The following is a 72,089-nucleotide window of genomic DNA, read 5'->3' on the forward strand; positions in this document are numbered from 1 at the left end:
GGGGTTACCAGGGCTGAGGCTGGGCCGGGGAGACATTCAGCATGGCAGCCCACTAGTGACACTCCACGTAGGGTGAAGTGGCCAGGGAACCTTTGCCTAGAGCGAAACAGACTCCTGCTGCCTGGAGAAAATGGACCAGCCGCTGCTGCGGGCCCAGAAGGTCCCCAGGTCCCCGCCCCCGCCGCAGCTCTGGGGGGAAAGGGGCGTGGTCTGAAGGCAGGTGGGCGGAGCCGGGCCCAGGCAGACCGTGCTATAACTGGCTGTTAAACCCTAGCGTGTGCCAGGGTTGTTGTAGCCCCTCCCCTGCAAGTTGGGGGAAGTTCGTAAAGGGACCAGCTGAGCTCGCCGGCCCGGGGCATGGGGGTCACGGTGGACGTGCACCAGGTTTTCAGATACCCCTTCGAGCAGGTGGTGGCCAGCTACCTCCGCAAGGTAACGGGAGGGGGCATCTCCCCCCGGGCTCGAACCCCCGACTCAGCCCTTCCCGTCCCATCCGCTTCCACCGCCGCCTTCCCAAGCGGCTCTTCCCCCCGCTCCGCGTTCCTGCCCGCAGGCAGCGCTCTCGGCCGGCTACTGTGTCTCCGCGCTGCTACTGGGTCCGCTCTGCGCTGCAGGCAGCTGGTGCTGTCGGGACTTCCTTGCCGTGCTGGCGATCCCCTCCCCTCCCCCCCCGGCCTCCATTTTGGGGCCAGCTGACTGAGGGGAGGGGGGTAGCCAGCGAGGGTAACTGAGGTCAGTGTAATGCCGTAGTCACTTAGAGTTTAAATGGTTATTTATGTCCCTGTGGGCCATGATCTGGATCACTTCTGCTGCGCCTCCCCTGTTTGGCACAGGGCTGTAGTCGCTGTAAATGGTACCTGCCTGGACTCTTGCTGGGGAAACTCTCACCGATCTGAGGGGCATTCATGTCAAGACCCCCAAATGACAGTGGGTCTTAGTGATGTTTCATTGCCGCCTTCCGCTCCAAACATGGGGGAGGGACTGGTTTGACTCAGGTTTCACTCCGTGAAGTTTCACTGCCTTTTTTTTTTTCTACTTTGAAAATTCCTCCTCCTTTAGAGCTATTTCCCAACCTCCTTTCCAGCGCCAATATTTATATTCGCTCTTTTCTTGGCGGTCTCTAGTGCAAATCACTTCTCTGTCTTCGGTTAAAGTTAAGTCCATATGTAGGACTCGAATTTCACTATTCAACTTTTTTTTTTTTTTTAAAGTGAGTTTACAATAAATAGTAGGCAGTGATTACCAGGGTACAGTTAGGGGACCCTTTAAAATGCGGTCACGACCCACAGTTTAAGAATGGTTGCCAGATACTAAAGTTATGTAACCAAATGAGCTGCCAGTGAGGTATATCCTTATTATCACATCAATAAACAGAGTGCTGGTTCTTGAAAACACTATCTTCCCCTAATTGGTTAGTTTTATAAGGCAATTTGCCTGCAAGCCTCTTCCCTCTCCTGTTTTTAAGGAGGAGGGGCAATTTTTAAAGGAACATGCACTGTTAAATGTACTGTACTTAAAAAAAGTTTAAAATAGTTTCAGGTACTACTACAACATCTCGGGAGTTCCTCTGCCAATTATTGTGGTTATATGCACTTAGACATTTAAGATATAGAATTTTTTTTCTTTCCTGTGCTGCTGTGTGAAAGACCCCTGCTGTAGGTAGGAAACATCTTGACTGTATAGGGGAAACAAGTGAAATTGACTGGACCCAAAGATTCATCAAATGCTCGAAGTAAACAAACTGGCGGGGGGAGGGAATAGAAATATTTGTTCTCTGATCTCTTTCAGTCAGTTAGGTGTTATTACCATATCCAAAGGTTCTCAAACTTATTGCATTGCACCCCATTCTGACAACAGTTACTACATGATCGGGGGGGAGGGAAGCGAAGCCGGGAGCCAGAACCCCACGTAGGGGTGGAACTCGGGCTTGAGCCCTGGGTCCCCGCAAGTCTAACGCGGGCCCGGGTGTTTTGGAGGGCTATGCAGCCTTGTAAATGGAAGGAAGTGGAGAGCAACTATTGGCAGAAGAAACTGTTAGTTGTGAGCTTAGTATTCCGTAATTCTCTCTCTCTCAGTATAATTATGTGCTTCTCACTTGGATGAAAGCATACTTTTATGCAGACGTGTGATATTGATTTGTCTGTCATTTTGGGAGTAGTGTTCTCTCCAGCACTGCCTTATGTCTCTTTAAATTTCAGTAGTTGTTTCCTTGTGACCTTACCCACATCTCTAATCTACACTGGTGCTTTAGGCAGTGCAGGTTGGTACCTGATAAATAACCAAGTAGCTGCATAAGGGAGGAATTGGAAAACATTTCTATTCAACTAGGAAAAATGCTTTCAGGGTTATAGCTATGCTAAATTGTGATGTGTTTTAAATCATGTTTTTCTGTGCATCTGTGGAAGATTCAAGTCTCCATGTAAACATCTGTGGAGTAGTAACCAACTCCATTTACTTTATAACCTAGGCTGCACTCCTGCAAGTGCATACCCATGGGCATCCTGCTGCTCTGAGCCAGAATGAAGTCCAAGGAACTGTGAGCATAGGGTTCTGTTGACAGAATGAATTTGCAGGATTGGGCCCTTAAATATCTGTGTTCTTCAAGGGACACTGTTGAAGTGAGTGGGCTCAGACTTTGGGTTTTCTTTCAAAACAAAGGTCAGTAGAAATGTTTCCATGCTATGATATCAATAATTAATAGTGAAATAATTTTCTTTGGCTGTAGACACCCTCCTAGAGAACCCGTAAACCTAGTGTTGCAGTTAGTTTTTACACCAGAGACATGAAACTGGTTACGCTCTCTGTTGTCTAAAATGATGACCGTGCAAAATCTACATATTACTATGGGAAGTAGATTTATAAAAGTGAAATAATTGAAGGTGGTGGTCAAATGCAGGTAAATGATGTCTCATTGTCAGAGCTGGGCTTGGCCATGTTGCATCCTAGCAAATTTCCCTTCTGTGCGTTACACTCTTGTACACATAAGAATGGCCATACTGGGTCAGACTAAAGGTCCATTAACCCAGTGTCCTGTCTTCTGACAGTGGCCAATGCCAGGTGCTTTAGAGGGAATGAACAGAACAGGTAATCATCAAGTGATCCATTCCTAGTTTCTGGCAAGCAGAGACTAGGGACAGGTTCCTGAGTGTGCATCCAAACTCTTCTTTTGCTTGTTGGTTTCCTTTGAATAAAAGAAGTTGGGGGCTGAATTGTAATCTTTGTTTAATATGCTGACCCTAGTTTCATTGCCCTCGAGCAGTGATTCTTTTCTTATAAGAACAAAGGGGAAATCCAGAGCAGTGCCCACAATATTCTGTTTTTGCAACATATGCTTTAAACATTAACTTGACATTGACAATAGAGAAACAGCTGTGTAGCACAGGGCATCTCCATGACTTCAGTCACAAATAATACTGTTTGTTTCTTCAGAACATCTTACAGTGACAAGAAGTAGAGTGGAGAACGTTCTGCAAATTGCTTTCCAAAATGCAAACTCTCACTAAAGCCAAGCATGGGCTCATACATTTTGGTCTGAATTGGCTGAAACAGTATCTTGCACATCCCTTGGGGCTCATCAGAAGAGAGCAGCTGCAGTCTCCTCAAGAAAAAGATGGTCTCTGAGGAGAAACAAAAAACCTGTGCGTGCGCTTAAGAAAGCAAAATCTTACTATGGTCGGGGTAGTGCTGTGAAAACTAACAAACTGCATGGTTCCAAAGACCAATCTTATAATTGACAGAGCATGTGCAACTTGCTGTGGCCCTGTGAAGTCCTGTCAGACCTAATTAGGGTTCTGTGCCCGCACAGCCGTCACTCCATGCACAGTCAACTGCAGAAAAGGGAGTGACCAAAATCACTTTCTGCTATCTGAATCAAGAGTGGGCTATGCTACTCGTTGAATAAAGATGTCCTTGCTAAAGCTGCTGGTGTCCTGTGCCCCCGAGAAAAGAGGATGTCTACTTCTAGGTTGGATTTTTTATTTTTATTAAGGGTTCTGCCACCTCTTTAAAAACCTTAGGGATGGTAGGAGTGAGTGTTATTGCTCTCCTTTCAAGAAATAATGTGGTTCCTTTCTGTTTTGAAAACTCATGCGGGGGATCTCCTGGCCCTATTCAAGTCAATGGGAATTTGGCCATTGACTTAAATGGGGTCAGGATTTCATCCTGTGTAGTTCACCAAGGAATCACTGTTTGGATACATGAATAAGGGCCTATAAAAGACATGGTCATGTTTTGTATTTTTATTGACCATATATTCCTTCTTCCAAAATGTTATGGCTCAATACTAAATTGCACGGATTCACTGCAGTGGTAACATGCTGTACTCTGAAACCCCACACGAGCCATTTTTGGTTATGTTAAACTTTTCAATTATTTTATTCCACAATCTATTTCTCAAAAACCTCCATGTCAGAATGCTGAACAGCAAGTGCAGACAAAAGTGCACAGTGTGCAGTCTGTCTTTCCTCTTCTGTTCTATTAATCTTCCACAGCTGTTCCTTTCTTAACACAAAAACAAACAAAAACCCACCCAGTGCACACACATGACCCTCTGCAAAGTTAGAAAAAATAATATATTGTCCCAGTTCCTGTGGTCTTGATCTGTAAGGCTGGCAAGCTCAAATAGACATATTTAATAACTTTGCATTTTAGGATGATGCAGAACAGTTAACTAATCATAATGGGATGTGCTTTGAAATCATAGAACTGAAAGGGACCTCGAGAGATTATCTAGTCCAGTCCCCTGCACTCAAGGCAGGACTAAGTATTATCTAGACCATCGCTGACAGGTGTTTGTCCAACCTGCTCTTAAAAATCCCCAATGATGGAGATTCCACACCTCCCCTAGGCAATTTATTCCAGTGCTTAACCACTCTGACAGGAAGTTTTTCCTAATGTCCAACCTAAACTGCCCTTGTTACAATTTAAGCCAATTGCTTCTTGTTCTATCCTCAGAGGTTAAGCAGAACAATTCTTCTCCCTCCTCCTTTTATGTACTTGAAAACTGTTATCATGTCCCCTCTGTCGTCTCTTCTCCAGACTAAACAAACCCAATTTTTCAATCTTCCCTCCTAGGTCATGTTTTCTAGACCTTTAATGATTTTTGTTGCTCTTCTCTGGACTTTCTCCAATTTGTCCACATCTTTCCTGAAATGTGGTGCCCAGAACAGGACACAATACTCCAGTTGAGGCCTAATCAGCGCGGAGTAGAACGGAAGAATTACTTCTCATGTCTTGCTTACAACACTCCTGCTAATATATCCCAGTATTATGTTTGCTTTTTTTGCAACAGTGTTACCCTGTTGACTCATATTTAGTTTGTGATCCACTATGACCCCCAGATCACTTTCCGCAGTACTACTTCCTAGGCAGGCATTTCCCATTTTGCATGTGTGCAACTGATTGTTCCTTCCTAAGTGGAGTACTTTGCATTTGTCTTTATTGAATTTCATCTGATTTACTTCAGACCGTTTGTCCAGATCATTTTGAATTTTAATCCTATCCTCCAAAGCACTTGCAACCCCTCCCAGCTTGATATCGTCTGCAAACTTTATAAGTGTTTTCTCTATGCCATTATCTAACTCACCGATGAAAATATTGAAGAGAACCAGACCCAGAACCAATCCCTGTGGGACCCCATTCGTTATGCCCTTCCAGCATGACTGTGAACCACTGATAACTACTCTCTGAGAACGATTTTCCAACCAGTTATGCACCGCCCCTTATAGTAGTTCCATCTAGGTCGTATTTCCCTAGTTTGTTTATGAGAAGGTCATGTAAGGCTTTTGATACTGTCTCACTAAAGTCAAGATATACCACATCTACTGCTTCTCTCTCCCCCCCCCCCCCCCCCATCCACAAGGCTTGTTACCCTGTCAAAGAAAGCTATCAGGTTGGTTTGACACAATTTGTTCTTGACAAATCCATGCTGACTGTTATTTATCACCTTATTATCTTCTAGGTGTTTGCAAGTTGATTGCTTAATTATTTGCTCCATTATCTATAATATATACAAATGTTCACTACAAACCAGTGGTGCAAGTAGAATTCATTTCTTACCGGTACGCTGCACTCGTGGGAGGGACACAAGGGGGTGGGGGGGAGAAAGGGGTCACCAGCTAAAGGGCGAGTATGTGACCTCCCCATGTGACCGCCCACATGACCTCGCCCCCAGCCCAGGGTCCCCGCGCTCTCCCTGTCCCCTCCCCATGATCCATCCCACTTTACCGGGGAGGGAGCTCTGTCCTCTTCCCGCTGTGCTGGAGACTTCCGAACTGCAGGACTCTCTGGAACTGCAGTGGTGAAGGGAGCAGAATGTGGGACCGCTGGGCGGCCCCACGCCAGCAGCTCCTCTGGCGCAGCTGTACTGCCCACAGCCCCACCCCAACCTTGTCCTCCGGCGGGGCTGCTGTACAGACTTCAGACAGGAGATGCAGCTGTGTGGAAGGGCCGGGGGCAGTTCCTCAGGCACGCCAGAGGAACTGCTCCTCCTGTGTCTTTCCGGTATGGAGTACTGGCTATAAATATCTTACTGGTACAGTGTACCATACCACCATACTTGCACCACTACTGCAAACATAGAAAAGAGGGACATGGACCAGAGTTGATTCTAGTTGTTTAGTTGATTTTCTTAGGTGTGTGACAATTCGGGGTCAGAAAAGAGGCATTGTTAGTGTTGTTTTTTGTTAAGGATTTGAGCCACAGATGCAGGGGCGGCTCCAGGCACCAGCGCAGCAAGCACGTGCCTGGACGGCACGCTGCGGGGGGGGGGGGGGGGCAGCGTGCTGGTCGCCGTGAGGGTGGCAGTCAGGCAGCCTTAGGCGGCATGCCTGCAGGAGGTCCGCCGGTCCTGCAGCTTCGGCAGCAATTTGGCGGCGGGTACGCCGAAGGCACGGGACCGGCAGATCAGCTGCAGAAACGCTGCCAAATCTGCGTGACCAGCGGACCGCCCGCTTGGGGCAGCAAAAAACAGAGCTGCCCCTGCACAGACGCATTGCAAATCAGAAATAATATTCTGAAGTATACGTCTACATGACCTCAGAGGAAAGCCCATTGGAGGTAAAGAGTGAGCCTAACTATGGCAACCAAAGGCATAGAGCAGAAAGGTTAAAATAATTCTCTTTTAAATGTGACAGCATAGTAGTGCATTCCTTATTTTAATTAGGAACTTGATCCAGGTAAAGAAACAACTTGAGTTATAGTTAGCTTCATAAATCCCATAGTTCAAGTCGATTGTTTCCTCTTTTCTTTTTTTCCCCTCCTCCTCCTCTTATATTTGGCAAATAAACCATTTCACTGCTCTGGTGTTTTTGTGTTGCCTTAAACATAGGGTGAGGAAGTGAAACCAAACTTACTTACAAAGTTGTTACAGTTGGGATTTGTCAAGGGGGCTTCCATGCCTAAGGCACTGAACTCCCATTGGCTTTTAATGAATGTAGGGTGCCTCATTCCCATTAGCCCTGAAAATGTGTTGCTGGGTTCTAAGAGTTCATGGACTGTAGTGCATGTATAAACACTTGAATATGGTATCTCGGGTTGATCATACAAATGACCTTTAACCTACCCAAAGAGTCAAATTGCTTTTTCTCTCAATAATGCAGGACAGTAGTTCTACAAGACCAAAAAACTGGTTCACAAAAGCAAAATTCAAATTCAAGTCGCTTCTTCTAAAAACCTACTCAATTTGCAGGATTGGATCATGATCATCCGGTGGAATCCACATAAGATCCAGTGACCAAAGAGAAATGTATGACAAGCTTTTCCTTCTGCAGACATTAATACACCTCTACCCCGATAGAACACTAATTCGGATAGAACACGGTAAAGCAGCGCTCCAGGGGGGCGGGGCTGCGCGCTACGGCGGATCAAAGCACGTTCAATATAACATGGCTTCACCTATAATGCAGTAAGATTTTTTTTTTTGGCTCCCGAGGACAGTATTATATCGGGGTAGAGGTGTATATATTGTCCTTGCATGTGAATTAAATAGCATGGCACATAGTATTTTACCTCTGAAAGATGATCTCAAAGCCCTGGGTCCAAGCTTTGGAATTGTAGCAAAGCCTAGAAGCACATAGAATGAAATGGCAGCTCCATCTTATGCTTTAGGGGCTGTCTGCTGTGGTGTAGGGCAGCAGCAGCATGCACAATACCCTGCTTCCTTCCAATGGAGAATTGAAACTGTACAAATCTACTGACCATGTTTACTCCTCTCTGGTTGGTGCTCTGTGGATAGCTGCCGTGAAGGCATCAGTAATGTGCATGGACTCTGCTACATGGCTATCCAATGTAGTGCAAATGCTGTATTACTTGGATTGTAAAGTTTAGGAATATGGTGATACAATTAATAGCAATAATAATTTTCCACTGCTTTGGTGGCTTGGGTGGGCACAGATGCCAACTCTAGCAGCTGCCCCATAAAACAAACATTTAGTTCAAGTGTGACAAATGGTGTGATTAAAATAAACATATCCATATGTGAAAAGGCTTATGTAGCTACTGATTATCACAGATTACTTGATGGGCTGGGGGTTTGCTAGACCTTCTTAAAAAAAAAAAACATTTATTTTTATATATTTGCCAAATCAGCTCAACCTTTTCAGGCTTCACAAGTGTTTTTGCAATGTCAGTGTTTGATTCTCCTATTTTATCCCAGGGAAATGAGTCAGAATATGTATTTATTTTTATTTTTGCCAGCCTTTGATGTTGCCATTTTGATTTATTTGAGCTCCATTTGATCTTGCATGTAAAATCAACTCTTCCTTGCTTTGAAATACTTAATTTTTGTATATACCATTACATGTAAGCTTCGTGGATTTATCTGTGCAGCTAAACACTCCTAGAAGTCTATTCTCCCGACAAATAACTCCCAGTAAGTAGCATTGTGGTTAGAATATATCTCTTTAATTCCATAACTTATTTTTATGCACTTTATTCAGTTTACTTTGTTATTTAGGATCATTATTTCAAATTGCTTTGGCTTTAAAGGAACAACAAAGTATACGTTTTTTCTTTTAGTTTCTAAATGGAAGTCCTATTTGAAAAGAATATACATGATTGATTCTTGTGATTTTGTTTTTTTGTTTTGTTTTTTTAGAAGTCACTGGATTTGCAGAAAGACAGAACATTAGGAGTTAACAGAGTTATGCAATCATTCTGCATTGTTGGCATTCTATAAAATGAGAAATGAATTAATCGTTTTCAATAAATAACAAAGCAGGATAATCACCAGTACAACTCATCATTGGAGATTTTTAAGAGCAGGTTAGACAAACACTTGTCAGGGATGGTCTAGATAATACTTAATCCTGCCAGGAGTGCAGGGGACTGAACTAGATGACCTGTGAGGTCCTTTTCGGTCCTATGCTTCTGTGTCCAGTTTATTTATTAGAAATAGCAAATGAATTTGTAGTTCAAGTGTGAAAGCCAGCACAGTATAGATAACATATCGGCGAGGGATGGCTCAGTGGTTTGAGCATTGGCCTGCTAAACCCAGGGTTGAGAGTTCAATCCTTGAGGGGGCCACTTAGGGATCTGGGGCAAAATCAGTACTTGGTCCTGCTAGTGAAGGCAGGGGGCTGCACTCGATGACCTTTTAAGGTCCCTTCCAGCTCTAGGAGATAGATTTTTAATTTAATTTATATATATCTTTGGCTCCAGTTCTATAAACTGGACCTGTAGATCTTCCTGGAGTCCCACTGACACCTAAGGAATAATCGGAGATAAAAATTTCATTTTTAAAGTCTTCTCCCCACCCCCGGTGTGCATTTGACAGCTTGTGAAAGTCAGTTTCACTGTTTCTCCTACCTAATTAGTTAATTTCTCTCATTATTTCTTTGGGCCTTTCACACTGCGATAGAGGGCTAAACAGTGTTTTTAAAATAGGAAAACCTGTCTGTAAAACCATACAAGTTGACAGAGGAACTCCAGGGCAATTGTAGAATATGAAACTACTTTAAACTGACTTGAAGTTAAAAGTGAATCAGCCACCATTACAATGAATCATTTATTTACTTTTCATGCAGGAGTAGTATTTATCAATTACTGTCCCCCAGTACCCAAACACTCCTCCCCATCAAATGTACTTTGAAGTTTCTATGGCATATTTCAGCATTTTACAATGATGGGTAAATATTTTATGCCTAAACTGAGATGCAAAAGTTCATTGGCCAAGCACAAAGCAAGTGAGGAAATAGAACCCAGATCTCTTCTCTCCAGGTCTCTGCTCCAGCCCCTTGATACTGCTTCATCCATTTGCTGTCTTTTACCCTTTTTTAAATGATTATTTAAACGAAATCTTAGTAGCCCTCAGCTTTATATACTGAGACCTACTTTAAGTGGTGGGGTGAAAGATATCAGCAGTCTCACTAAATTTCTCCCCACCTCATTTTGTCATGAAACCAAGTAGCAATATGTGCAAATCATCCTGCCTCTGCCAATTTTTTTTATCTCCTGAAATTCACTTCTGTCTCCTGCACCCTCCCATTCTGGGCTCAATAAAAGTACTATGAAGTGGACTGATTCGGTGCCTTTCTAGAATTGACCACAAGATGGCATCAAATCATTTCATGGGGATGGTAGAGATAAAGGAAACAATCATGCTTTATAAATATGATTTCAACCCAAATTTTTTTTAACTTGGAATTAAAGTTGCTGCACTGTATATCCTGCCACCAGAAAACCAAGGCACTAGCAGTCAAGTCAAAGATAAGAAGAGGCACTGCATATGGACCATTGAATGACTATCTCCCTTTCATCACCCATAGCAAACATCTCACCTGTATAACCATGGACATTTTCTAACGCCAACCAAGTTGATTGTTCATCACCCTTGAAGATTCTCTCTGTACTGCGCATACTCTCTCCGGGGGGATGCAGAGATTGAGCCAGACTTTCCCTACAATTGCTGCTCTTGGCTGCTGCAAGCCACTTGGGGCACCATGCATGGGAAATGGAAGTAAAGAGACTGTCTCTGCAGTATGCTCAATGCCTTGCCTGCTGGGTCCAGGCAGTGGAATGTAGAGGGCTGAGAAATATGAGGATGGTGGGGATTGGAGGAATGGGAACAGGAGAGGAACTGGTGATGGATGGGATAGAGGAGGTGGAAAGTATATAGGCACAAAAGTGGAGGGCAGAGGAGCTAGGGGTCAGGAGGAAGGAAAAAATTAATTTGACTAAAGACTGTAGCATAATGGATATGCACAAGAGGGCTGAATTAAGGTTGCACAGACAACGTTAATTCTGGCACTTCCTAACTTTGCAGCTTTGGCTTTTTTTGAATTTGCAGCCTGAATGTTGGTGGGTGGGTGGGTTGATTGGTTTTTGGAAGTAAAATATGACTAGAGAGAGCAAGCTGGGTCCTCTCCATTATTTTATGGTATTTAGCAATAGCTCGCAACACGGAGATAATGTTTGCTTAAATGGTTGTAAGTGACGAGGTGCACAGGCCCTGCCTGATCGCTGGTGCGCAGGAAAGTTGACTCCAGCAGTTTCCCCTCTCCCTTGAACTCCTGCTCAAGGGCAAGAGCCCTCAGGTTAATCAGAGACTGCAAGAGGAGGGCTGGATCCTCCATACCTGCCGTGGTGGAGACCAATGCCTTGGGGGTAGGCAGCTGCCCCACAAAGTCACTCCAGGGTTGAGGAAATAGCCAGAGTGAGACTTCTGCTCTCTGCTGTTGTTGTACTTGAAGATCCTCAGGAAATCAAAGCCTTGGGGGAAGAACATGGTTGGCTTAGAAGTCTATTTTGTTGTGACTGCTACGTTCGCTGAACCATTCCATCTGCTTATAGGCTCTTAACACCATTTCTTAGACTCTGCTGTGTAGGAAATTGAGTCTGTTTCTGTTTTAAATACTTGGGTAATAGAGTCTGCTATTTAGTGAAAGATTTATGTAAATGGCTTTTTGTTTCACACAATTGGGCCTTACAGAGTGTAAGTTACATTGATAATGTAATTATACAACTACTTGTGCCATTTCAAAGCAGCATGTTGCATAGAAACCTCTGATTTAACTACATAACAGGAGTCTACAGATTTGTACTTCCTTTTTTAAATCCAAATTTTATTCCCAGCAACAAAAATAATTGTAGTGGTACTGCAGGGTGAGTCGATTAGCCTCTTCCGGATTTTTTATCCCTTTTCCTCAGAATTCCTGGTTACTTTAAATCTGGATGCTGTAACACCTGTTACTAGTAATCACTGCATTACTTTAACTCGTTTAGTCTTAAGATATAATTTTCCAACCTCCTTTCACTCTTTATATTTTTTTGTCTAATGCTAATCTTTATCCGGCGTTCAGTATTTTCTCAATACTAATCTGGGATTTCTATTAGCCCAGTTCCTTTTGAGTCGTGTTGGATTGCAATGATTTATCTTCGCTTTATGTTTTCGATTTCAGCATCAATTCATGTGAATGTTGCTTGCTTTTAGCAATGGGTAATATAGTTCTTTTCGTCTTCTCAAGCTTTCTGCCAACAGGGAGGCCAAAATGGCTTACTCATGTCTTGCCTCTATTTCTCTACATAAAACAGTCCTTATTAGGTAGCGTGTCCTACAGAGTCCATATATTTCAGACATTTGATACAATGTCTACATAATTCTTGCACACACTCTCTTGGGCAGTCAGAGCTAGAGTCTCATTTCTTCAACTCTGAAATGACTCTGCTACTTGAGGTAAAGGAGATTTGCCTTAGCAGCCGCAGGCAGTGGTGGTAGTTCCGTTAGCCTCTCTTCAAGCCAGCCGCTGGAGCGGAGGGATGTGCACGCCCACGAGTACATTACTGTATGAAGTGACCTCTTCCTTTCTAGAAGAAATCTTAAAGATGTTGCAGGACAGAAAAAGCTCACCTCCAGTATTTTGCATTCCAGATGCCACTGTAAACCAACTTTCCTGCATCTTGCTGCTTAACTTTGGGCTATGAATTGTATTGTAAGCATGCTCGGCAGCATTTACAGGGGCTGTACTGCAGGAAACATAAGGTCCAAATTATCACTGGTGTAGCTCCTTAGGGATGAATTTGACTCATGGAGTTATGGCACTTCTGCAAGCTATGGTCAGCTAGAACCTTGTGATACAGGTCAATTTTACTCTTTCTGCTTTGAGGGTATTCTGTATGTTGCTTAGGCTTTAAAATCTCTGTTTAATATGAGTGTTCTGTAGTGAGACTGAAGGTTGTGGGTTTTTTTTTTTTTTTTTTTTTTTTTTTAAAAGGCTAAGCAAACCTCTTCACCACAATAAATCAAATGTAAATTTAAAAAATATATTTTTAATTTCTCCTCTTGGCAACACTGCACACTTTTGACACAAACCTGCTCTTTCTATCCATTGAGAGACCATGAAAATGCTTATTGATTTCACAAGTGCGTGTTAGCAATTTTCTCTTGCCCAAGTGACAAATATAGTGATGTTTACACTGTACATTTTTACCTAGTATCCCAGTCCCATGGAGAAACATGTCACAGCTATAAAAACCATGGAAGAAAAAACAGGTAAGCTTCTTATTCATGTTGTTGTCATAATTATTGTGTTTCAGTAATGCCATGGTTACGGACAAGACCCCATTGTGCAAGGTGCTGTATATACACAGAACAAAAAGACAGTCTGTCCCAAAGAGCTTAAAATTTATTTACACTCTTTTTAGATTGGGAGCTAATTCAGAGGGTATTAGAAGCATGACTTGTACTACATCTTTACCCTGATATTACATGGTCCTCGGGAGCCAAAAATCTCTACCGCGTTACAGGTGGAACCCCGTTATATCGGGGGTAGCGGCGGCAGGGCTCCAGCGGTGATTTAAAGGGCCCGGACTCCCCGCAGCAGCTGGAGCCCCGGGCCCTTTAAAGCACCACCCGAGCCTCACTGCCGCAGCCCTGGGGTTACCGTGCTATATGCGATCCCGTGTTATATTGAGTCGCGTTATATCTGGGTAGAGGTGTACTTGCTTTCAGTGTATAGGTCCATTCCATTTCTGTCATGACTCAGTGAATTTCTAAAGCCCACTGAAGTCAATGGAGATCAACCCTAAGTGATCAAAATCAATAGATATTTGATTACTTTGGTTTCACGTTCTGTGTGTGAAAAGGAGGTATCATTGTTCCATTTTAAAGATGGGGAAACAGTCACAGAGGTTCAGTGACCTGCCCAATATCCTATAATAAGATACTGTCAGAATCAGAAATTGAAGCCAGTGTCCCAGATTCCCACCCCAGTTGCTTTAATCACTGGAAATATTAAAAAAAAAAAAAAAAATGGAGCTATACCTATCTCATAGATGGAAGGGATCCTGAAAGGTCATTGAGTCCAGCCCCCTGTCTTCACTAGTAGGACCAAGTACTGATTTTTGCCCCAGCCCCCTAAGTGGCCCCCTCAAGGATTGAACTCACAACCCTGGGTTTAGCAGGCCAATGCTCAAACCACTGAACTATCCCTCCCCCACAAAGGGATACTTCTAAAATAGTGTAAAGCATTTAGATTTCTCCAACTGCCAAACATTTGTGACACTGTCTGGAAAAGGGACACTTGCTCAGGTGACAGAATTTTGGTGAGACTGATGCCTTTGCTGCTGTTAATGGGTAGATAGTGTTTGTGTTTGTTTTTGTAATTTAAAAGAGATTTACTAGTAGGCACACTGGAAAATTGCCACTTAAGCACACTGGCTGATATACAGTGTCTGTACACTTGGGCCATTTTATTTAAAATATGGGGGAATAAACATCCATACAAAAGAGTGTTTTTGTGCTGAAACAACTATCTATGTTTCTGCTCTTGGAAATGCACTCAAGCTCTCATTTTGGGGGACGAGAAGGACTTCTGTACTTCATCTTATGGCCCAAGCTGCTCACGAGTGCTCTAATAGAGAGACCCTCTGTCTCCCAGATTAGTGTGATGACTTGCTGGGAAAGAGATGCAAACAAAGGAAGTGTATTGATTTTGATAGCATTTTCAGTCAAATGGAAATATGTAGGGCTAAACTCTGGCCTCGCATTGAGAGGAAGGATTGTCCAGTGGTGAGCCTGGGAGATGTGAGATCAGTTCCCCACTCTGCCATGGGCTTCCTGTGTGACCTTGGGCAAATCACTTAGCCTCTCTGTGCCTCAATTCCCAATCTGTAAAATGGCCATGTAAGTACCTAAAATAGATCTACATGGTGGGTCTTAATTCCAGTATTCTGCTTTGTACAAGCGTAGTATCACTGAGCAGCCCCTGCATAGAGAAAATGGAACATTTGCAAAAGTGTATTTTGAGGGTAAAATTGTACCTGTATGCACTAAGCAGCCCTTTTCTTGGAAGATATTGGTTTATATACCATGTAAGCACCTAATATTTAATATTTACCCAGTGTACCATCAGAGCCCCTTTCACAGCCGACAGATCCCACCAGATAAACTTTTTGAGAAGACATTCTTTTATCACTGAGAGCTCTCTTTAAACTGGGCCATTTGCCAGTTGGCTTCTCCTTTCGCAGCATACTAAGGTTTCTGTACTTGGTCTGGTTCATTAAATATTAAAATGCAAAGAGATCCTGAAAGCCAGTCACGTTTTTGGTGATGCTAAATAACTATCATTTGATTTTTAATAGATAGCTTTGTCCTTGTCATTGGGCCCAATTCAATATAAAAATAAATGAATAGTCAGAAGAGCTTGCTGTAGACCTCAAATGCAGTAAGAGGGAGGAGTGTATTCTGTGTGCCCATAGGATGTATTTGAGAATATTAAGTGGCGGAATGGAGCAAGTGGAAAGCAACGTTTTGGTCCAGGCATGGACTGACTGCTAAACAGTCCATACAGCCTAAAATACTTGCACTCTACTTTTCTCTGTTCCCTGATCATCAACAAAATAGTGCCACTGAAAATGAACTCCTTTGCTGCTATGTTCCAAATCCAGCTCTGACTTCAATGCTTTCATGCCCACTTATGTGAGAGTTTGGCTGTATGTGCAATGCTGTGCCCCTTACAAGTACTAGTATAAATGCCAATAAAATGTTTGTAAAATACCATCTGTTCTCTGGCTGGTAGGGGGTGCTAGAGTGTAGTGATGGGCACAGATACCCTCCTAATGAGACTGAGCCCAGATTGTCAGCATCTTTCTCGTTTATCACTTTGTCTGGCAAAGGAGAAGGAATACTGTGGTTACTCTAAATAATAATAATAATAATAATAATTAATAAAAAACAGTCTAATGCATCCTTAGTTTGCCAGCCTTCCTGTTTGCAGTTTCATTCTCTTGTTGACATCTCCAGATATTTTATTTTTATTGATAAAAGGCAACATTTGCAGGCTAGCTATTCAATATGTCTTCTTCTTCTTTTTTTTTATGATCAGATTTGTCCACAGGGATTATTTACAGAAGGAGAATTGCAACATGTCAGAATGTAATTCCAGGAATCTTAAGAAAGGTAATTACTTTAAATCCAGGTTTATGTTTTTTTTTTTTAAGTGATGCTTAAAAAATAAAACAAAAAACAAACAAACAATCCTGATACAGGCTTGTGATGCAATTTACGTGAAGAGACTTTTAGCCAGAAGAAAGTTAAAACTTTTTTCTTTGAAAAATAACGAAAAGGTTCTATATAAATGAGTCTTACATTTGGTTAGGAAGGACAAAACTGCAGTCTTGCACAGATTAAGATATGGGTGGTGGCATCTCTTGCGTACCTGTAAAATAGTCGAGAGGAATCCTTCAACAATTTCAAATTGTTTTCTCTCTTATTGAAATCTCTTAAAGCAAGCTGCTGTCCTTCCATGGAAGCAGGTTACTGGAAGACCTTGGAATATATCTGTGTAGCTATTACTAAAGTGTGATTTTGAATAATTGTATACATGTTTTATAAAATGTATGTAATTGGCATTTTTAGTGTGAACTTAAGGTTTTTAAAGAGATGTTACCCCAAATAATAGGTTTTGTAGAAACATCTTAAAGGTTGCCAGCTCTCTTGTGGTATTTTTTTTTTTTTGATAAAGCTCCGCTCCTAGAGTCCTGTGATTACTTGAAAACGTTAGCTTTTGTTTCTAGCCCTCTTGGTAGAAGAGAGAATCTTGAAAATGTGACCCAAATATACTCTGAAGGCTCAGAAATCAAAATTCAAGTAAAAAATAACCCCAAACTATCAAATCTCATGATTTTTTTTGGGGGGGGGGGGAAGGAGACCTTGTGCAAGACTTTTCAATACTTGTTTGGCACTTTTGCAGTCTCTTACAAAACCTACCACTCCAGAAATGCTGCCATGGATTTTTGTTTAAATGCCAATAAAAACATTTTGGGGGGGAAAATGAACATGGCATGGAAGTGTTTTGAATTCCAAATGCTGTGAGTGTATTTTCATTCGCTGTATTCATGGTCAAAGCTGAAAGAAATGCGAACAAAGAATACAAAAAGCATAAGTAGCAAAAAATATGCTATCTTTAAAAGAAAATCATTTTGATTGATCCAAGACACTTGTGTCACAATCAAAACCAACATTTATAACCCGGCAATGTCACTTCAACCCCACTCCATTCCTACACTCCTTCATCATCCCTAGAAATATTCAGTCTAGAAAATGCAAGGTATCCCCCCCCGGGTGAATGGGAGAACAGATGTAGCAAATTCAATATAGGAGATCTAAGGAATCTCTTATTGCACTGCAGTGATGAGAGAGCCCTCACTTAAATTTGTATGCAGTGCTGTTGTGGTGTCAGTCCCAGGATATTCGAGAGATGAGGTGGGTGAGGTAAAATCTCTTTATTGGACCAACTACTTCTGTTGTGAGAGAGACATGCTTTCGAGCTACACACAGCTCTTCCTGTGTAGCTCAAAAGCTTGTCTCACTCGCCAACAGGAGTTGGTCCAATAAAAGATATTCCCTCACCCACCTTGTTTCAATTAAATTTCAGTTGATGAAAATTAGCTTTAACTTTATTAACAGCTTGTAACTTTTCTTATAGTTAGTACGAGAGCATTTATGCCCATTACATCTGTGTTTTTATTCTACATCCTTCTTCCACGCAGGAAAAAGTAAATTTCCACCTACTGGACACGGAATGTAAAATGATCCAAGGCTGCGATTCTCACTTTGGTTCTGTCCTTTGTGCCCTGGGTAGAAGGCAGACCAGAGTAAATGAGTTCTAAAAGCATCAGGTCTGGCTGAGGAGGAATACTCCCAGTGTAGGAGCGGAGAAAGACAGTCCTAAGTTGGCTTCTGATGATCCCCTGAAACCCCATGGTAGAGAGCATGATTTGGCAGGAGGGGTGTGTTGGGAGTGGAGACACAATATACAGCTCTGTGGGGATTCTGGGCAGAGCTGCTGCCCATAGGCAGCTGGGAACAGTCTGCTGTAACTTAACTTACCCCCTGAGGAGCTACTTATTTTGGGGGCCAGAGCAGCCCAGAAACAGGAGGGTGCAGGTGTAGGTTTGTGCTGCACATCTTAGTTTTAGCTGATTGTGTCTTGCATGCAATAGTCTGTGAATGGGCCCTATTAGAATCCATCATTTTAAATAGGCCATAACCAGTTAGAAATGAAACATGATGTAGCTAGATCATTTATTTAGCATTTAGCAGTCCAGGAAATCTGGCTGGGGACTGAGCAGTTTGCATAAATCTTTGAACATTTGCATGACCTCACCGGCATCTATTAAGGTCAATGTGTATCATTAAGGACTGGCTGCCGTTGATGTGCCTTCATTCTCAGTGTTAATCCTCAGTTTTAGCATACAAGGATAAAAATAAATTCTAAATATGTGAAAGTGTTTGGTCTCAAAATACGGAGTTTTGAAAGTTATCCTTACACTTGACAGGTCAGTGTCTTGAAAGTGTCTGACATCTACTTAGAGGAAGAATCTTGGCTTAATATGCAGGAAAGAAATATGGTTATGAAGTCTCATTGCCTTACCTGGACACAATATGCATCTCTAAGTGAAGAATCTGTCTTCAGGGAAAGCTTGGAAAATCCAAATTGGTAAGGTTGAGCATGTGTGTGTAAGTCTATTATACTCAATCTAGTTGGCCAAAAAAGACGTGTAACCCTAAAAATGTTTTCCACTTTGCCTTTTGAGCTGGTAACTAGAGATGGGCCTAAATTAAATTTCTGCACCCAAACACCTTTGGATCTTGGGAATGTTCAAGTCCTTTTTTCTAAGTCTTCTTGGCTTGGTCTCATCTCTACTAATGACCAGTTGAAATTTGTCCCTCGTGTTAACACTGTTCCATCTTACTTCACTCTTAGGGTACATCTACACTACAGCGGGGAGTCGATTTAAGATACGCAAATTCAGCTACGTGAATAGCGTAGCTGAATTCGACGTATTGCAGCCGACTTACCCCGTTGTGAGGACGGCGGCAAAATCGACTTCTGCCGCTTTTTGTCGGCGGCGCTTACTACCACCTCCGCTGGTGGAGTTAGAGCGCCGATTCGGGGATCGATTGTCGCGTCCCGACGGGACACGATAAATCGATCCCCGAGAGGTCGATTTCTACCCGCCGATTCAGGCGGGTAGTATAGACCAGACCTTAGTGTGCAATGTAAGTATTGCGTATATATTTATTTATTTATTTTGCCTTGCAGTGGTCTCTGTGAAACATACCATGGTATTCTGGTACAGCCCATGTTACTCCTGAAATTTCTAAAGACATTTAAGAAAGGCCCCATCTTTAGCCTAAATAAATTCAGTTCCTTGCAAATGTGAGCAGACTGAATAGGGGGGAGGAGAACCTTGCCATCAGAAGACAAACTTCTTGCCCTTACTTTCTACACCATTCTTGTGATTAGTATCTTGGGCCCTGTGATCTTGCTTTGGGGTTTCTCAAGTTTCCTAGAAAAGTAGTTTGTAGCTGTACCCATATTGCATCCCACATTTGGGGAACAAGAAGATTGCCATGAAGACTACATTGTAAATAAAAGGTAGCTATAATTTGGTCCTGTCAGTCTTCAGTATAGAAGCCATTCCCTCTTGAATCAGGCATTAAACTGAGAGGCCTTGAAACTAGAGGCTGAAGTTGAGGAATTACCCCAGCCTCAATATGATCCTCCATCTGTTTCTCATAAGCCACAAACAGAATAGGCGAGCCCGAATGATGACTGCTGCACTCTGCTGTCATAGGATAGTGTGCAGAAATCAGGAAAGTAGATCTTACATTAAGTTTAACAATTCCCAGCCTGTGAAATAGAAAAATCTAAAGGCGAGATCTTGTCTGAATGAGTTTCAGCTTTGTGTAGGATGGGCATGGTAGAATTTGCATTTGAATAAGTGGAGAACTTATACAAAGGAAATAAAAACTTTAATTATGTGTTAATGTACAGTCTACAAAAAGCACTGGAATGTGTTAGTAAGATAAACACTTAACCTTTGAGGGTTTTGGACCTGCGTTAGTTTATTTCTTGGCTCAGCATGTCATGTTGTTGTGTTTATGACGAGCCTGCCCATGCTGCTGTTTATTTAAGGTTATGATTATACAAGCTGTATGCCGCATTGAACATAAAGTGTCAGGGGGTAGCCGAGTTAGTCTGTATCTACAAAAAGAACAAGGAGTCTGGTGGCACCTTAAAGACTAACAGATTTATTTGGGCATAAATCTGTTAGTCTTTAAGGTGCCACCAGACTCCTTGTTGTTTTTGAACATAAAGTGGTTGCGCTTAAACATGAGCAGAGGGTATATGTGGACACAGGTAAGGGTAAACCATATTTATTCTTCTATACTGAGTAGTAGTAACCCTCAAGCCCATTGTATGTAGTCCCACCTATGGTAAATTGCCAGTGGATAATGCCTATGTATGTCGCTAGCTGGAATTACTGATTTCATTTGGGGGGGGGGGGGGGGGGGACGGATAGGTAGTCTTTTGGGTGATTTTTTTTAAGTACAGGAAATACTCAGAATCTGTAAATTCATTTAGCCATGTGTTCCTATCACTGTTGACCTTGTCCTTCTTGCCTAAACCCCTTTGTCTGTTTTGTTCAGTCTTGTCTTTAAATTGGACTGTGCACTCTTTCTTAGAACTGTGTCTTACTAGATGTTTGTTCGGCACCTAGCATTTTGATTTAGGGCAAAAAATGTCTGAGACCTGAGATTACATACAATCTCCTCTGCTGCTGAGTAATAAGGTGGCTTCTCAGCAGCGTTGTGATTATTGCAGAATTGGGGTTAACTTGTACTTCTTATCCTGTCTTCACTTTCTGTACCTTCCACTTAAATGTGCAACTTGCTATGTGGAGGTTCCAGCCCAACATGTAACCCAAGCTTACCAGCCACATATGTAAGGACCTGTTTGATTTCAACCAGGGAAATACGAAATGTACAAATATAAGAAATTTGACTCCTCCTTTCCTTTATATCTATCTAATACGTAGCTCTTTTTCTGGTTGAGCCATTTCTTGGTGGGAGATCCAAAGGTTGCATTGTTTGGAAATATTCAATGAACACAACTTTGAACTTCTCTACAGCGTTTTGCTTTAGGGCTATCCTAATTTGAAAGTGTCAACTTTGTATTTATTGTGTATCTTAGCTTATTTATCAAAAACTTTGCATGTAGACTGCTCACCTTTTCTTAATTTGTTTTGCTTACATTGAACTGGACATTCTGATAGTTTATTCTGATGAATAGACTTGTCTGTCTAGTGTTACTGTGTCTTCCATAAGTACTTCAGTATCCTCTGTTGAAATGCTATGTTGTAATGTCTAACAGTAACTTTTTTGTGAAACAAGTCATCCTCTCTACTGTCCCTGTTTAGCGTTGTTGTAGGAGATATTGCTCCCCTTTCTCCAGTAGTGAAATCATACCAGAAGATGGGGCTAGTCCTCAGTATTCTGAAATCTCAGATGGCTGTTTGTGTTTCCTTTTGTGCATTTTATTTTATATTCAAACCCCCCTTTCCCCACCTCCCACCTTTACCAGTAAACACTGAGCTCTAAAGATTGATTTCCCACCTTGCAGTTGCTCCTGTAAGATTAATCTGTAACTCTTCTTGGGAGTGGATTTGCTATATGAGATATCAATAGGTAACTTCAGTGCATCAAACTTTCTCTTTATTTTACAAAGCAAAAGTTGTAATTATATTCAAAAACACTTTAACTGTCAAAATGGATGCAAAATAGATGCTTTATATTTACAAAGTCCTTATAAATCTTTCTCTTTTTTTCCCCTAAAATGAGAACCTGTGTGTAACCCTATAACAAACCAGTTCACCCAGAGTTGAAGCTGAAGGAATAGATTTTGGTTTCAAATATCCAAGGAATTGGTAGAAATAATGGTGTTTAAAAAAAATGCCATTCCATTTTCCTTTCATCTTGTCCTCTTTAGTTCCTTCTTGTGTAGCCTTGCCCAGTCTTCTAGGACTGGATAAATTAATTACATGTGAAAGAATAAAATGGGAATAGACTGCATTGTCAGGCTACCAGAGGAGAACGTTGGAATTGCAGTCAGACACAGAGAACTGCAGTGAACTCTTACAGCTCTTTTAAAGCAAGTTCAGTTTGTTTCTGGAAGCTTTTTTGTTAGAGCTACATCTGTGCTGTGCAATTAACATGCTGTTCTTTTGCCTTTGGCTACAGCTCATCTTGTTTTACTTGCCTATAAGCCGTGTTCCCCTTCAGTTATCATTAAAATGGTTGTCCTTAGTGAGTTCATAAATGGCCAGTTTATCAATAGGGATTCTGAAACATATCAAGTGGTTTTAAGTATTGCTTTATAACTTCCTTCTATAAATGAAGTTTTCTGTAGTCCTCTAGGAGACCGAAATCACTGCAATTTCCCTTAAAATCCCTTGTCTGCATAAGTCCATTCATGTGGATTTTTCCATCATACAAAGAATGAGCTCTTCAGAGTTCGGCGCACCTTAATAAGATGAGGCTGTGAAAGGTTCTGATGAAAAGTTGAAAATTTTTTGGAGGTGACATATTTAAATCTGTGGAGGAGATCTGCCACTGGAGAGAAGTAGGAAAGCAACGCATGGTGAAGAGAACTGTAAGTGGTGCTGGTTAGTAACAATTGTGCATTATGGCCTAAAGTGGGAGATGTTCTGAGAATGAGAACCCCGCTCAATCTAGATACAGACAGAAGCCTGTTGTACCAGATTTTTTTTGTGACCACAGAAAATAAATACGAAGAGACTGTTTTCATGGGCAAATTCTTGAAACTCCTTAAGGCATTAAAAGTCTAAAGAGGAATGGAATTGCAAACCTTATTCCGTCATCTTGTGCATATTGTGGCTAGATTGTATTTATACAATCTGCTTTCATGTGATTTAGTTGTTGAGAGCGTCATAGCAATAAATGAAAGCAAAGTTCCCCTTGCTAGTATGAATTTAGGGTTACCATATTTTGAGTGTCCAAAAAGAGGACACTCCACGGGGCCCCAGCCCTGCCCCCAGCCCTGCCCACGCCTCCGCCCCCTCCCCTGCTTCCCGCGAACATTTGATTTGCGGGAAGCCTGAAGCAGGCAGCAGGTAAGTCGGGGGGGTGGGGTGGGGGGAGGAGGCGCAGCCCAGTCTACCCCCCCCCCCAACCGAGCGGCTCCCTCCGGCGGCCGGCTCCAGCCCCAGTGTCTCCAGCCTGGCTCGGCTCAGGCCCTGGGGTGCTGGCCCCGGGCCAGCCCCTGGCCGAGCACTGCCGGCCCGGCACCGCCGGCCCGGCCAAGCACCCCCGGCCCCGCATGTCCCTATTTTCCCAGACATGTTCGGCTTTTTGGGATTTCCCCCCGGACGGGGATTTGAGGCCCAAAAAGCCAGACATGTCCGGGAAAATCCAGATGTATGGTAACCCTAATGAATTGTGATCTGCTTTTCCAGCAGATTTCGATGACTGTGACCCTAGAGTTGCCAGCGAGGCAAAGTGACCAGCCCAGGAATTTAAAATGTAAAGACACTGGGCTGTTCTGATTTAAAAAAAATAAAAATTGCATCACCTAAAGGTTCTGTAGGTCAGAAGCTGACCCACAGTGGGACTTGTTTAAAGGCCCTCCCGACATGGAAATTCTCCTGAATTGCGTGACTTCCCCAAAGTCCCCTGCCTGCATCCTTTGGCAGGGTGGATATTGCTTCAATGTGACAAGATAACCCTTCCTTTCAGATGGATGTTTTCTGCAGTGGCCTATTCTAGAGGCAACTTTGGTGTCACTACTGTATTGAGAGTGGATGGCAACTCTTAGGAGATATTTTGCCCCTACTTAGCCCCCAAACTGTTAAATACTTGGTGCCAGATTCTGATCTCCATTGTGCTAGTGTAAACGTAGACTAGCACCACTCAAGTCACCTAAATTAACAGTGTTAGTCTCTCTTGACTTGAGTAGAGCTGCTGTGGATTTATACTAAGGTGACTGAGATCAAGATGATGTATTATTTGTATTGTCATAGTGCCTAAGAGCCACAGTCATGGATCAAGTTCTTTGTGCTATATTCTGTAGGAACACAGACCCAAAAGACAGTCCCTCCCCAAGGAGCTTACAATCTAGACAGAATCTGCTCTGTAGCATTTTGGGGTTCCTTTTTATACACATTATCTAAATACTCTTCCTGTTAGCCAAGTCCTTAAAAATCTACGTAGGTTCTTATATGGCCCATATCACTGTGGTCTTCCTAGTCTTTCCTCATCTGGAGTTCTGTGGTCTCTCATTTTTAAAAAAGAGTAATTCAAACTGGAACAGGTTCAGAGAAGGGCTACTAGGATGATCAGAGAAATGGAGAACTTGCATAACAAGAGGAGACTTAAGGAGCTTGGCTTGTTTAGCCTAACAAAAAGGAAGGCAAAGTGGGAGATATGATTGCTCTCTATAAATACACCAGAGGAATAAACAGCAGGAAAGGAGAGGGGTTATTTTAAGTTAAGGGCCAATGTTGGCACAAAAACAAATGGATATAAAATGGCCATCAATGAGTTTAGGCTTGAAATTAGATGAAGGTTTCTAACCATCAGAAGAGTGAAATTCTGGAACAGCCTTCCCAAGGGGAGTAGTGGTGGGGGGAGGGGGGGGAGGAGGAGAGAAACCCTAAATTGTTTTAAAACCGGGCTTGATAAGTTTTTATAGAGAGGATGGTATGGTGAGATTGCTTACAAGAGCATATGGCTCTTTTGCAACTGCTATTGCCAAATATCTCTGGCCACTGGAGACGTGGCTCTAGATGGGAGGGCTCTGACTCAATGTAGAAAATTTTCCCCAGGTGTCTAGTAGGTCTTGCCCAAATGTTCAAGGTCTAACTGCTTGCTGTATTTGGGGTCAGGAAAGAATTTTCCCCCCAAGTCAGATTGTCAGAGACTCAGGTGGTTTTTTGCCTTCCTTTGCAGCATGGGGAATGGGTCGTTTGCTGGTTTAAACTAGCATAAATGACAGATTCTCTGTAACTGGAAATCTTTAAATCAAGATTTGAGGACTTCAGTAACTCAGCCAGAGATTAGGGGTCTATTACAGGAGTGGGTGGATGAGGTTCTGTGGCATGTGATGTCCAGGAGGTCGGACTAGATGATCATGATGGTCCCTTCTGGCCTTAAAATCTGATTCTTTGAATGCCTCACAAACATTAATTATCTTACTCCATGGGAGGTAAGGAAGATCTAGCCTCATTTTTCAGATTAGGAAGTGAAGCATAAAGAGATTAAGTGACCTGTCCCAGGTCAAATAGTAAAGTCTGTAGTGGAGGTGGGAACTGAGCCCAGATCTTCCTGTGTCTTAGCCCAGTGCCTTACCTACAATACCATACTTCCTCTCAAAAGCAAAGGTGATGTTTCTGTTCAGGTACATATGGATACAGTTATGCTAAGTGCTGCGCATTTTTCTTTTCTTGCAAAGTAAATTTATGCTCAGAGGAACTCACAAGGACCCCGAGTTTGGAAAGCTTTTAGTACCTACTGGGCACCACTGTAAGTAAATAATAAAGCATTTAAAATGGTATGATCAGGCAAATGGGTGAGACATTGTGAAATGAATTACTGTACCTGTTTTGAATTATAACAGGTATCTGCTTCAACACATGGTATCTATGCTTTGCTTTCCTGGGCACTGGAAAAAGACATTCCTGTGCCTCTTTGTTCTGAAGTCTACACTTTGGTATTTCTGTACAGAAATACCATACTATTGGCTAGCTTTTTTTTTTTTTTTTTCTTTCTTGGTGTGTCTTTTGAGGACTCTGTCAATCTGCCTAAGCCATCAGAACAGTGACAGATGGTGAGGTGAATATACTGTCATTAATGTGAATTTGTGGGGAAAAAAAATAAGTTATTCAGTGAACTAGCCAATTAAGATGTAAATACAGTGTTGGAAACCTAACCTCTGCAATTCATTAAAATGGACTAAAGCCCAAAATGTAGTTGTCCTGCTATTGTTCTCAGTAAATGCTATGTTACTGTAGAAGTGGGAGAAAAAACATTAATCAGAAAAATGTGAACAATTAGGAATCGTTTTAAGAAAACTTTACTAGATGCCAAAAAATCCATAGTCAAGGAAGAAGGCTATATAGTTTTAAAAAAATTGACGTGGCTTAGAGAGGAAGAGAAGGTAGCTATAAAAAATAAAATATAGATAACATGGAAGAAAGAAGAAGTTGATAGTAACAAATATTAATCGGAAGCTAGGAATTGTAGAAAATTGATAAGGGAAGCAAAGGGACACAAGGAGAAATCTATAGCCAGAATTCAGGACAATAAGGCGTTTAGGTATATTAGGAATAAAAAGACTCCTGACAGTGGTATTGGCCCATTACTAGATGGAAGTGGTAGAATTATCAGTAATAATGCAGAAAAGTCAAAAGGGGTAAATAAATATTTCTGTTCTGTATTTGGGGGAAAAAACAGATGATGTAGTCTCTTCAGATGATCATGATACACTTTCCATTCCACTAACATCTGAAGGAGGATATTAAACAGTGGCTACTGAAGTTAGACATTTTTAAATAAACAGGTCTAGATAATTTGCAGCCAAGAGTCTTAAAAAGACTGGCCAAGGAGCTCACTGGACCATTAATGTTGATTTTCAATAAGTCTTAGAACACCTGGGGAAGTTTCAGAAGACTGGAAGAAAGTGAACATTGTATCAATATTTTCAAAGGGTAAACAGGATGACCCAGGTAATTAAATGCTTGTCAATCTGACATTCATCCCAGGCAAGATAATGTAGTGACTGATATGGGACTCAGTTACTAAAGAATTAAAGGAGGATAATATAATTAATACCATTCAACATGGGTTTATGGAAAATAGATCCTATCAAACTAACTTGATTTCCTTTTTTTTGATGAGATTACAAGTTTGGTTGCTAAAGGTAATAATGCTGATGTAATATACTTAGACTTCTGTTAATTGTAAACAGGGAATCATCGAGGGGGGTATTTCTAGCATGGATCCACAGAGATCCATTCTTGGTCTTGCACTATTAAAATTTTTTTTTTTTTTTTTGGTCAGTGACTTGGATGAAAACATAAAATCATCACTGTTTAAAGTCCCCAGAAGACATAAATTGGGGGAGCGATAAATTAATGAAGAGGGCAGGTAGCAATCTGGGTTACTTGGTAAACGGGATGCAAGCAAATGATACGTGTTTTTAATGCAGCTAAATGTGTGTATCTAGGAACAAAGAATGTAGTCCATGCTTACAAGATTGGGTACTCTATCCTGAGAAGCAGTGACTCTGAAAAAGATTTGGGGGTTTTGGTGGATATTCATCCAAACATGAGCTTCTAGTGTGATGCTGCAGCCAAAGGAGCTAAGGCAATTCTGGGATGCATAAACAGGGGACTCTTGAGTGGGAGTAGAGATGTATCTTTATCTCCGTATTTGGCACTTGTGCCACCTCTGCTGGAATGCTGTGTCTGTTTCTGGTGTCCACAATTCAAGAAGGATGCTGGGAAATTGGAAAGGGTTTGGAGAAGAGCCACAAACAACATGGAAGGGTTAGAAAACCTGCCTTGTGATGATAGACTTGAACTTAATCTAGTTACTTTAAGAAAGAGAAGGATAAGGGGTGACTTGTCTACAATCTAGAAGTACCAACATGGAGAACAAATATTTGATAATGGGCTCTTCCAGTCTAGCAGAGAAAGGTATAAAACAATTGAACAGCCAGAAATTGAAGCTTGACAAATTCAGCCAGAAAATAAGGCGTAAATGTATAACCTTGAGAGTAATTAACTATTGGAATAATTTACCAAGAGTCATGGTGGATTCTCCATCACTGGCAATTTTTAGATCAAGATTGGATGGTTTTTTCTAAAAAGATTTGCTCTAGGAATTATTTTGGGGAAGGTCTGTGGCCTGTGCTATGCAGGAGGTCAGACTAGATGATCAGAATGGTCCTTTCTGCCTTGGAATCTATGAAATATGCAGCACAGCCAGGACAAAAATTATAAGGGCTATTAATCCTTGTGCTTCAGGTGACAAGTTGGTAAGCAGCTGAACTCAGGAAGAAATTTCTCCAGTGTTACTGTATTACAGAATTGGCTGGGTGCAAGCCCCCCCGCCCAATACTTGGAAGCATCTAATATATGCTACTGTCAGAGAGAGGACGGGATGGTCTACTGGCTTGTTACACTATGGTTGTTCATCTGTTCCTAAAACAAAGTGTTGTAAGGCTTTGAAATGTTTTGTATTCCATCTAATCAATCAAGGACACCACTTGTCTGGTAGATTTTTGCAAGGTTCAGACTTCACAATTTTCATTTCTCTTCCACCTCTTGGCCCCCGCCCACCCTGAATTTTAAAATACTTTGGCATCAGTTTATGACAGACTATCTGAAAAGTGTCCTTGTTCTTACAGAAATGGGGCTGCTTGTGTTTGAAATTACAGCTTGTAGAAGTGCTGGATTGAACTGCTAGATTTTTACAGAGCCATTCCCCTAGTCTACATTCTGTCGAAGGAATTTATCCAGGCCCATAAATACTGGAAATGCAAGACAGCACAAACACTCTGACCTTCTATCTCTGTTTTTAAGAACTCTGCCAGTTTCCAGAATGTGGAAGCAGGGCCGGCTCCAGGGTTTTGGCCGCCCCAAGCAGCCCCAAAAAAAAAGAAGCCGCTATCATGATCTGCGGCGACAATTCAGCAGGAGGTCCTTTGCTCCGAGCGGGAGTGAGGGACCATCTGCCGAATAGCTGGACATGCCGCCCCTCTCCGGAGCGGCCGCCCCAAGCACCTGCTTGGCAAGCTGGTGCCTAGAGCCGGTCCTGTGTGGAAGGATTTTTGAAAGAGGAGATGGGGACCGAACCTCTCAAGAAGAGTATCCAAATCCTCTCAGATCAGCCTTACTGGGATTATTTGACCCAGAAATGACTGGAGAACCACACTTGTTCCATTAAGATGTGCATACTTGCAAGCCCCTTCGTTTTCAGTTCAAACCAATTTTTACCTAAAAATTCCTGGGTTTTAGAAAAAGTATTATTCACTTTTTTTTCTGATTTTTCACCCTACTTTTGTATCATTTTATTTATATCTATATAAACTTGTTTTATTAGGAAAAATACATATATCATGCAATGTATTGTGTTAGGATAATACATTAGTCTCGGTGTATATGCAAAGCTGCACGTTGAAGTAAGACTATGTATTAGTCTAGATGAGAAGATGCATACAATAAGCAAACAGGCACATACGCAAGCTCTGAAGGGTGTGCACATCTGAACGTACTGATGAATCTCATGCCCACCACGTACACATTTCAAGCTGTTGGCAGATAACGGTTTAAAGATTTGACACACTACAATGGGGAGAAAATGAAAATCTGTATCAGAATGTTTCAGAACACAAGGAAGTAGTCAAAAATTTTAAAAAACAGGAGAAAAGGAAGAAGCTGAGTGTATGCGCTGTAAATGGTGTGGCCCAATTATTAAATGTAAATATTATAGGCTAATAGTTCTAAGTCTAAAACAGTAACTGTTTGTTCAAATGAGAAGTGTTATTAGGGGATTAGAGAGAGAGTGTTTTCTTCAGAGGTGGCGTTCTGTTTTAGTTCTCCAGCAAACCACACTGATGAACAGAATTCAAAGCATTAATCTACTGAATACTTCCCCCCCCCGTTTTTCCATCCACCACAATAAATGCTGATATTTACTCAAAAAAAGTAATAGTTTTTAGCACTGATTTTCATCTGTTTTTGTTGTGGTGGTAATAAACACTGGGAAAAATTAAATTAAATAAAAACTGAAAATGAAGGGCCCTAAACACATTTCAAATGCACTCAATGCTCCACGTGTAGATACTTCATAAATTCTCTCATAACAAAAGCTTCCTCGCTAAAGGACCTCACACAATCTAAATTTTAATTTTACTTTTGAAAGGCCAAGCAAGCTGTGAGAGCATTCCTTGACACTGTCTGAATAAGAATATTGCTAGGCTTTTTGTACTAAAGACACTTTAATTAAACTCCCATCATGAAAACAATTAGGCCAAATTTGCAGTACTTAACCAGTCAATAATTTAGTAGCTGGATCTCATTAATAGACTTCTCCCTGTGACTGTGTTGTTGTAATGATGTGGCATTGCCAGCTGTGTGCTACAAGAATCAATCAGTGATCAATATTTTCCATGAGCTTTTGTTGTTGTTGTCTCCCAGAGCCATGAAAAATAAATAAATAAATAAAACTTGATTGTATGGGGTTGGGTCTTCATGGTGGCTTTATTATTTCTTGTGGCCACATTCCTGTTTCTGAAATGTTTTCCTACACACTCAAGCTGGAACAATTTGCACAGTGGGTATGCTGAGAGCCGTTGAACCAAACTGTCAACCCTGAATATGATGGAAACCACTTCAAGCCAGGGGGTGTGGCAGCACCTATGCGCTGCAAAACTCTTTCTTTCTTTGACTCCATTACATTGTTATGTTAAGTTGCATCAATCTGAAGGACAAAAGCAAACGAGCTTGGTTCAGCTCAGTTTACAGATGAGGAACTGAGGCCCGGAGAAAGTGAGCGAGGTCACATCACCACAATTGGCTACCTGGTGGGCAGCCTCGGCAAAGTTGTAGAGACTGAACTACACTCAGACGTCCAGGTTAGGATTGAGGCTTGCTGGCTTGCCAGTGTGGAAGTTAAGCTTGTTTTGCTGCTGCTTGTTTGTGAATGCAAAGGACCTTTAGTGTTCAAAGCTGTCAGTATGGCCCAACCTCACCAAGAAGAGGGGTGTGTGTCTTTCACTGTGGTGGGCTTCACCCACCATTCCCTCTACACCTTTCAACACCATTAATTTTACAATAACAAAATCATTTTGAGGAATAACAATGTGAATGTCTCCCCCTGATGGTGGACAAAAACACTGTTCTTCCCTGCCCACAGTAGTACCCTCTCGGATCCACTTGTCTGAATCTAAGCAGTGAATTTTGATTTTTGTGCCTGTTTATAAAATATAGTTCATCAGAGAATTACTGTCCATGCATTTAAAGAGAGGAATACAATTGTTACATTCCTGTTTTATAGGACAGAGTTCATCCAGAAAGGGAGGATATCCATTACTGGAGCAGGGTTGCTCAACTGTGTATTGGAAGCTTTTGCTCAAACCTTTCTAAATCAAGGAGTCAAGAAGGTAGGTTTAATTTATTATTTATATTTGTTCCTAAAATTACATTTGAAATCTGTCAAATTCTGACCATCCCTAATAATCCAGTTTGGGTTTTAAAATCATAAGGAGTTGAAACTTAGTTTTACATGATGGGTGAAGAAGCCAACGTTGGTCTTTTCCTTTCATTGTAAATAATAAACAGAACAAGAAATGGGATACAGTTTGAATGTGTAATAGTAATTTTCCAAATGTATTTTTAAAGCATTTTGTTAAATTCATTATTCTCATTTCCTCTAGATGTTGAAACTTTTTTCCTGCTAACATTTCAGTGTACTAGTTAATATAATGTAATAATAATAGCTTATCGTTTTATAGCACTCTTGCATCCAATCATCTTACAGTACTTAATGAACATGCATGTATGGCTGCACTTTCCCCCCCAGTAATGTTGGATGCTTCAGGCATCTTGATATATTTACAATAGCAACAGTCAATCTTCTTGTAACAATTTTATATGGATCAATAATCCTGTCTTTTTGATAAGAATTATGAAAGGAAATAAAAGCCACTCTGGTATCCAGAAGTGTATCCCAAAGGAAATAATATTCCAACATCATTAGTTTTAGAAAGGCATGTCATATTGAAGATCTGGGTTTACAAACAAAAATCTCATGCAAATTATTCACCATGAAATTGAATGATGTAGAATTCTTACATTTGTTGGGGGTGGGGGTTTTGAGGAGGAGGACATGTTGATGTCCAACTAGCTCCATATGCAATTTTTCATCAGCTAGAAAGGAAAGGGATGCTTAATTAAGCCTTTTCACTGAAAAAATACACATCTTGAGTGTTTTGACAGGTATGTTGCTTTGATGTACATAAGTGTGGGTGGGTGACCAGTGGTGTTGCATTTTCATATTGGGATCTAAATCTTACATAATGCAAAAAATGTAACTGACCTAAATTTTCCATTATTTACAACATTTTTTTCTTTACCAACAGTAATTTCACTTTTTAAATGTACTTGAAGGACCCGCATTGTCAAAGGTGTATTCAGTTGACTTCTAATTAGGAACAGATAAAAATGATAGACTTTTTGGGGTGTAGGATTTTCAGAAGTTCTTTTTTGCGTGCTATCAGGTCCCTCTATTCTCTGAGTGAGAGCTGTGTTTGTATTCTTGGCATTAAGTCGAATTAGTTCAGGGTGGGCGTTGGACTCTGCCAAGGGTGCGTCTCGTCCCCACTCCTGTTCGTGATTTTCCTGGACAGGCTATCAAGGCGCAGCTGAGCTGTGGATTGTATCCAGTATGGAGACGCGGAGGCGGCATCTCTGTCTGCAGATGATGATGTCCTTGTTGCGTCTTCAGATTGTGATCTCTGATGTTTTTGCTGCTGAGTATGAAGTGGCTGGGATGAGAATCAGCAACTGCAAATTGGAGGTCATGGTCCTCTCCCAGAAGAGAGTGAACTGTTCCTTCTAGGTGAGGGGGGAGCAGCTGCCCTTAGTGGAAGAGTTCAACTACCTAGTGGTCTCGTTCATGAGTGATAGTGAGCGGGAGTGTGAGATCGACCAGCGGATTGGTGTGGCGGCGGTAGTGATGTGGGCGCCTTATCGATCTGTGGTGGAGAAGCGGAAGCTGAGTTCTCGGACGAAGTTCTCTGTTTACAGGTCACTCTACATCCCCATCCTCACGTATGGCCATGAACTTTGGGTAATGACTGAAAGGACAAGATTGCGGGTACAAGCAGCGGAAGTGAGGTTTCTTCGCAGGGTGGCTGGGCCTACTCTCTGAGACTGGGTGAGGGGCTTGGCTATTTGGGAGAGCCTCAGGTTACAGCTGCTACTCCTCCGGATTGAGAGGAGCAAACTGAGGTGGTTCGGGGACCTGATTAAAAAAATGAGAGGCTGATTTTGAAAATATGGCTCCAGGTGTTACTCTCAGAGAAATATTTCAAAGTGTGGTTTTCATTCTCCCCCTACCCCCCCCTTTGGCTACTCTTGCTACCCTAAAAAGCCTTATTCTTTTGAAATAACTGTCTCTTTTTACCCCTTTTAGAAATCTTTATCTTGTAATGGGTTAAACTTTAAGCATCTTACTAGTATATCACAGCTTGGGGTCAGTGCACAAAATAAAATCCAAATCACAATAACTGTACAATGCTGCACTGGAATCTCTTTGAGAATTTTGGCTGTGGCTGCATATCTGTGGATAAGAAAAACCTAAATTAAAAAAATTGACTTACACACTTACGTACCTTTTTGCTTCTATGCTCTTGATAAAGCAGTCTCTCTTAGTGCATTGGCTTTCTTTAAAACCCTTGGATGGGGATTTTTATTAGAAAGAGCTGGGAATCAGGTAGTTCCAATTATACTCAGCTAAAATATGCTCACTTTCAGCGATAGAAAGATAATCTTTTAAAGTGTTAAAGCAACATATACTTAATAAATGACCACTCTCGCGTTCGAAAGATTCCTATAGCTTTGGGTTTGCTGTATTCCCAAAGCCAGCACTAGGCGAAGATTAATTCATATAGAAATATCTGCTGTTCAGAATTGTGCCAGTAGTAATTCAATTAATCCTAAAGACAGAATCTTGAGACCATTAATAAGGAGAGTCATTTTACCCCCAATGAATTGCCTTTTTCTGCATTGGAGAAGAAATTATGAAATAATTCATTAAGACCTAATAAATCTTCTTGAGATGCAGATTTGTATCTGCACCAAATTTATATCCTGTAGCCAAAAAAGAGACACTTCCTCGTTATACCTGGTATTTGTAGTGCTTATAATAAATAGAAGTATAATATGGTCAGGATTTTGAAGAGTTTACAGAGAACATACCCATCCCTACCTCTGATCCCCTGCCACTAGTCCACATTTAAATCCTACATTTTTAGTGATTAAAATGAGAGAGGTTATTATGGTGGGGTGGTGGGAAGTGGAGTTGAGGGACTGGAGGGGAAAGTATTGAGATAGGGCATAGGCTTCAGATGGAGAAAGAGAAAATGCTGTCTTAATATTTATATTTCTGAATAGACAACAATCAGGTGTCTGTTTTCCCACACAATCAGTATTCAATATCTCTGAATTTCCTATTGTAATAGAGTAGAAGGCACTTCTCTATTCATGGAGCACTAGAGAAGGTGATTTTGATTTTTTTTTCAGTAGATTTCATTACTGAGATATGATCTCAATAACTGCTAAACTGTGTTTTAAAAAAATTGAATAACTGTGAAATCCTTGACTCAGACCTCTAGAATTTCTTCTTCGGTTTAACTCAAACGTTGACCAAAAATTGTTCCCTGTGATGGGAAATAAGCTGTGAAGTGTCAGAATTATTCCTTTTGTTTTGTAGAAGTTGGAGCTTGAAAACTAGCCTTTAACAGGAAAGCGAACTTTAAGTAGAGGGAGATGTTGGGGGGGCCTGGGTTTTTATTGTTGCCTTAAGGCTCCTTTATGATACTCTGACAGTGTAACTGAGCCCCAAACCAGATGGGAATGTATAGGGGGTTCCCTTGCTAGCATAGAACTGACCAGATGGCTTAGGGTGCATGCTGGGAAAGAAAGAGGGCAAGTCATTGGAGTTACTCTCCTGCAATTCTCAGCTTTCCATGGGCAATCAGAGGGTAAGTTACGGCAGTTTTGAGACTCGGGGAGTGCAAAGGTGGCTTAAAGCACAAAGTGCAGGATTGGAGCAATGGAGAGTTGGGGCCGAAATCTTTCTTTATAATCTAGTGAACGGTGATGTATCTGCTTGAGGAGTTGCTACGTTACAGTTAATGTAGAAAGTAAAGACTGTAAATAATTTTTCCCCTGAAAATTCCTCTGCAGGGGGAAAAAAAAATTCTGTGGCTAGTGTGCAGCTGCCTAGTAGCCAATAAGACTATCTATATGAATAATTCAAAAATCTGGACAGATATGCTCCGGGAATCCCAGATATCAAAATATGTCATTCTGGCACTAGTCAGACAGAAGGCTTCTCCAATATAAGAACTCTTGTCTCCAGTTTATTAAATATTGTGTAGACCTAGCAGCTGGAAGATGCTTACTAGCTTGAAGGGGAATTGGTGAGCAACAAGTCATCTTATTTTTATCCTACTTAAAAAAAAAAAAAAAGTGATCTGATTGGTTTGTAGTTTCATTGCTGATCATCTGCAGAGGTAATCGTATACAATCTGCCTTTTGCATATTAAGTAAAACAGTTTTAAGACCATTTTATAAAATGAATATGCATACCAATGTGTGTTGATTTGAGTCTTATCCAATGTCTCTTAAGCCCTGCAATATTTGCAGTATTGCCCATTCTTGGAATATATTTTTAGATTAATTTTCGATGCCAAGAACAACCAAAAAGCATAATGAGATGGAAAAATAAATGAGTTATGTTTTCATTGATATAATTGATCTAAAATGATGGAATTACAGTACTTGGCATGCAAATAATAACCAAATATTTGTTTACTCTCTCAAATGTTTTTGTCATGGTTGCAAAAAGAACACGAGATATTAGGATGATGTTTTCATAGGTTTAGCATAATATAGAGGAGATTATTGTAAGAAGCGGCTAGTTAATAAAAAACATCCAGTTTACATATCTTTGTACTGGAAGTGGAGATGAATTTTACATTCAGACCTGGATTTTTTTTTTTTCCCCATCAGAATCAAATTTATGGTTTCTACTTAAGATAAAATTCTCCAAGCAGCCACTTAAATAAAATATGAGATTAATATTATATAGTTCAATAATTGTACGTGGTACATTACAGACATGATCTCTGTCCAGAGTAGCTTGGAGACTATATTAGGTGGAAACTAAGTTATAAACTACAAGCTAAGGTTCCTTAACGTGGTTGTTTCTATGGTGTTGGAGAGTCCCATAGATTGCTATTATCAGACTTTCCTTATTTATTTTGTCAACCACCCTCTTGGTTTGTTTTTGTACCTTCTTTGATATCGGCTGTCCTGTGTGAGACTTCTAAGAGAACATATCACCCAAAAAGTTACACTTCTGAGTCTTGGAATCCATACAAGCTGTAAGCTCTTGGCTCCTATTCCAACTAATACAGTAGTATCTAGATATTTGCAAGAAGAGAGATTCTTGCAGTTACAAAAAAAAATCTTTACCTTGGAAAAAATAAAACTATTCTATGGCTTGTCAATCAGAAAAGCTTTTAAGCTGTATCTATAAAGGTGGACAGCTTAATGGGTAAGCAATGTTTGTTCTGCATTTCAAGTGCATCATTGCACTGTAAGCAGTGTAAATTTAGCCCCTTTAAGCTTGATCTCCTGGGGCTGAGATTTAAGTGTTTGAACTTTAGTTGAAAGGCATATATTGATTAGTCTTTGATTTAGTCATTCTCCACTGAAAAGTTACTCAGTAATGACTTGTACCTGCCCTTTAGTATTTTTTTATTCATTTTGTAGATTCTCTCCCCACCCCTCGATGCAATGAGGAGGAGAAAAGAAAAAGCAGCTGTCACACTGTGAACATAATTGATTCAATAAATAACATTTTTAAATTCCCAAGGCAAACCTCGGAGTCTTCACTTATGTCAATTAGTGCTCTATTCTGTAAATGGTGGCATGCTTAATTTAGACTGATGGGCTAAGCTAGCCAGTTCTCGCTTCCCATGGAAAGAATAGTCATGGAAGGCGAGCTATTATATACATTTCAAAAATTTCACCTGATTTTAATGTAGAGCTGTGTAAAGAAGTGCTCTTAAACTTTTTATTAAAACTAGTATTGCTTTTTATTCTCTTCCCCCCTTCGCGCCCCCCACCCCCGTCCCCCCAGCGACTTGAACTGAGCAAGAATTTTCTCAGCTTGTTGAACAGAAGAATACACCGGGTGAAATCCTGGCCTCATTGAAGACCATGGCAAAAGTCCCATTAATTTCAGTGGGGCCAAGATTTCACCAAGAGGATCTGAACATGTAGTAGCAAACATTATATATAGTCTGGCAGAGCATACTCTAATTAGGGCCTTGCATCTTTAGCACTCTCTTCCTCCTTAGCACTGTAACAGCCAGAGTTGGTTAGCATAGCGGTGTGCTGTAAGGTCTGCTTTTTGTCCTTTGCCTGGGAGGACCTGGATATTGGGCCAGGTCTCGTTAGTGGTGACATGAGGAGTGTATGAGGAGGCTAACTTATTGTTTTTGTCACTGACTTGTTTGACTTGAACTGGGTTTCTTTGCTTATTTTGCATCTTTCTGAAAGTTTCAGGGGCTCCCAGAGCATTGGATTATTATAGTTTAGTAAAAGTTTGAATGAATCAATAAATAGAACAGGCTAATGTATGTTGCCTAAGACATTGCCTGTCCTGAGGATTAACCCCCATTTCAGCTGTCAATGACAAGTAACCTGTGTGTTTTGCTCTGGTGTAGTCCTTTAATGTAGACAAGGCAAGTGTCATTTGTATTAGTAGTGCTTACCCCAGTTTCCAGCAGTGTTTATCTGATGCTCCTTTATTAAAAATAATGCCCAGCTCTTATGCAGCATGTTTCATCCATAGAGTTCAAAGCCCTTTACAACAAAGGTAAGTGTTATCCCCATTTTACAGATGGAGAAACTGAGGTAGAGGGAAGTGAAATGCCATAGCGAAGTTCACCCAGCTACCCAATGGAAGAGCTGGGAATAGAACCTGGATGTATGGAGTCCCAATCCAGTGCTCCAGCCACTAGGCCAAGGTTCCTTCAATTAGAGTAGAATGCTGTGGGCACAATATGATGTAAACACTCCCTCTCATCTCCCCACTGCCCCATATGCACATACCAAGCTATATAATTGCACTGCTACCCCAGTATTGCTGCAGACAAAATTACAATGGAGTTATTGCCATTTTATGATAAGGCAGTAAATTGTTTTCTCCAGATTTGACCATCGTCCCATTGTTTGGATGATCTGAACAAGTCATCTGCTTGCATGTTGTAGTGTCTGTTTTAATACATGTGATATATATGTAGGTTGTGATTTGTCTGTATTCTTTACAGGGTATTAGAATAATGGAGACTCTTCTGCAGGAACAGTGTGGGTGCCCGTTTTCCTGAGAAGTAACTGTAAGTGTGTCATCAATTTAAAGATTCAAAATTCAAGATGTCTATATTTGCACACACAATGTGTTTATAAAACAGATTTTTTAGTTGGTAATTTTTGCTGATATACATTTCTTAACTAATATGTTCCACGTTTCTACATACAGACTTTATATAGAATTTATGATCCATTTTGAATAATATCCAACACTTACTCATCCTGAATACAAGAAAAAATAATGAACTGCTGCTTTGTGAGACTTGATAATACAACAGCGTTCCTTAACATTATGTTAAGACCTCTTTTGTGGGCTGTCTTTTTCTCCCCCGTAATTTATCTATCACTAGACCATGAGAGTGATAGTCAGACTTAATAAAACAAGATGTTAGCTTTGTCTGGAGATCATTATTGCTTGCAGAAAAGTAATCTCTTCAGAGATTGCCCATAGAGGCAAGATTTGGCCGACTTTAAAAGTAGCTTCAGAATGAGAGCAAATGGCTATTGATTAGCTCCTAATAAATATTCTTCTAAAAGCTGTTTTCTATGCTTTTTACAGGAAGAAAAGTGTCATCAGAGCAATATATCTTTATTGCTGTCACTGTTTCCAGGGAAGTTATCCAAATTTTATTGGTACCATTTTATTGAGGAAACAGAGTATTCAGTATGCACAGCTTGGAGAAAAGATGACAATTGTCTATACGTCTTTTGGATAAGATTAAGGAAAGATATGCTGTTTAAAGGGACTCTGATCCTGAGAGATGTAAATGTGGAAATAATGTCTTCATGTGGATTTCTGGTGAAATTTCCAGAGACTAAGCATTCACTGAGAGAACCAACATTAGCAAAAACATAAATAGCCCTTTTTGCTGTGAAGAGATCTTCTACCATGTCAACCAGTTATCTTGAGTCTTGCCAAGAGAGGTATGAATATCCTCTATTAATTTTAATAGTTTATTTTGAAGCTTAGTTGTTAGCGACAGTGATTCTATTCACAGAATGCATAATCTAATAAGCGTCAATGGAAATGTGTTCCATCATAGTTCCATGCAATTGTATGGACTCAGCATCTCTCTGCAGGTATTTGATATTTCCAATGTGTCTGCAAAACCTGAAAACAAACAACAAATTAAAGCTTCCTTTGAAAAAAAAAAATTGTCTAGTCCTTCTGAATGTGAACTAATGCAAAGCTTCCCTGCTAAGCCTGTAGAAACACAGAAACAGTAGTTCTGGGAGATGAGACTACACCCATGTGGAATCATCACCTCACTGAGGAGAAACCTGGTAATGGCAATTTAAGTGTGTACTTTGCTAATTATTTCACTGCTGAGACTTTTTAGCAGAAACATCCATCTAACATGCTCATGTTTATTTCAAAGGATGTCCCACCATTATAAAGTTACGTTTTAAAGTGAAAATATTTGATTGTCCCCCAAACGTGTGTTTTGTTTTGTTTTGTTTTTGTTTTGTTTGTTCCTGATAGGAGCCAATGGAGAAATTTTTAAGGGGATTAGAAGGTTTCGGAGTAAAATTCTTAAGGGAAAAGAGAGCTCGCATGGATGAGGGATTCATTTTGAAAGAGCAATTTTATTTAAAACCTCTTATTAAAAATACAGTACAAGTAATTTAGGGCCAGATTTGGATACCCTTGCTCAGGCTGAACAATACCTCAGTCCACAAAGAGTCCCACTGAAGTCAATGGGTGTCAGGTGGTACTAAGTGCTTTCAGTTGAGCATGAGTGTGATTGTTTTTACTACTGAGGCCTTGGAGAGGAGAAATTTTGGCAACTCCACACTACTGTGTACCATGCCAGAGGATCTTTAATATCCATGCAGAACAGGCTGGGCCTCTGCTTTTAAAACCTTGTTGGAACAGCTTGAGGAGAGAAAAAAAAAAAAGTAGACCTAGTACACATTTTTAATGGCAAGATCAACTAGCAATAGAATCATTTGATTAGGGAGATATTGAGCTGTTGTTATTAGTGATGCTTAACAGTCAGTTAAAGAAAGTTCTTGTAGCAACAGTGTGGAGGCAAATCTTGTTCAGTGTGAGGAAAATTGGAGTAGGTAATTTTAAGTCCTTTCCAACCCTGCCGGATATAGTTTTTGATCAAAATGGCTAAAGCAGCATGGAATACAATCACATTTACTATCTACAATCAGTATATCAAGGCATGTTTAACTCACTGCTTCCAGAGGTTAACCAACTTGTCTGGTCATCTGGAAAATTTAAGTTTAAGGCACCCCAGGGTATAATTCAATATACTAGAGTCCAATAACAAAATTTTGTCCGCTTTTGTAATTTGTGATTGAGCCAAAAAGGAATTTGCTAACAAGGGGTTGCTCTTATATTTAAAAGTTTGATGAATGATTCCTGATGGCATATTGCATTATACCATCTAGGTAATATAAAGCCCCAATCCAGCAGAGTACTCAAGAACATGAGTGGTGGCGAGTAGCCCCAGTGTCTCCAATAGGATACTCGTGCCTAGAGTTATAGACATGCTTTCCTGGGTCTTAATCTTTATGAAGTGAAGACAGAAATGAATAAATATTTTCTGCACAACTCTTTTAAAAAAAAAAAACAAAACTAAAATTAAAAGCTACACTTCTGAAAAGCTGGGCCTTAACTTGTAATTCATATATTCAATATTTCAGCATGACAGAAATCTGATTGCTCATAAGGCTAAAGGCATGACATATAGCACACTTCTGAGGAAAGGGTAGACCTAAAAAGACAAGTATTTGTAAGTGAGAAATTGGAATACAACCGTGATGTTTTCTATAGTAAGTACACCTGTGTAAACTAATTGTTCTGTTTGATTTTCATTTTGGAATGGTGTATTTTGAGTTTTTGCATTGTTTATATTCTTCAAAGAGACTATTTATCTTAACTAGGGCATATTTTGGCTTTGTCCCTATGTAATTTTGCAGTTTATGAATGAATAATTTAGATACAATAGGCAAACAAAATCTTAGAGGATGACTCAGACTGGACGACATAGTAGAAAGAGACCAATATAGTAAAAGACACTTATGTGTCCTGTTAGGTTCAATGACAGTGATGCATCTGATGAGCTAATCTGTGGGGATGACAGTTCTGCTTTTTTTCCTCTTGGCACTGTTTATCCTCTGAGATCATAATCCTGTAGATAACAGCAGTTTATTGAATAAATTAACAAATTCTTTTAGAAGTGCAGCATTAAATGTTTTCTGGAGATTCAAATAGGTAGAGTATATGGGATCTAGTAGAAAATCCTTCTTTAACCACCCAAAGGACTGGTTGGGAAAAATATCCAAATAATAAGTAAGTTTAGTCTAATGTCCCAGTATAAGTTTTTCTATATGTATTCAATGACTGATTAATGATTGAGAATAGTTGCTCAGATATATTATGGTGGTAGTGGTATATAAATACATATTATTTTGTAAACGTATAGGCCAAGATTGTCAAAGTCCTACTGTGTCCTTAGTAGGTCTCTAAATAACTGCCTTGAATTTTTTTTTTCCAAGGAGCCTAATTTTATGCACTGCAGGGTCTGACTAACGGCTCACTTTAGTCAGGGGAAACTAATATATTTGTTTCAGCGGGCTTTAGATTGGGCCCACAGTTTTAATAATCTTGGCCACAAGGACCTCCAAAAGTCATGTTCCCTCATACTTGTAAACTTTCCTTTCCTTGATAGTGCTGCATATGCCATCCAGTGAAACCTTTTAAAAGTTAAATATTTTTTCCTTACTCAAGACCAATACACCTGGGGCAAAATAGTTTTTGCTTACTTTTTCTCTGTAATTTTCTGTCATTCTAGATTAAGTCTATGCTTCTAGGCAATTTAGAAATTCTCTTTAAGCGTTGCTTATTGCAGTTTTTATTACTGGTTGTTTTTAAAATCTTTTTGTTCTTTTTTTAGATTGCTCTAGGGGGAAGAGTGTTATATACAGTTTAAAAACAAATTTTGTTAAGGAACAAAATAAACATAAACAACTCTCAAAACTAATCGGAACAGTCCTAGGTAAAATGATGACTCAAAGCTCTCAGCAATGAGAGAGTCTTTGGAGGTGAGGAAGGGCAAATTGTATTTCAGAATGAAGTAGATCATTTGTCTTAACTACATTGTGTTTATGAGCTCTGTCATGATAGGATGAAAATTTGTTAATCTAACATAGCAGTAGCAGTCCTTTTTGCTAATGCACTCATTAGTACATTTCAGATAGCTAATAGTTTATGGCAGCAGTAGCAATCAATTTTGTATGTGTATATATAATTTTTTTTTTTTAGCCAAGCCAACTGCTACTATAGCTTATAAAAGAAAATCATGAATGTGGAACAATAATTCAGGGACTTTATTTCAGCCAGGTGATCCATTTTCAGTTTAGCCATATGGTGAGGAAAGGTGCTGTATTTTTTTAATATATATCTTGTGTGTATGAATGTATGTTAACTGTTGGATACACAATGTTTTTATATGCAAACTATTGTACTGTGAATACTGAATGTATTATCATGCCATTGTACATATGCTGTGTGATTATACAAAGACTACTTGAACACAAAGGAAATGTAAAATGTCAGCTAACTACAACAGCAAATGACATCACCCCTCTGTACAACCTTGAAATAGTGCACCTCATTACATTGCAATTCTTTTATAAAATAAAATTATTAGAACTCTTCTTTCCAGTCTATGCTCTGTTGCTCTGTTCGGTTTGGAGGTTCCCACCACTGGGCTTGCTCAGGTACAGGGGGGGGGGGGGGGGGGGGGCAGGGGGCAGGGAACTCTAGTGGTTTTTATTTTTTTTCCAGTTCTTCCATCCAAATAGAATCAACTTTCCATGCGTGAATTGGCTTTTTCCCTTTTGTCCAGTCTGGATACTATAGCATTGATCCTATGAGTACTTGCACTTACATCTAGCTTAACCTGAAGTCAAATGGGATACCCATGTGAGCAAAATTATGTGTATGCATGTTTACAGGATTAAGCCATGTGCTAGAGTCACAGCTAGTTTACATTTGCATTGCTCTATTTTAAATCAGTGGACCTACATCAGTTTATCAATTGAAAATTTGGCCCCAATATGTCTTGTGTGGAAAGAACCCTGACCAATCCATGGATATTGGCACAATGGACTGAATTGCCTCTAGTTCTGTTTGACTTTGCTAGTTAATTGAACTCTTATAATTTTGGTCTTTGAGCATTGAATAGGAAGCATTTGTGAAATGTGAGAAGCATGTAATGACAAACACAAAATACAATTTTCTAATATATTTATAGGTATTCTCTTGCATGTTAATTCTTTGTATTGCTTAGAAGGAAACAATAAAAATATTTCTCATAACTTGAAATCCTTCACTGCTTAGAACAACTGCTTGGAAATTTGTGACTAACGTTTTGATTCTTGATCAATAGCCATATTATTTCAATGGAGATAGATATTTTTTTAAAGCAGAACACATCAGTGGGAGTTCAGACTAAAAAAACGGATACCATGATCTAATCCCCAAATTTTCATTTGTTACTCAATCTGCACAAGTGCATTGAAACACTTTTTTTGTTCTTGGGGGTAGATGGTTTAAAACCCTTGCAGTGCATGTCAGGAAAATAGACCAAATATAAAGGTAAGTTACATTTTGTACCCTCCAAGGTTTGCAGTTTTTGTCATTTTTGAGTTAGTTGCAGAGACAAATCCCAAAATATTGATAGGAACATTATCCAGCTGAATATCAAGTGACAGAATTAGATCTTTGTGGTGCAACAGACAGAGAAAATCTAAACCAGTGTTTCTCGACCCCCCCCCCCCCTCCCCCCAGAGTGGTCATGAAAGGCAATTGGGGGCTTGTGAGCCATTGACAATTGTATTGCAATCAAAAGCAAAGAAAATCTTGCTTATCTCCCTTTACAGCCTTCCAGGTCAACCTCTTGAAACACACACCAATAAATTATACAGGCTTATCATTGATACAATTTTATAGTAAATGTAAAGGGGTTGTGAAAAATTCTCAGTTTCAATACAGGGTCGCCAGCCTGAAAAGGTTGAGCACAGGGCTGTCAATCGCAGTTAACTCAGGCCATTAACTCAAAAAAATTAATCGCGATTACAAAGTGTACAGTGCTCACTTTATATTTTTTATTGCAAATATTTGCACTGTAAAAATGATAAATATTATACAAGTACTGTAGTGTAACCTCTTTGTCGTGAAAGTGCAATTTACAAATGTAGATGTTTGTTTGTTTTTGAGTGCAGTTATGTAACACAATGTAAAACTTCAAAGCCTACAAGTCCACTCAGTCCTACTTCTTGTTCAGCCAATCACTAAGACAAACAAGTTTGTTTACCTTTACGGGAGATAATGCTGCCTGTTTCTTATTTACAATGTCACCTGAAACTGAGAACTGGCATTCGCATGGCACTTTTGTAGCCGGCGTTGCAAGATATTTACGTGCCAGATATGCTAAACATTTGTATGCCTCTTCATGCTTTGACCACCATTCCAGAGGACATGCTTCCATGTTGATGATGCTAGTTAAAAAATGTGTTAATTAAATTGGTGACTGAACTCCTTGGGGGAGAACTGTATGTCTCCGGCTCTGTTTTACCCACATCCTGCCATATATTTAATTTTATAGCAGTCTTGGAGGATGATCCAGAACATGTTAGTTTTAACAACACTTTCACAGCAGATTTGACAAAACGCAAAGATACCAATGTGAGATTTCTAAAAATAGCTCCAGCACTCAACCCAAGATTTAAGAATCTGAAGTGCCTTCCAAAATCTGAGGGACAAGGTATAGAACACGCTTTCAGAAGTCTTAAAAGAGCAATACTCAGATGCAGAAACTACAGAACCCAAACCACCAAAAAGAAAATCAACCTTCTGCTGGTGGCATCTGACTCAGATGATGAAAATGAACATGCATCGGTCTGCTCTGCTTTGGATAGTTATCGAGCAGAACCCGTCATCAGTATGGACGCATGTCCTATGGAATGGTGGTTGAAGATGAAGGGACATATATGAATTTTTAGTGCATCTGGCACGTAAATATCTTGCAACACCGGCTACAACAGTACCATGCGAACGCCTGTTTTCACTTTCAGGTGACATTGTAAACAAGAAGCGGGCAGCATTATCTCCTGCAAATTGAAGTAGGACTGAGTGGACTTGTAGGCTCTGAGTTTTATATTTTATTTTTTCTATGCCGTTATTTTTTGTACATAATTCTACATTTGTAAGTTCAACTTTCATGATAGCGATTGCACTACAGTACTATTAGGTGAACTGAAAAATACTATGCACTGTGAAAAACAAAAATATTTGTAATAAATATAAAGTGAGCACTATACACTTTGTTTTGTGTTGTAATTGAAATCAATATATTTGAAAATGTAGAAAACATCCAAAATATTTATTTAAATGCTATTCTTTTATTGATTAATCTTGCTGTTAAACTTGATTAATTTTTTTAATCACTTGACACCCCTAGTTGAGAAACACTAATTTTTAATCTCTCCAGAAACACTTCTACCATGCACATCACTAAAGTATCTAAGCCATGTACGGTACATATAGCCAATGCAGTCGAGTCCAGCTTGTGTGTGTTTGCCTGTATGAACTCTTAATCATGAAAACAATGGGTAAGATACAGTTCAGAATTTTTACAGCTGTGCATCAATAAAAGTTATCAATTTGTCTGCTGCTACACTTTCTGCACTGATGGACTTCATGGAACGCTGTGTCCCTCGGTGTGCAGGTTCAAACGTTTTGTTTCTGTAACTTTACCCTTTTCCTTTTCTCTGATGAGCAAAATCGTTAGTCACACGGAAATCAAAGAAACTCTTGTCAACAAGTCTGAAAAAGTCCCTTAAGACTACAAAGTGAGTTCAACAGAAAAGTGGATCTGACCGATTAGTTCCTCAGGGATGCTACTTACAATAGAGATGGGAGTGGGGTGGATATAAAAGGTCACATTTAAAATAGTGTAGTGTGGGGTGAATAGTATAAAACTTCCATATTTTCACAGGTAATAATTTAAGCAGCAGGGATGGCAATTCCTGGATTTCATCAAGCTGGGAGCAAATAATAACACTATACAAGATTTTTGGTGGCCATAGCAGATAGATTCTCTGGTGCAGCACACTAGGAAGCTAGAGTTTTAGGGAGTGTCAAAGACTAGTATTACTTTTTTTCCTTTTAAAAATATTTGAGTCTTTCTGAACAATTCAGTTAATATAACCCAGCCAGGCTTATTTCAGGAACAAATTTTTCTCTCTGCTGTAAATTTATTTATATGGGTTGTCTGACTTATATTGCCAGTCCAAGACAGACAAACCTTTTGAAATAAATCGAGGGAAGTGCATGTGTAAATACCTGTTCTCTCCTCTTAACTGCTCAGTAAATCTGCTTCTCTCATTATACTGATTGCAAACATGGAGAGTACACTTTTAGTCTCCTGGTTAGAGAGTATTGTAACTAGAACTGAGTGACAGGGCGGGGAGATGGGTGTGTGGTGTTTTTTGTTTTGTTTTTGTTTCTGTTTTTTTTATTTAAAGTATCTAATTGTAACACTTACTTGCAGCATGTTTCTTCCACAGAATCAGTCCCTCTTAATTTAAGAAACAAGTGTTTCCACCCTCTATTCCTCAGCTGTTCTGCAAGCATGTGCATGTTTTTACAGAGGTGCGGTAGCCAGAGTATTCTTTCTGTAGACAAGACCTATATTCCCTTCCTTAAGGAGTATTACATGAGACTCAGGTAAATCTGTTGTTTATTTATTTTTATATATATAATATATATAATTTATAAAGGCTACGTCTACACTACCGGGGGTGGGGGGAATCGATTTCAGCAAATTCAGCTACGGGAATAGTGTAGCTGAATTCGACGTATCTGATCCGACTTACACCGCTGTGAGGACGGCGGCAAATCGACTGCCGTGGCTCCCCCATCAATGGCACTTACTCCTACCTGGGCTGGTGGAGTATGCATGTCGATTTGGGGATCGATTATCGCGTCCCAACGAGATGCAATATATTGATCCCCGAGAGATCGATTTCTACCCGCCGATCTGGGCGGGTAGTGAAGACCAGCCCTCAGTGTGAGCAACTGCAGTGTAACTTGTTATAGACACAGAGCCAGTGTACATATAGTAAAGGGACTTGACCCTGTATGGGGATATATGATTTAGGGCAGGGGTTCTCAAACAGGGGGTCAGGACCACTCAGGGGATTGCGAGGTTATTATGAGGTTATTACATGGGGGGTCGTGAGCCAACCTCCACCCCAACCCCTGCTTTACCTCAAGCATTTATAATGGTGTTAAATATATAAAAACGTTTTTAATTTATCACAGGGGGTTGCACTCCGAGGCTTGCTATATGAAAGGGGTCACCAGTACAAAAGTTTGAGAACCACTGATTTAGGGTGTATTCAGGCTATGTACTGTTAATTTTCTATGGACAGAAGATAACTCCTCCCTCTGAGAAAGTGAGAGGAGGTTGCCCCTCTCCTCAGGGGGAGGGGAATCAGGGACAGAGGTGGACAGTGGGGAGCCTAAGAGACAGGGCCGGCTCCGTTTTTTGCCGCCTCAAGCAAAAAAATTTTCCTGTGCCCCCCTGACTCCACCCCAACTCTGCCCCTTCCCTGCCCCATTCCAACCCTTTCCCCAAATCCCCGGCCCTGCCTTTTCCCCTAGGTGCGCTGCATTTCCCCTCCTACTTCTCCCTCTCAGGCAAGCCTTGGAGGGAGAGGGGAGAAGCGGAGCGGCGGCGGGCTCGGGGAAGCAGGCAGGAGTGGAGCAGAGGTGAGCTGGGGGGGGGAAGCGGTTCCTCTACCCCCCCCCGGCTTACCTCCTGCGGCCCTCCCTGCGCCCCCCACCGCTGCAGCTCACCTCCGCTCCGCCTGCTCCCCTGAGCGCACCGCTGCCACTCTGCTTCTCCCCCGTCCCTCCCAGGCTTGCCGCAAAACAGCTGATTCGCGCGGCAAGCCTGAGAGGGAGGGGGGAGAAGCGGAGCGGCGGCACACTCTGGGGAGCAGGCGTCAGTGGAACGAAGGTGAGCTGAGGGGGTAGCGGTTCCTTCCCCCCCCCCCGGGTTACTTCCTGCGGCCCTCCCCGCACCCCCCACTACCGCAGCTCACCTCCGCTCAGGGCCGGCTCCCGGCTTTTTGCGCCCCAAGCCAAAAAAAAAAAAAAAGGAGCCTGAGTGCTGACCCAAGCACATGCTTGGAGTGCTGGTGCCTAGAGCTGGCCCTGCTAAGACAGAGAGAGAGAAACAGAGTCTGTGAGTAAGGGGAGAGGGCAGCTAGAGGGATGGAGGGAAACCAGGACTGATTGAAACTGAAAGTAAGTGGGGAGACTGAGGTTGAGCAGGACAGACAGAAAAGTTCAGAAGAAGGTCCTTTTTAGTTTAAAGCTGGCTGATTAAGTCAGTGCATGTTTGATGGCGTGTTCCTGAATCTGTCCCTGTGTGTTCCTGATCATTGGTTCTGGTAGTCTCCAATCATTGATTCATGTAGCCCTTGTGTTCCGGAACAGCAGAACCAAAGATCCTTCAGATTCAGTAGGTCTGCTCTAATGTGCATCCCTGCAAGCAAGCACTATGGGAGTTCAGGAAGTCATGAGAGGCGCAAAGACTGACATGGGCATAAGACAGCACCCAGTGAGAGATCTGGGGAAAGGGGAACCTTGAACTAATTAAGTAACCTATAAGATAATAGTCTGAGCACACAGAGAAAGCTATAGTTACATTTCTTCATTTAGAGCAGTGATACTCGGACTGAGGCTCGTGAGCCCCAAGTGGCACTTTAATGTGTCTCTTGCAGCTCCTTGCAGCACATGATATTAAAACACTGTGATTTAATTATTAACCAAGTTAAGTTATTAACCAGTCTGGATGCTTTCATTATGTTATTAACCAATTAACTTAGTGCAAGTTGATAGATATTCTCACAGCAAATAAATTAATAAGTTTATCCACTAAATTTTTCCCCTTTCATACTGTTTAAATATGAATATATAGTATTAAAGTAAATGAAATGAATTCACACTACTGTGGCTCTTTTGGGTGATGTTGATTGCTAATTTGGCTCCTGAACCACTGAGGTCTGAGTATCCCTAATTTAGAGGATTATATTTAGTTACGTACTCTTAGTGAGAGTATTTTCAGACTATTATAATTTTTTTCATTATATGCATTCTTTGCCTATTTAATGTTGTAGGTAGATGGAATCCAGTCTCATTTGTTCCAGTTTAAATAAAATCCCCATTTTGTTGAGGTTTATTTTTTGACAACCTGTTTATTCAATTGTAGCCAAGATAATACATCTTTTATCCCAGTACAACACCCCCTCCAGCTCGTACCTGCTGGGTAAATTATACCACTACTGTGACTGACCATTACTAAATCTTGGTTGTTGGTTTGGGATAGGATGACACTCAGTTGTGTTTCAAATTATAACACAATGACCCTGCCCTGAAAGGCCTTTATACACCTGTAAATGTTGGCATGTTTACCATTAACTTCACAGAATGATAGGAATGTAGGGCTGGGATGGACCTCAAGAGGTCAAGTCCAGCCCCCTGTGCTGAGGCAGGACCAAGTAAACCTTGACCATCTCTGACGGGAGTTTGTCCAACCGGTGCTGAAAACCCTCCAGTGATGGGGATTACACAGCCTCCCTTGGAAGCCTGTTCTGGAGCTTAACTACCCTTAGAGTTAGAAATTTTTTCCTAATATCTAACCTAATTTTTCCTTGTTGCAGATTAAGCCCATTACTTCTTGTCCTCCTGTCAGTGGACATGGAGAACAATTGATCCCTGTCCTCTTTATAAAAGCCCTTAACATATTTGAAGACTGTTATCACATCCCCCCCACCAGTCTTCTTTTCTCAAGACTAAACAAACACAGTCTTTTTAGGTTTCAGAGTAGCAGCCGTGTTAGTCTGTATCCGCGAAAAGAACAGGAGTACTTGTGGCACCTTAGAGACTAACAAATTTATTAGAGCATAAGCTTTCGTGGACTTTTTAACCTTTCATAACACAGATTTTCTAAACCTTTTATCTCTCTCTCTCTCTCTCTCTCTCCCCCCTCCCTCCTCTTGACTTTTTCTAATTTGTCCACATCTTTCCTAAAGTGTGGCGCCCAGAACTGGACATAATACTCCAGCTGAGGCCTCACCAGTGCCAAGTAGAGAAAGAGAATTACCTCCTGGGTCTTATTCTTGTTAATCCATCTGTGAGGGGGTGGACCAGATTTGGAGGCCCCCTGCTGGAGGCTGTGGGACCCTGCCACATCTCACCCCAGAAAAGGGCAGTAGAGAGGTCCTCCAAGCTGCCTAGAGCGGTTATAGGGGACGCAGCCAATCATAGAGGCTTCAGGGAACAACCAATGGGGGCCCAGCAGGCTAGTACAGGAAAAACTGCAGGGCCAGAGTGAGATCAGTTCCTTGCTAGAGTTGGAGGAGAATGGATGGTGTGCTGGGTTGGCTTCTGGGACTCCACCCTTATATCAGGGCCTTAGCCTGGTGAAGAATGTGCTGGAGTCATGGGGAAGTGGCCCAGGAATTATAGCAGCAATGCAGTGTATTTAAAGGGACATGGCAGACAGCTGCTATCTATAGGGTCCCTGGGCTGGGACATGGAGTAGAGGGTGGGCCTTGGTCCCCCCCCCTCCCCCGCCACTGGGAAGGTGGCCTGGACTTTGGTGTACCCCAGGAGGGGAATTGAACTCTTTTTAGTGGCACAGCTGAAGAGCTGGGGCCAGAAAGGCCCAGAGAGGCAAAGAGTCTCCAGGGAGGGAGCTCTGGGGTTGTGTGGCCCCACACCAGAGCCCAGACTGCTTAAAGAGCAGGGATAATTTGAGGGAGCCCAGAAGGAGCTGAGACACAGTTTGGTCAGGGTACGGTGATAGGCCCTGCTGGACTGATTGAAAAGTGAGACCCAGGATAGGGCTGCAGATTGAATAGGGTTACCATCTGTCCGTATTTCCCCGGACATGTCTGGCTTTTGCGTCTCTAAATAGCCATCTGGGAGGAATTGGTAACAATGTTAAAATGTCCGGGGGTTTTTCTCCCTCGCCTCCCTCCCTCCCTTCCATGCAGAGTGTGGATGCTGATTGGGCGGCTGGGCCAATTGACCCACTCCCATTGGCCTCCAGCAGCCAGAGCCCTCCCCTGCTCCCCCCTCCCTCTGTCTGCAGCCCTGTGTAACACACAAACCGACCCACCGGGCAGCGTGTTTTGCAAACACGTGGAGCCAGAATGGTAAGGGGAGTCTTGGGGGGGGGGGGCAGTCAGGGAGTGGGGGAGTGTTGGATGGGTCCCCGGCCTCCACCTGCCACCCTCCCTCCGCGCATTCCCCCCCCCCCGTGGACTAGGGTGACCAGACAGCAAATGTGAAAAATCGGGACGGGGGTGGGGGGTAATAGAAGCCTATATAAGAAAAAGACCCCAAAATCGGGACTGTCCCTATAAAATCGGGACATCTGGTCACCCTACCGTGGACCCCCCCTTCCTGCCTGCCTCTCCCTTGTCTGCTTGTACTGCCAGAGCCAGCAGCAACTGCTGTCTGCTGCCCCCGGGTCCTAGTGCCCCATCCACTAATGGGAAGACAGGCTGCCCTTACCCTGCCCTTCCACCCTAGCCCTGAGCCTCTCCAAAGCCCCAAACTTCTCAGCCCCAGCCCTCATCCTCCCACACCCTAATCTTTAGGCGGGGTTGGCTTTGCTTTTATCACACAGACTGTGTGAGACTTGGCCAGAGGGCTGAGTCACCACAAACAGGGAGAGAGAGAGTGCAGGCACATACACTCAACCAGGGGGTGCTCTTAAGAGGTGAGTGCAACCCTGTTACAACTCCCCAGAATTATATTAACCTTTTTTGCATCTGTCGCATTGATGAATCAGATTCAATCTGTGAGCCACTATAACATCTAGATCCTTATCAGCATTGTTACCACCTAGCCAATTATTCCCCATTTTGTAGTTGTGCATTTGATTTTTTTTTCCTTTTAAGTGAAGTATTTTGTTCTTGTCTTTACTGAATTTCATCTTGCTGAATTCAGACCAATTCTCCAATTTGTCAAGATTGTTTTTAATTGTAATCCTATCCTTCAAAGTGCTTGCAACCACTCCCAACTTGGTGTCATCTGCAAATGTTATCAACATACTCACCACTCCATTATCCAGTTTGAGTATCTTCAGAGTCTGAAATAGATTTACACACACAAATGGGGTATATGAGCTGATGGCGTGGCTGTTGGTAGTGACAGAGAACTGAACCAACTGTATCAAAGCTTGATGTGTTTTTTCACCATGTCAGCAACATGATTTACCTTTTGGGTAGCCCCTTCCTCCTCAAAGGATCCCAAATGCTTCTTAGGTTGTTAGATCTAGAGCTGATGAGACCATTCTTCTGAATTTAAAGACTTCAAACGTAAATGAAATTGGGAAAACGTTTGGATGTTTTCATGACCTTTTCACCCAACCATCTCCAATGAGAAAGAGATCACTGCACAACATAGCTACTCTGCACAACTGTCCCTGGCAGGTGGAATGAAAAATAGGTTATCCAGTTGAAATTACAGATACAAAGTAGGCTGTGGTGCAATGCAGTTAGCTGATGTTTCATTTAATTGTGACAAACTTTTTGTCAAGGCTCACACAGGTTGAGAGTATTATGTCCGTTAGCTCTTCTCTAGGTCTTACCTAAGCTGACAAAATGACTGTTTGAACATTGAACTACAAAGGAAACAGTAATACTGGAATATGTTCATTCTTTTTAAATGAGCCTCCAAATGTTATTTATTTTGAGGAGGTACTATGCAGCTCACTGATTCTGTGTGTTGCTCAATAAAGCCCCAGTTCAGGAAAGCACTTAAGCATATGCATCAGTCCTACAGAGGTCAATAAGTCTCAAGGGTAGGTAAAATTTTGAAAAGTGCCTAAGTTTCAATGGGAAAGTCAATGGGACTTAGGTTCCTACATGCCTCAGTCATTTTGGAAAATGACACGTAGGCTTCCAAGTCACTTAGGCACATTTAAAAAATAAGTGTGACATTTAAAGTTAAGCAAGTGCGTAAATGTTTGGCTGACGAGAGATAGGAAGGTAGGCCTGGTATCCCAAAGTCTTTTTTTTTTAAAGGGCAGGGCGGGCAAAGAAGGGCAATCTCATCTATATTCACACTACTTTCTTAAGCAGCTCGATACACAGCTGTTTAATTCAGGGCAGACTATAAAAATATGTGAGGAAAAACTGCTGTATATTTGGTCTCAAAAGGGTAAAAATAACAAATTAAAATACAGAAAGTTCATATTATATTCTTTTAATTATAGTGGTGTTGGTGTTCTGTTAGAGATATCAGCATTTCCATTCAAATATCCTTGTCTTTGTCTAATATCTGACATGTCTATCTCTTGTAGTTGAATATTGTATACCAACTGTCAGAGAGAATGCATTTTTATTGTTTACTAAAAGTGTTTCTAAAAATAGTCCCCAGCCTATTTACTTTGAGATTAGTTTTAACATCTTTGCTGACCTTCATTCCTGACACCGTGCACGAAACTCAATATATTTATTTTAAAAAATCCCAAGCGGAACTAACTGAATGTAAATAACACTAAGCACATCTTAGGATCTTTGACGGTTGTTCAACTATTCCCCCTCTCCCTGCTGTATGGAGTCTAGTCTAATTTTGGCCTGGGGTAAAATTTTCAAATGGGATCTGGGTTCCTAAGTCCATTTTGAAAACGAGACTTAGGCTGCTCAGCTACTTCAGTACTTCTGAAAATCCCCCCTGGTCTAAGACATCGTTCTTGTGTATGAATTGGGACCTAATTTTAACAATAGTTGCCATGCTGCTGACTGTGCTGAGTGACAGCAAGGGCAAGCCTGGTTCAGCATTGTGTAAGTTAACTATGATTAAATCCATGTAAGGACAATGGGGGTCTTGCCACTTATTTAGCGGGAAGGTGCCGGAATGTGTATGGTAGTGTGTACATGGTTCTGAAATTGCCATCACCATGGCATCTAAGCATCACAGGGCGGGGGGCAAGTTGTTCTGAATCTGGAATTTGCCTCTCAAATAGATGGGGAGCCCAAAGGGAAAAGAAAGGGCTCTTAGGGTTAAGTTTTTTCCCCATGTTTACAGCTGCCTTTAGTTTGCTTGTTACATTTGTCAGCTCTTCTCTTCCTTTGTCCACTAGGGCAAATGAGTCCTACTTTGTAGCCTATTTACTTGTAAATCTGCACAGGTGACTTAAATATCACCCACTGATTTTTTTTTTTGGCTAGCTTAAGTAAATCTTCAACAGTGTTAGGACACTAGTTACCCAGAGGAATTTGCTCTCCTCCAAATCAGTCATCAAGATTGAACTAATTCTTCAATTCTGTGTAAAGCATTGGCTGGTAAGCAAACTGTCAGTCTTGTGAATGTCTTGTCTCCTTTTGAAGAGCATGGTCAGCCATTTGTAATGGAATATTTTTGACCATGCTGCCTGAATGAAAGCAGTGGGCGGTGACATCTCTCTGTAGGTCTTAAAAAATTCCTGTTTATAAAAGATGTTTCACTTTCTGAAACAAAAAAAGTATGATTGATTGTACTATAGTGTATCCAAACAAATCCCCAGTGTGAAGTATAAGTTAAGACTATTGTATGGGGAGTCTGTAGGGAGACTGTCTGAATTTTAAAAAATAAAAAGGGAAAAAGGCTGATTTGCAAACATTCACTAGTTGCTGAATGGCTCAGTGGTCTGTTTCACACAAATGCAGTGGGATAAATCCTGTGCTCTGTTAGGGCCCCTTTCTGTGGCTCTGGGAATGTAAACAGACCTAAAAAAAAACCCCACAGGAAATTTCTCATGTGCTGGGGTGGGATGGAAGGGAGGGGGAGTGGCTGAAGAGCTCTGAAGGAAGTGGTTTCTGCCTGCTGCAGAAATTTTCAGTTCAAAACATTTTTCCGTTCAGCAGTCAATAGAGGTATGACAGTTTACACCAGCCATGAATCGGTGCCTCTGCAAGCTATGCAGGTAACTTAAAGCCACCTGTGTTTGTTCCCTTCCGTCCCCATACTCTAGGTTACGTCTCTGGGGAGGTGCTGCACTGAAACTGGCCTTGTAAGACTGGCTGTCAGGGCTGGATGCTTCTGTTTTGTAAAATACATATTTGAAGTTCAATTGGGACCCAACCTTGTTTTCAATCCATCTGATCCTACAAACTCTTACTTGCATGAGTAAATCTTATTCACGCTTTAGTTCCACTGAATTCACTCCTGCTGCTTGTGTGGGTACTTTACAGGACTGAGTTTTCAACTGTAACCACAGAGGGACAGTCCCACCCCTACCGCCCCTTGCCAAGTACTAGGCATGGAAAAGCGGCTCCATCAACTACTGAAGCTTTCTACTATAATAGAATAGAATGTGTGTGAAAAATTATCCAGGCATCCACACATGCAAGTTACAGCAGACAAAGCAAATAATCAGCAGACAAAGCCAGTGTCATTGGGAATTTTTTTCCCTTGCGAATGTTATTTGTCTGTGTGACTGAAACGCATTTTGTGAAAGGATCATCTCTTCTGTTGGTACATGTAGAGGCTGAGCAGTACCTGAATGCTTGATATTTTGTTTTTCTTCTTTGCTTCAGCTATGAAACTGATGAAAATTTATTTATTTTGAAGGCCTCTTCGTACCAAATAAAACCTCATGGTGAAATAGAGAGGATGGAGCCATTCTCCCCTCAGTTTATAGGTACAGATATGTGTATTACACATACTTTTGCTTCCAACATCCTTGGTGTTTGGGAGTGTTCATTCATTTACTTCAGGCAATACGTGTTGTCAGGAAAACTAAACTCCTGGGTTCTGATCCCTGTGTACCACTAAACTGGGCTTGGTACAGCGCCAGAGGGAGGTAGACCAAGGTACCAGGGCTGCTGCAACTGGGTTTGGTCTCTGTTGTAAATTAGAGCAACCCTTTAATTTAAGACCAACTGCAATAGCCTTCAGAGGGCCAGTAAACCAGTTAGAGATGAATGAAGTGCAGTAGTACTCCGCCCATGCCCTCTTCTCTTGACACACCCTCTAGGTGAGTGCTGCAAGAGGAGGTGGTACAAGGATATCTGTTCCTGTCCTAGGTCACTTCAGGCTTCCCAACACACTATGCAAATCCAGACCTGTCCACTTAAGCCACTTTTATGTCTGCTTTGTGATCAGATCTCTGATGCAAAGTATTAACATTAGTACATAATGCGGGAAGTCTAGGCCAGGGGTTCTTGCAACAAATTTCTCAGAGTGTGGCCACTAACACAATTTTAACTAAAATTCCTAATTAAGTTTAGGAAAGACAAATAAATATGCACATATACATGTCCAAATCATTGCAATTTATTTATGTTGGAATTTTTTGCAGGCTCGATAATAAAAATAACATACACTTGTCTCTATTCTTTACTGGACCTAAACAAAATAGAAACACAAACAAGGGGCTTTACATGTTCTTGTCTTTTGTTGTTGTTGTTTGTTTTGCTTTATTGGTTGGTTGCTTTTTAAAGACTTGCTAGCTAGTAAGTCTGCTGTTGTGAAATGTGATAACAACAAACATATAAATATCACTTTTCATAGCAGCAGACTTACTCAGCTCTGGCAAGCCCAGGAACAAATTAAGGATGTGGGCATGGGGTTAGTGGGGGCCAGAGGTGATGGGGAGAATGGATGAGGGGCTGGGGAAGGGAGTGAGAGCCGGGGGGAATGGATGGAGGTAAGCACAGGGTCGCAGCCTGCTGCCCGCCACCCCTGGGAAGGTGGGGAACTCACTAGCAGCCTGCTCCTCCAGCATTTGTGTCTCCAGCGGGGGACAGGACCCAACCCCTGCTGGTGGCCTCTGGGGAGGAGCCACTGCTTTGCTCCCTCCCCATCACTGCCCAGGAGGCTGTGGCCTCAAGAAAAGCCCCTGGTGGCCACATTTGAGGAAATAACGGGTCTAGGCCATATTATCTGCATTGTATAATGATATGCCAGGGAATTCAGATTTCTAGGAAAATCACAGCACAGTGCCCTTAATTTGCCCCCATGCTTTCATGTTCTGTTACACTGGTGTAAATCCAGAGCAACCCCACTCTGTTTTGTGGAGTTACTCCTTAATTACCTTGATGTAATAGCACAGAATTTGTATTTGTAATATTGTCAGTTTCCAGACAGTTTTGTAGCTCCTTTCATCTTTTGTGTAACCACCACTCCTCTCTCCTGATGGTGGCATCTGAAAGCTAGAAAGCCTGTGATTAGCTATATCCAGGCTGATAGCACACTATGATATGGTGGATGGTACTTGCACTCCTTCTCACCTTCTGAGAGTCCATAATTACCCTAAGTTGGAGACTATATAAGCCACATTTTGACCCCCATCTGCAATGCTGGGAGGTACAGGAGATGTCCACTTCTGCCTCCACTGCAGTACACGGTACTGACTAGGATAAGAAGTACTCTAATTCCACATGCTGCAGTGCTTCTTCCACTGTAGAAAACTGCCTGTGGAGAGCGGGCCAGAGGAGAAAAGAACTGGGGTAGGGGAAGGAGGGTGAGAGAGGTGGGAGAGCAGTGTAGCAATAAAGGAGAAAAAGGGGATGGGGAGAAATTGGGAAAGGAGAACTAGGAAAAGCACTAACGGTTACAAAAAGAGACTGGAGAACAGGAAGTGGCTTGAAGAAAGAGAAATGGGTTTTGAGGGGGAAAATGTTGAAAAGCATAAACATTACAGAAAATTAATCTGAGGTAAACATAGAAAAAAAACCATGCATAAAATGTAGAAGAATAGCTGAAGTGTAGGAGGAGAACAGGATAAAGAAAGAAACACCATGGAGACAGAATAAGAAATCCATTTCATACCAAGTTTGCTTGACAACAACAATAAAAAGTGCTGTCCGAGTGCTCAGCATTGTTATTGCTGTTGTTATTCAGTCAATGGTTTGAATATCTGATTTAATGGTGGTGGTGGTGTTTACAGTAAAACAGATGTGGAAGTTTGTACTCCCCAGACTCAGTGCTCATTTTCATTCTGACAAGCCGACAGCTCTGAAGTATAGAAAATTAATTAAATCTACAATTGCTTTGCAGCAATCTAAGTGATGGCCAGTGTTTAAAGCTGTGTGTATTCTCAGCACTCAGGTATGTATTTTTTGTTTATTTCTTGTTTTCCACATTCTGCTACTTGTTTTGTTTGACTAATGATATAAACATTGTCAAGATTAGTGCACTTCAGTATTTTAATATTAATCAGTTACCTTATTTTGAGTTCTAACTGGGCCTTGGGGAAAATTGGATATCTAGTTACCTTTATGGCCTTGAAGAACTCTTCCTCTCAATAGAATGCAGATGAGGGGAAAACCCATATTCTGTTTTCAGTTTCACTGACCTAAGTAGCTTTAACACCAAATTAAAATAATCATGATAGCCTCTTTTCCCCCACCCACTCTCCTCCAGCCTTCAGTCTCCTTGCCGTGATGGTAGATGGAGGTTTGCTCTGACCCCTATGTTAGATATAGGATCCTCAACCTTTGCCCCTATTAATTTAGCCCAGGTTCTGTGTTGTAACTACCAGACCAGATTCTCTGCTATGGCAACAATACACTGTTATTTTTCTGCCTGACTTGGCCTTAGATACAGCATAGGATACAGAAGCCTGGCTCTAATCTACAGCAATGCCAGTTTTCCCAAAGGGTCAGTCAGCTGTCAGCTAAGAACAGATGGAGTGCACCAGTACTGTTCTGGCCAGGCCCCTTTACTCCCCCACCACTTACTGTTTTATCATTTCTATTACAGTAACACCTAGAGGCCCCACTGAGCTTGGGGGCCCCACTGTGCTAGGTGCTGTACAAGTACAAATGTTATGTGGGGGGGGGGGCTAGGGCTATCCCAGCGAGTTTACAGTGTCAGTGGGCAAGACAGGAAAAGGATGAGAGAGAAAAAGAGACACAGAGGTGAAATGACTCCTCCAAGAGCACACAGCTGGTTAGTAGCAGAGCTGGGACTAGAACCATGACACCTGGCTCCCAGTCCTATCCACTAGACCACTCTCTGCACTTCTTCTATAATATTTTACTCCAGCTCAGAACTGGGAATTCTCTACTGTCCAGATACGGGCCTGTTTGCACTGTTCTGGTACAAAGGGGTGAGGGCAGCAGCAAGGAGGACTGGACAGGGCTCTCTTAAGAGCTTAACAGTCTATCCATTTTCATATGCAGAGTTGCTGTAGCCATGTTGGTCCCAAGACTCGTCATCTTGCATCTGAAGATGAGATCTGTGTAGCTTGAAAGCTCTCTCTTTCCAAAAGAAGTTGGTCCAATGAAAGATATTACCTCGCGCACCTTGTCTGTCTAATGTCCATTCTCAGGCAGATGACTTGCTCTCAAACAACCCACCTGTAGTATTCACATCACCAAGAATTTCCAGCTTGGAAGCAGGGATATCCTCTAGGTTTGCCACGGGGCTGGGCCTGTAATAAAAATAAAATAAACACAAAAACAACTGCCACACAACCTGTTCTTCTATGCCTAAATTCTTTACTATTCACTTCCAGAGAGAAAAAAAAAATCATGCTCCCTTTAATATAATGAACATCTTGGCCTTGTCTCAGCATTTATTATATTGTAGGAAAATTAATCATTTTATAATGTTCATTCTGCTGTCCATTAGCTGTTAATTAGATGTTGACTAGCTGAGTTTCTTAGTAATGGTTGAATGAATTTTTCTCTTCTTATAACATGAGGTACCTTTCTGAAGACAAAAGATGTGCCAAATGTCTGCCAAGTGTAATGATTAAAGCGCTGACTTTTCTCAATGTTTTAAACAACTTGGTGACCAAGTTGTGATTAAAACCCTCTAATACCACATAGAGCCAAACCTTGAAATCCGTACTTAGCCAACCCCCTGCTAGAGTCATGAATTGAATACTCTCATACGTTAGATGAGCCTGCCACCTGAGACCATGGAAGTGCTTTAAATAAACAAGTAATTAAGACTCTATTACAATGACCCTGATGTAGTAGAATAGGCAAAGTGTGCCAAAACTCAGCAACTAAAATGTTGGATAAGAAAAGGGTGCACTGAATGGAAAAGCTCAGCCATTCTCTGCTCTCCTTTCAGTCTCAGGAGTAGTACTGGCACATGCTCTTGAACAGGGCCGGCTCCAGGGTTTTGGCCGCCCCAAGCAGCCAAAACAAAAACAAACAAACAAAAGGCCGCGATCGCAATCTGCGGCGGCAATTCGGCGGGAGGTCCTTCGCTCCCAAGCGGAGTGAGGGACCGTCCGCCGAATTGCCGCCGAATACCGGAACGTGCCGCCCCTCTCCGGAGCGGCCGCCCCAAGCACCTGCTTGAGAAGCTGGTGCCTGGAGCCGGCCCTGCTCTTGAATCAGCATTGTAGTCACTGCAAGTATTGCAGTCCCGAACAGAAGCAGACTGGTTGATTAATTAAGAATTAAGCAATCCTTTGACTGAAGTATATATGGGGAAATATGTAGTGATTATAAGGAAAATGTGAGCCTGGGAGATATGACTACTACCTTGAGCTGCATATTCAGAGCCTGCAAAGATAGGTACCTGGGCCTTGAGCATATTCTGTGATTTAGTAAACAAGTGTAAAGATCCATTGTAATGGGCATACTGTACTACAAACGTTACTGTACCAGAGCATCATGCTCTAAGATGGTAATGCTTTGACCATCTTATAACATTGTCAGATCTTGTCAATGTGAATAGGATAAAATAGTGTTATAAGCATGTTAGGAAATTATACTATTGTCTAGGGGTTCAGATTCTGGTCTCAGTTACGCTGGTGTAAATTTGGAGTATATCAATAGTAAGTAAAACCCTCTAGTAAAGATTTTCAAAAATGAGCACCTAAAATTAGGCTCCCAAATCGTCATTTAAATTCCTAAATAAGTGTCTTAATTTTTCAAAAGTGCTGATCTTCCAGCGGCTCCTGGTGAAATCAGGCCACTAATTTAGGTGCTTTAAAGTGAAGTTCCTAAATCCATATTAGGCACCCATTTAAAAACATCTTGGCATCAGTGATAGATATGACAATTTCCTGCAATATCCTCGACAATCCTTATTGAATTAAGTTTAAGTATCTTAGGCATTCATTTGATTAAAAATGCAAATGTGTATGTATTATTGTGCGATTGTGTGTAACGTCTCTAGGAGGGAGATGTGACTAATGTAAACCCTGGGAAGCGTTATGAGCTTCAAAGGACTATTTAGAACAATGTGAACTTTTAAAGCTAAATGGGTTTCTCAGGAAATATCTAGAGGGAGATGTATGCAAATGTAACCCTCTGGTTATGCAATAACTCGGCCTTTTGAAGCTTTGCCCTTAAGGGGGGAACCTCTGTGAGCTGGCCAGCTGCTATATGAGGGCAGATCAAAGACCCAGATTGTATAAAGAAGTGACTCTCAGATTCAGTGGTGTGCTTCTTCTGAGCTGAGGTGGTCATGACTTGTAACCGCAGGAAACCCCTTTGGTAGGGTTTAAATAATTGTTTACCTGCCAGAGCCCTTGTCAGAGTTGGGGGTGATCTCTGGTAAGTTTATTAGGATGTGTGTAGGTTCTTTTATTGTTTTTAATATGTGTTCTTTGCCATTCTTTTACCTTAAGAATAAATGTGCTTACTTAGAGCTGTGTGTTAACTTGAATATGGGCAATTATGCTGTTCATAGCCTCTGAGGAAGGAAGGCAAAGCAGGTCTGCTGAGGCAGTCTGATTGCTAAGGAATTCACAGTTGTAGGCAAGGAATTATGCAGCCTGGAAACACCCTGGTCAGGAGGGCAGGAGACACAGTTCTTCGCCCAAGAAAGGTGACGGCTGAGGAGCTGGGAGTCTAAGGGTATGTCTACACTACCCGCTGGATCGGCGGGCAGCGATCGATCCATTGGGGATCGATTTATCGAGTCTAGTCTAGATGTGATAAATTGACCCCTGAGCTCTCTCCCGTCGACTCCTGTATTCCAGCGCCACGAGAGGCGCAAGCAGAGTCAACGGGGGAGCGACAGCAGTCGACACACCACGGTGAAGACACCACGGTAAGTCGATCTAAGTACTTCGACTTCAGCTACGTTATTCACATAGCTGAAGTTGCGTAACTTAGATCGATTCCCTCCCCCCGCCCAGTGTAGACCAGGGCCAAGAATAGGTGCCGTTGCTGGACCATAAAGGGGGAATACATGTGTAGTTTCCCTGAACTGTGATAACATCCACCTTTACACTAAGGTAACTGAGCTCAGTGTCTAGCCCCAGAGCTATAACATAGTTTTGTCTCATAATATAGCCTCAGAGCTATAACTGATGTGACTAGGACACTACCACATGGTGGCTTGATGTGATAATATCTGTGGAACAGAAGGGGAATGAAACTTTTGGGACCATAAGTATTCACAGCATGAAGGGCCATTGCATTACAGTTTGTGGTTAACATGAGAGTCCAGATAGTGGATTGCCACTGTTCTTTGTATCGTTTAGAAAACCACTTTAAAAGGGGTGGTGATGGTGGCACTTAGTAAGTGATGCATCTTCTTTCACAAAAAGTTCTCTTGTATTTTAGAAGATGTAAAGGAAAATCACAGTAAATCCTGGGGAAAATAAGTAAATTCTCTTCACTTTAGAGGGAGCCAATTAAAAGGGGTTGATCAAAAGGACACCCTCGTATGAAGATGAACTCAGAAAGACATTCTGCCATGTTTTATAGAAGAAAAAAATCACATTCTTTGTTACCTTGTCAACAGAAAATGCTTAAAAATGTTACTGGCATTTGAGCGGACATCATTAAACTCAGGTCACTAAAATACTGTCTTTGTAGTGAAGAGGCTGTACATTTCCACTGATTTTATTGCCAGATGTCAGGCATTTGAAATATAAAGTGTTTTAAATGTCAGAAAATGTCTTTTCGCTGTGTGCCGCAAGTATCAAATATTTTATTCTTTAAAGATTCACACTTTCTGTTTTCAGGTCCCTACACTGTGTAGATTATTAATACTTGTGATTTCCTTTTCTTTTAGTGAGTACATCAAATACGCATGTCTGGCAACTTTTACAAAAGGTGGCATTGTACCTGTGTAAATAGATGATGTGTGGAAAGTGTAGTGACTCTGGCCAAAAATTTAAAACTTGGTGTTTAAAGGTAGGCACCTATATTCATATTTAGGTGCCTAAATAAACATGGAGTAAAATTTTCAAAAGTATTTAAGAGACAGAATTTCAAAGTATTTAGACACCTAAAATGCTAATAGGTGCCTAGTAGTATTTCCCATTGAAATCACCTTAAAAAATCCCATGAGGTACCTCATGGGATATTTAAGCACATAAATACCTTTTAAAATCTATCCCTAAATCTCATTTTCAAAAGTGATTTAGGCACTTAGGAGACAAAGCATATTGACTTTCAATGACACATAGGTTTCCAAGTGCCTAAATAACTTGAAAATGGGACTTAGCTGTGTTTTGAAGATTTTACCCATGCTCTGATTTGCTGAAGTGTTGAGCACTTGTATCTTGTAATGTTATTAACGGGTTCAACATCTCTTCCGCACCCACTACCCCTCCAGAATCCTGGAGCATATTACTTCTGTACTTAGTACATGTCACGATCAGTCCTGCAATACTCCACCAATTACTGAACATATCCTACCTCCTCCTTTCTATAAAACTTTCCTGGTTAGTCTTTATAGGGAATCAGAAAGACATGAGGATCTACAAAGATCCAAGCATTTAATTTTGCAATTACATTAATAAAATATGTGAAGAGCTAAACTCTGATGTATCTATATTTCAACTTATTTTTGTCAGATCATATTAAACCTAAGAGGCTGCATCTGCCTCCCGAACTCAAGTTTTACTTACATGTTTTATGTCAGAATTTATAAGAGAAAACACATGTACCCACACTTATGACTTTTTGCTAATAGAAAACTTGAAAAGAAGAATCCGTTGTCAGAATGAACAGGAGGAAAATGAATTCTTCAGCTTCCTTCGTAGCTGATGAGTCTGAGTTAGGGGCTCTTACAGATCCATTTGAGTTTGGCAAGGGAAAGCATAGCACAGGCGTGGTGGTTTTCTCATAGCTGGTGTTGTAGTTCCAAAAAGGATTTCATTTGCTTTTGCAGTTTGACTAAGTGACCTGGATGCAGAAGTAAATCATGGTGCCATTAAATGCACAGCTGGTAAGGTTGGATTTAATTTCCATAGAGTTCTGTATGTGGACTTTGTGCAGTACCAGGTTCACTGCACTAGAGCACCCTTAGTTCTTTAGGAATTCTTTTTAGATCTCGTACTTTTGACGAGGCCATTTTTTACAATCTAGCTTTAAGAATTTCTGGCACCCAAGATCTGAAAAACTCCACTACATTAACACCTTCCATTCTCTTAGGTAAGATTTCAATTTCTACCTTTCCAGGAGCATCGTGGTTGGCTCTAATGATCAGTTTGCTGCTCTAGCTCGGAGAGAAACACATTTGCACTGGCCTCTCACACATTTTAGCTTTCTCGAGGTGAAGATTCTTTCCTTATACTTTTAAAAGTAACAGTCTCCATCCTTGCGTAACTTTCTCAAATTTTCCATCAGGCAATTTTGACAGCTGCTGTCCAAGCCTCTCTCTCATGGATTTGACAAAGGCAACTGAGTTATTTTGATAACTATTTAAAACCAGTCAGACCTCAGTGGTTCAGGAGCCAAATTAGTGCTCAACATTACCCAAAAGAGCCACAGTAATGTGACTTCATTGTTTCATTTACTATTTTTATATATATATATAATTCTCACAGCAAAGTGACTGGCCAAGTATTATTATTTTATCAACTACAATTGGTTAATAACATACTAAAAGTATCCTGATTGGTTAATAACTTAGATTGGTTAATAATAAATCACACAGTATTTTAATAACATGCTTCAAAAAGCCACAAGAGACACATTAAAGAGCCTCAGTCGGAGTATCCCTGGATTATATGATCCAGGGAACTGCCTTTTCAAACACCCCTTTTTCTTTCAGTGGATATTTTTTCTGATTGCTTTCTTTCACCCTGTCTTGTGGGGTCCCTTCAAGCTGTTGTTTGACTTCCTCTCCCCTCAGTTTCCTTGCTTTTTAAACCTCCCACTGTCTTCTTCCCAAGAGAATTGGACCAGACTCTTTTTGAACCTTGGTCTTCAGTGTGGCCATACAGAGGAAACAGTTAGTGCTAGGATTTTCTGTGCTTTGTTGATCCCACTTGAAAGGGCCTTGCCATACAATAGCTCTGCCTTGATTGATTCACTCTCATTAGCATCCTTGTATTATTTGTTGAAGTAAATGACAAGGCTTTATATTCTCATGCCACTTTATCTTTTTACAAAAAGCATTCAGCAAAAGTTGGTAATGGAAAAGCTTTTAACCTTCCAAGGCAACGGGTGATCTTTGTCCATTTGTGTTAGCATAGTGACATATTGAGGAACCTACTAATGCCACAAGCTGTGGAAAAATCCTGTGGCTTGGTCTGCATTCCACCCCCCTCCCCTGCCAAAGGTTTTAGAAAATTTAATAGGAGGCCCAAAGAAACTGGCATAGCAGTGAGGATACAATTTTGTTTTGCCTTTTTTGCTTAAAAATTAAAGAGAATGAAAAGGATAAATCTGTTTCCACATTCTGAAATGCAGTGATGCTTAACTTGCTTAAATTTTGTTTCCTGACTTCATTGATGGATTTCAAGGGAGCCCAAGCATGCTGACAAGCTGGTACTTGAGTTCCATATTTATAAGAGGGAAAACATAGACCAATTCCCAGGAACACAGGTGTAAAGTAAATGTCATTTTAGGGCAGTGGGAAAGTGAATTGATCTTTAATAGAGTAACTTTTTTGCATTCTTATTCTATCGATCATAACAAAATTATAACTATGTGATTCAGTCTTCTGTTAAGCAGAGCACAGGCCATAGGAATTCACTGAATTCATTCCTTCTTCAAGTCCAGCACCTGTGGTTGAACTAGTGCATACGTTTAGAAAAACAATTGATCTTGATTTAAAAAAAAAAATCAGTGATGCAGACTCACCACAGCCCTCGATAATTTGCTCTAATAATTACCCTTCACAGTTAAGATTTTTTTGCCTAATTTCCTGTGTGAATTTATCTAGCTTCAACTTCCAGTCATTGGATCTTGTTATACCTTTGTCTAGTCTAGAGACAATACCAAGGATTTTAAGAGGACTGGGGGAGGAGGGAAGACTATTAATTGGGAAATACCCACCTGCCTGGATGGGAGGCGGGCAGCAGCAGCAGCTGCTGCAGGAGGTGAAATTCTGTCAGAGAAACACTGAGAGAATGCAGCCGTATGGTCTGTTTCTCCCAGCCTAGAAGGAGGGGGCCTGGACTGAGTGGCACTTACCCAAACATTGCAAGGAAAGGATAAAGTTTTGGTAAGAACCAGGCACGTAGGCCTTTTGTACCTTTGGAGGAATAAACAATACATTTGTTTTGATAAAACTGTTTTGAACCATTTTACTCAGTAGAACTGGTCAGGAATTTTCCGAAGAAACTGCTTTTAATTGGAAAATGCCGATTTTGTTGAAAATGAAATGTTTGAAAACACATTTGTTTTGATAAACTTCCAGTGAAGCATTGGTGGGGTTCCAATGGACTCAGGGGCCCTGGGTCTGTGGGTCTGGGGCATCTCCTGCATGTGGACTGTTCCAGGATCAAGGCTCTCAGGGCTTCCAACCTCCCTGCCACAGGGAGCCTGCCTGCGCTGGGGCTTTCCAGGCTTCCAGGTTCACTGCCATGGAGCTGGAGCATGCTTCTGCAGGAGCTGGAGTTTAAAAGGGAGACAGACAGTTCAGATGGAGGCTGACAAAGCAGGGCGAAACACCTGTCCTGGGAGCTTCAGAAGAAGGGCTGTGCAGAAAACCCTAACTGCTGAGCCCAGAGGGGCTGAAGATTCAGTTGTTCTCCTTTTCTTTACTAGTTTGTGTCAAGCTGTAAGAGTTTTTGGCTGGGAGGTGGATGGTAAAAACTGGCCTAGGAAGGCAGCCATAAGGTACTCCTGGATGCAGGAGCCTGGTGGAGTGGGAGGGCCCAGGCTCCCCTACCAGCCACCCTTGTTACGAAGAGCATAAAAACCCTCACTTCCATATAGACTTTGAAAATGCTATGGCTGGGACTAATCACAGGCAGGAGCCAACAGACTGACTGAATTTCCCCCCAATCATGAGGGCATGGGACCCAATATCTTCCTTGGGACTCTGTTACTCCAAAGAGGAACAAGGCTAATTGGTGACCTGATCAAAGGGACAAGTCAATAGCCACCAAAAGGCAGACCACCACAGTGTAGGATAGTGGCTACTGAGAGATGTAGGAGGAAGGACAAGTAGAGAACTGGTGTCTTAACCACTGGGCAATGCTTGCAATGAGCACCGTCCATCACGGGTTCTTGTGTTTGGTTTGGAAACAGGAGTCTGCAATCCAGAGAAACAGTCCAAGAGTGGTTGAACCACAGGGTTCCAGCTTTTCTGAGGGAGATGAAGGAAGCCAAGTCTGTCACCATGTGTCAAACACATCTTCACCTGTAATCATGACATCCCCGCAAGTCCTCTTTATAGTCACTGCCTCCCAGGATAGAGTCCCCCATCCTGTAAGTATGACCTGTGTTCTTTGTTCCTAGATGGGGCACCTGGCATTGGCCACAGTCGGAAGACAGGATACTGACCTGTCCTCTTCATTATTTACCACTCCCCCATTCCTTGTATCATCTGCAAATTTTATCAGTAATCTTTCTTCCAGGTCATTGATAAAAACATGAAGTAGCTAAGGGTCAAGAACTGATCCCTGCTGGACTCCGCTAAAAACGCACCCACTCCATGATGATTCCCTGTTTACAGTTAGTCAGTTTTTAATCCATTTATATGTGCCATATTGATTTTGTATTCTATTTTCTTAATCAAATGTCCTGTGGTATCTAGTAAGTCTAAGTATATTACATCAGCATTATTATCTTTATCAAATAATTTGCAATCTCATGGAAATAATATTTAGTTTGATGAGATCTTTCAGGCTGACAGGTCTATAATTACTTGGGTCATCCCATTTATCTTTTTAAAATATTGGTGAACCATTAGCTTTCTTTCAGTCCTCTGGAACTGCCTGTGTGTTCCAAGGCTTATTTAAAATGAACATTAACAGTCTAGAGAGCTCTTTGGCCAGTCTTTTAAAACTTGATGCAAGTTAGAGCTGGACAGACTACATAAAACCATTTATTTGCTGAAATTAGCCACAAAAGTGTAAAAGGAGTAGATCTGGGCAAATTTGGCAATAAAAAAAGTGTGCACAAACTTTAATTTAAATTTAAAAACACATTTGCTTCAATGGCATTCATAGCCCTTTTAATTTGCTTTTCAGGAATATTTGTGCAAGAAAAATGGTTTCAGAATGAACGTGAACATCACAGACACAATTTTGCATTTTGTTTTTTAATTTAAATTGTTGATGCACACTTTTTTTTTCTTGCCTTATTTTCCCAGATTTATTCCTATTCCATCTCTCTGCAGCAAACCAAGACTAGAGAGAAACCTGGAAATAACGTTAGTGGCTGAGTATCTCTGAGAGAAAAGTGTCAGAAAAGAAAGGATTAAGTTAATGCCCTTTGGACAAATCCTAATGCTTTATTTTTTCCAGGGATAGCACGGTACTAGACTATCTACAGAGAATCATGTTGTCCTGCAGAAACGCTTCCATAGCCGCTGGTGTGGAAAAAAGAGCAAGTATTCCTCACATGTAACACAATGCAACAGCAGTTTAGAGATGGGCGGCGGGAAATATAATACTTTTTATCTAGGAGAATCAGGCATAATGGAAATACCCAGCTGAGAAACTGGCCAGGGCACTGGGGCTAACAGACACCTCTTTGAGCTTACTGTACTATTGAATTAGAGACACAATACAATTGTTTTTCTTACAAGGAAATAATATACTCTGAATGGCTGGTAAAGGGAAAACTTTTTCAGAAGCAGGTTTTAGCGCAGAGGTAAACAACTCTAGGAAGCCACTTAAAGTGTCAAGGCCAGGAAAGCTCTTGATTGACACCTCAAAAGGCAAAAAAAAAGAAAAAAGAAAAAAATACTTAAGTACTTCACCATAGGCATCCATTTACTTTAATGTTAATCACTTGCACAGCAACATTCCCCCCAACCAGTTATAATAAATAATGGAGGTTTGAGAGCCACCTTCCCATTAAGTCGAGATTATTAAGATAAGTTCACTTTGGAGGCAGCAGAACATGACTATAATAGTTAGGCTAGACTATTCTTACAGTACATTGTCAGTTTCTTAATAAATGTAGTCTTCAACAGACATAGCTCCTCTTCTGTGGGCTCTACTGCAGGATATCTGATTCTTTTTTTGTGTGCTTTTAGCTTCATTCCATTTGTCTCAGACCATATAAATCCTAATGTGATCAATGCTTGCACAGCATGTCCTCTAGCATCTGGGGCGATTGCCTAACTGTTTACATAAACACGTCACTGAGTTGTACTTCCATGATTATCGTACAAATTAGTGAAGGAAAAGTCCTTTTGATCATCCATGCCATCCTCTGCAATTTAGCCTATATTATGTTATTAACTATTAATAGTACATTGATGCTGGTAAGACGTAGTACGGTTTCCCCTATAAACTCAATTGTAAGATTACTCTGTTTTTCTGGCTATGTTATAGTATTGCTCATCACTGAATTTAAATGGCAAGATGAATTTTGAGTTAAAAATAATCTGTAGTTATTTCAGTTCTTTTTGTCCTGAGCCCTCAGGGAGGCAATTTGTCCTGGACTGATAGAACAAATGGGAAAAATATTAGGAAAATTAGACCAAATCATGGTATAGTGCCATAAAAATTACTCAGTTCTATGATGATGTACTTTTACAAAAATCATAGGACACTGAACAAAATATGATTTAACTAAAAATAATCTTTTTTTGGTTAAAATTTATTTTTAAAGCTGAACAAACACTCCTCCTGATCTATAATTTTACCAGATTTAGGGTATTTTATTATACTGACACACTAATGGTGTGTCTAAACTGCCCCACACTTTGGACTATGGATGTGTGAAGAGTAGTGCTCACCAAAGTTCTGCTTTATAACTCCTATGTGTAGATGCTGTGGATGCCAGCTAAAAAAGGTGTTCCTACTTCACATTAATGTAGTCCTCTTCAGACAAGACTATGTTAGGGCAGTGTAGACATGCCCTAAGAGATGGCTTCTTACATTATCCTAGAAGAAAAAAACAACATAGACAAAAATTAGGGAGCTGACTTGAACAGGCAATACCTCTGAATTAGCCACTTGAGTATTCTTTGTAAATCGGCATGGATAAGACCATGTAAAAACTCTTCTTTGCATTTTCTTCCTTAGGCACATGTATTCTCCCACTCCTTATGGGTCTTGTGCATAAGGACTGCATACTGTTTGTTGAATGTTAAGCTCCTCTGATGTATTGAGCCTATGGTGAATTTGCATATGGGTGAAATATGGATTTCAAATATTTATATGTATTTATATTTAAAGCTATAAAATAACACCTATCCAAGACTCTAGACACCTTGACATCTTCATTACTCATACAGTATGTGAAAATCGCAGCGGTATTGAAATAATCATAAAACATGTCAATGGTGATTCCCCCACTGCCATCTTAAGACCATAAGCTCTATTATGGCTCAATTTCTGTCCTTAGACTCGTCTGCAAGACACTTGTCAACCTCAGTGGGAATTGTACAGATGCATTTGGCTGCCAAATGTGGGTTTTTGTGTGTGCATTGGGACCAGTTTCAATGGCATTTTGGTTGTTGTCACAAGCAGGCATCCTCCAGGGATGAATAATGATCAGGAAGAATTTGAATTCATAAGGCATTAGTAGAAAGGTTACACTGACATTGCTCCAGCCATGCTCCTGATTCTTTTGATGATTATTTATGATTATTCTCTTTAGGGGGAAGAATCTGGCATTCACAGGGAAAGACCTTTTTAGTCATCTGATCACACCCTCTAACTTTTAAGTTTTTTGAACATCTTGCTGTATGTGAACTGTGCATCAGAGATTTAGAACAAGAGGCCCACTCTGGACTTTCACTTGCTGTCTGAGGACAATTCCACTCCAATCCCCATAAAAATGTGAATGAATGTATATGAAAGAGCTGTGCACTGTTGAACTTGTATCATATCAGCTATGCTTCAGTCTGACAAGTGTGTGTAGTCAGGCAGGCTGAGAAAAAAACTTATAGATCCCTCTAATTTTGTCTTTAAAATGACAATCTTTAAGCAACTATTTCCCCCATAATGCACTCTGCCAATGAAAATATTGAGTTTGGAACAGGCAGCTATGTATTGCAACTTTGAAATCTTATGTTTACTTCATTCCCAACTCTTGATGCAAGCAAATCATCTTATGATGCAACTATTTCTCTGGGGACCAAATGGAAGGGTAATCTGGTCTCTAATATGAAGCTATTTATTTTTAGCATGACGGAGCACAATGGGTATGTAATGAGCCATAATCAGGTACATGTTCATTTTCGCTTGAAGCGCATGCTGTGCTAATAACCTCTTCCACATTTTTATAGTTCATTT

At 41.1% G+C, this 72,089-nt stretch overlaps 1 protein-coding gene across 3 annotated transcripts; it reads left to right on the plus strand.

Annotated features, from left to right (window-relative positions):
- The first annotated feature begins 219 nt into the window (after positions 1-219).
- PRELID2 (PRELI domain containing 2) lies at positions 220-43,146 on the plus strand. 3 transcript variants are annotated; one of them, XM_005310457.4, is made up of 8 exons: positions 299-432; positions 7,688-7,744; positions 13,429-13,486; positions 16,320-16,393; positions 18,775-18,935; positions 31,361-31,466; positions 38,433-38,498; positions 39,032-41,090. In XM_005310457.4, exons 3-7 carry the CDS (start codon positions 13,441-13,443, stop codon positions 38,487-38,489), a joined length of 444 nt encoding a protein of 147 aa, XP_005310514.1. In that variant the 5' UTR covers positions 299-432; positions 7,688-7,744; positions 13,429-13,440; the 3' UTR covers positions 38,490-38,498; positions 39,032-41,090. The 3 variants fall into 3 exon arrangements, with proteins under 3 accessions (XP_005310513.2, XP_005310514.1, XP_042706795.1); XM_005310456.5 differs by lacking the exon at positions 7,688-7,744 and having other exon boundaries at positions 220-432; positions 39,032-43,146; XM_042850861.2 differs by lacking the exons at positions 299-432; positions 7,688-7,744 and adding an exon at positions 635-732.
- The last annotated feature ends 28,943 nt before the right edge of the window (positions 43,147-72,089 follow it).

The sequence above is a fragment of the Chrysemys picta genome, chromosome 8 (genome assembly GCF_011386835.1).
Source record: "Chrysemys picta bellii isolate R12L10 chromosome 8, ASM1138683v2, whole genome shotgun sequence".
NCBI classification, from domain to species: domain Eukaryota; kingdom Metazoa; phylum Chordata; order Testudines; family Emydidae; genus Chrysemys; species Chrysemys picta.

Excerpts from the sequence above, each read along its gene's own strand:
- PRELID2 (XM_005310456.5), top strand. The coding sequence starts at position 358 with ATGGGGGTCACGGTGGACGTGCACCAGGTTTTCAGATACCCCTTCGAG. Across the intron at positions 433-13,428 it reads TGGCCAGCTACCTCCGCAAG|TATCCCAGTCCCATGGAGAA; the intron begins GTAACGGGAGGG and ends ATTTTTACCTAG. Across the intron at positions 31,467-38,432 it reads TAAATCAAGGAGTCAAGAAG|GGTATTAGAATAATGGAGAC; the intron begins GTAGGTTTAATT and ends TATTCTTTACAG.